Source organism: Anoplolepis gracilipes, chromosome 15 (assembly GCF_047496725.1).
Source record: "Anoplolepis gracilipes chromosome 15, ASM4749672v1, whole genome shotgun sequence".
In the NCBI taxonomy this organism is placed as follows: Eukaryota; Metazoa; Arthropoda; class Insecta; order Hymenoptera; family Formicidae; genus Anoplolepis; species Anoplolepis gracilipes.
The window spans coordinates 7742664-7797716 of NC_132984.1; the positions used below are offsets into that span (position 1 = coordinate 7742664).

General features: G+C 31.2%; 3 protein-coding genes, 1 long non-coding RNA gene and 3 pseudogenes across 4 annotated transcripts; 5 read left to right on the forward strand and 2 right to left on the reverse strand.

Moving 5' to 3' along the window:
• Positions 1-1350: 1350 nt before the first annotated feature.
• LOC140674229 (F-box only protein 21-like) lies at positions 1351-2711 on the reverse strand. Its single transcript, XM_072907617.1, has 4 exons — positions 2612-2711; positions 2282-2434; positions 1773-2061; positions 1351-1517 (listed from the first exon to the last, which is right to left on the reverse strand). Exons 2-4 carry the CDS (start codon positions 2432-2434, stop codon positions 1351-1353), a joined length of 609 nt encoding a protein of 202 aa, XP_072763718.1. The 5' UTR covers positions 2612-2711.
• Positions 2712-11213: 8502 nt separating this feature from the next.
• On the forward strand, positions 11214-51056 carry LOC140674230 (fatty acyl-CoA reductase 1-like; annotated as a pseudogene).
• Positions 14523-21132, forward strand: LOC140673727 (uncharacterized). The gene is made up of 2 exons (XR_012048089.1): positions 14523-17008; positions 18070-21132. It is a non-coding gene; the product is annotated as an uncharacterized lncRNA (long non-coding RNA).
• On the reverse strand, positions 27433-28477 carry LOC140673721 (uncharacterized; annotated as a pseudogene).
• On the forward strand, positions 39374-40480 carry LOC140674145 (uncharacterized). Its single transcript, XM_072907528.1, has one exon. It carries the CDS (start codon positions 39374-39376, stop codon positions 40202-40204), a length of 831 nt encoding a protein of 276 aa, XP_072763629.1. The 3' UTR covers positions 40205-40480.
• Positions 42256-44185, forward strand: LOC140673722 (fatty acid synthase-like). Its single transcript, XM_072906836.1, has 4 exons — positions 42256-42366; positions 43051-43243; positions 43622-43872; positions 44064-44185. The coding sequence occupies exons 2-4, from the start codon at positions 43072-43074 to the stop codon at positions 44148-44150; spliced, it is 510 nt and encodes a 169-aa protein (XP_072762937.1). The 5' UTR covers positions 42256-42366; positions 43051-43071; the 3' UTR covers positions 44151-44185.
• Positions 44180-44973, forward strand: LOC140673725 (fatty acid synthase-like; annotated as a pseudogene).
• Positions 51057-55053: the final 3997 nt, after the last annotated feature.

Here is a 55053-nt window from a genome sequence, read left to right on the forward strand (position 1 = left end):
TTCCCGTAGATAGAAAAACCTCTCGCAAGATATAAGAACCCCAACTCAAGAGAGCTCAGTATCGGGGCTCTTAGCTCTGAAGATGCAAACTGCAACTTTTGCGAAATATCATTGCGTGCATTACGCTGTTTAATCACGTGGCATCTATTCGGAAGTCCCCAGTTTAGACAATTCTAATGGTCACGAAAGCCTCAAGACTAGAAGTGTATATATTCTTACATATTAAGAATATCTAATACTTTTCTATTTTTTTAGAGGATTTCTGTCTTTAGTTAAGAAAATCCTCTTGGCGCTTATTTTATAGAAAGATATTCTAAAAATAAGTGGTATATTCTTAAAATGAGAATATTATTTTTTTGGTGTATAGTCAAGTTCGTACCATTTATATAGAAAAAATTTAAATGCAGGGATTTTAAACAATTCTAAAGGGGGTTTTAAATTATAATTCATAAACCTTTTTATGATACTAAACTTTTAATTCGCGCTCGAATGATTTGCAAAAATTTATGCAAATCAAACTTATGGAAAATATTCTCTTTGGCACATTGTACACGAGGCACTTGTTTTAATTTACATCGAGGAGTTCCACTAAAAAGCTGTTAAAACACATTTTCTATTTATTCTATATATTCTATATATCTATACATTTTAGTATAACTTGGTAAATACTATTAATTAGAAAGTGACTTTCAATTAGTATGGAAGGTAAATATGTAATATTATATAATATTACATTAGAATATAATATAAAAATAAATATTTTGTTTATGTGATTGAACATTTTTATATAAAATCTTAATTCTTTACAAATATAATGACGAGTAATAGAAAAATTTTATTTCCAAGGCAAAGAAATTTGTAGCAAACTGTCGCTTAAGCTTTGATTGTATTATTCCTTCAGAATAATAAGAATTGTTAATTTTATTATGAAAAAAAATCATAATTAGATTACAAATACCAATTCAATAAATAAAATTGTGGAACGTTTATTGATAAATCCATGATAAATTCAGAATACTATTATATAAATTAATATTATATCTTTTCCTTATTTTATTTTTTCTTGCTCGATATACATAATTACGCACTAAATATACAATATAATACGAGAGGCATATATGTACGATCAGATACAATGTATATATGTATATGGTAAACATGTTCTTTCATTTGTCCCACATTTCATTTTCTCTCTTTTTTAATTTTTCTTAATTTTTTTATTTTTAAGAACTACCCAATACATGAAAGTTTATAATATAATATTTACAAAGATTGTATAATATATTTATAATGATTTTAATCAAAGCATTGCATATTTTAATTATTATATCATATAATTTATATTTATATTTATGGTATAAAGTCAGTGGCAGTTTCAACGGCAGTTACAGCGGCATCATGCGGGTACTGTTTTTCTAGCAATTTGTTTGGTACGTAATGAGTGCCTCCGAATTTGTCAAAGTAACGACCTACCTCCCTATTTTCTATCCATTTCGGTGTTATTAAAGTTATAGCGTCTATAATAATAAATAAAAAGCAGAAATAAAAACTCAATTAATGATAAATAAAATTAAATAATAAAAAATGCGATTATAAATAATACTAAAAATAAATAACAATAATACTTCAAATAAATAAAATATCTAAATTAAAAAAGTAGAAAACAAGATGAATTAAAATAAAATATTATTTTGCAGCATATACAAAAAGATGAGATAAATGAAGAAAATGTAACTTAAAATAAAAACGCATCTTTATAATGATATCCATACCTTCTCCCACGTAACACATTTCATTATTTTCTGTTAGAATTAAGTAATGTGTTTGTTTGTTGTCCATTGTATTGCTGCAAATTTTTAATGGTAAAATATTAGAACGAAATCGTTTATCTTCTATGCGGAAGTTAACCGAATTTCTGTCTTCATATCGGTGCCAACCAATAATCACGCCTGCAGAACAGTCAGTGGATTCATCACCATGCGTTACAATCATTCCAACCACAAATTTTATATCTTTTGGCCTTGTATTTGGCATTTTAAATTCTCTTATCTTTACGGTGAACTAAAAAGTGTAAATTCAAGCTTTAATTGATATTTCATGTCAAGTGAATCTTATATAAATAAACGTTTGTAGAAAGTTAAATTGCAGCTACTTAAATTAAAGATAATTATAATTTTTATATAACGGTGTGTGGTATAAGAGAAAAATCTTATTATTGTGTTAGCAGAAAGATTGCTTATTATTATTATTAATATGTGGCATATGTGTAGTGTTTACGTACAGTACAGTGTGGTCCAACTTCTTTTAAGCTCGTACTCCAATCTTTTAAATTCAAATTCCAGTTGAAAAATTTTATGCGATCCTCTATCGCAAAAGATGAGTCCCATGAATATTTATTATTCAATTGGACCAATGGCTGGAGTATTATACTCATCTATATGTATATAATAAAAAAATAGTTTAAATGTAAATAAAGTTCCAATTATAAATGAGAAAATTATGCATTGTGCAGTCTTTCTACTGAATATTACAATTTATTAATTAATATTAAAGTTAATATGAAAAAAATATAATTATTTATATGAAAAATTATACATGAGTAATTGCCAACCTTCGTAACTGTTATTACATCAAATTCTACAAATTGTTGCTGCTTGATAAATCAATCTGTTTAAATTTGTTAGAATTTATTTTAAAACATCTTACATTTTCTAAACTATTCGTGAAACTGCAAACAATAAAAAATAATATATGTGTGCGTGTGTGTATATGATAAGAATAAAAATGTACAAAGATTCGAAAAATTTAATATTTAATATTATACTTACTATCTTGGTTTCCAAAGTAGACAGATACGTTCATCGGGATATCCGATTATTATATCGCAACGTAGACCAAGTCTTCTGGCAACGCTATGATATATTGTATATATTATTATTTCTTGACCATATTTATGTTCTAAGACCTAATGTGAAAAATTAATTAAAGGAAAAGTATTTTTAAGATTACAACGGACATGTTTACAGGATAATTTGAAATATTTTTATATGATACATCCTAATCAATATTACTTACATTATCAATGCATTTGTACTTTAATTGTGTGTTCCACTCTGTGTTTTCCGATTTGTTTAGACGAAAGTTTAATTTGCCAAATATACATTCCTCGAGTGTATCCATAATCTGTGTTCCTTCCGCTTCATTCCAATGATTATCGTCAATATTGTTGTTTTCCCAATAGGAAAACTTTTCTGTAGACGTCGAGAATATCAAATGGTCAGGATGTTTCTGTCTGAGACTTTTCAGTACCTCTAACGTTATACTATCTAGGGACGATGTTACGGTCGAATAAAATACATCCTTTTCAGGCTGGAAATTTTGCGCCATAATAGTAGCAATTCGTTCTAAAAGTTGCACTTTGAGAGGTTGCATTTCTAATTTTATCCTTTTTTTCATCAGCTTATATTGCCTCAGACGGTCAAAGAATTGCATATTGATATATCTTTCTGTTAGCTGTTTGCAAACAGGTTTTCTGAAAAATTTACATATTAACTATGCAATATGTACGTTAGTCCAATAAAGTTAATAGTATTTTATTTTTTATAATCCTACCGTGAAAATTGATTGAGTAAATTTTTAATCTCATCTATATAGAAAAAAAGTTCTATATTATCTTTCAATATCGAAACTTTTGACACTATATCGTTATCTAACTCATAAAATACACCGCAATATGTTGTATAATCGTTTGATATATCATTAGGATAATATCCTTTAATTTTTTTAGTCCTGAGACGTAACGTACAATTAATGCCTATTTCTATAAAGTTTAAGCTTTTTTTGTTTTTCCATTTATTTTCTTCAGACAAAGTGTCAGAACAGAAAGTCTGTTCATTTTCCTTAAGCTTCTTGTTATAGTATTTTCTCGCTGTCGGCCGTCTAAAATTGATATAAATAATATTATCGTATGTTTTAGAAAAACACTGAACTATTGTATTAGTAGTAAGTTTTCAAAAAATTATATTGTTCAAATTGTGTTATAAAATTAATCAGAAAAAAATTAATCAGAATATAGACTTTCTTGTTTTATTTTAATACAAAATAAGATGTGCGGTATATAATGTTCAATTTAAATTGTAATTAAAATTTACACAATAACAATATATAATTATAAACAATAGACAGCAATATAGCCGTATTTTATAAACATAACAAATTAACTTTTTTATTCTATGTATTACTAAAACATTAATTTATTGAATTATTTTACAACATAATAAATAAATTTAAATAATTTTATTATTAAATCTGGCTAATAAAAGTCAAGAAACAGAAAAGTGATTATGAGTTATCTCTAAAAATTTTTTGCTTGTTACACAGGAAATACAAATTTTAACTATTCTTTTAATTATTTGAAGACTAAAATTAATTGATAAAAAAATTATTTAAAATAATTGCTCGCGCTCGTTATGTGATTTAACTGTTATTGATCCATTTCTTAATGTTTTTATATTGTTTGTTTTGTTTTTACACTTTTCATATATTTCATTTTCATAAATTATATATTTTGCAGAGTTAATTGTATAATTAATATATTAGTAAAATCAAATTGCAAAAATTAACTAATTAACAAGTAATTACCTCTGAAGAAACTTTTTTTCCATAAACTTGTTGTATTTGGCTACGTGTCGAAATTTCTTGCACACACATCTGAAATTAATGATATCCTCAATGGTGATATCATTGTAGCCAAGTATAATATCTATCACTTCTTCAGGTAAGCACATTATTGTATCCATTATTAAAAAAAATTAGTTAAAAATTTAGTAACACAAAAAGTAATTTAATTTAAGAAGATGAGATCAAGCTATTCGCGTCGCACTAATTCTCTGTTTGTAGTCAGACGAAATCTACTGCAACTCTTATATTCTTATGTATTTTCCAATTACCAGGAGCACGTGTCATATACACTACAGTTTTCTACACTCTCTGCCCATTCTCATTCTGGAATTTTCTGTAAACCTAAAAGTTCTCCCACTATACAATTGCAACGTGATTATTTGCACAATAGGAGAACTTTTCCCGAGTCTCTCAGATAATACTTGTGAGGAATCCTTCCAGTTACGAATTTTAATGAAATTGCCTGCCTTTTGTTACACATGCCCCTGGCATGAAATACATATTTAAAAAAAAAAGTTATATTTAAAAGTATTCATAAAATTAGCTTTTAATTTTTGTTTAGCATAAATTTTTTATGTCATGAATATTCTATGAAAATGAAAAATTTTTTTCAAATTTGTTAGAAAATAACGAGATATAATGATGTCTGTGAACTAGGCGCGCACTCTCGTCACGTAGTTTTTCTCTTGTTAATATTTATATTCATTTTCTACCGTTAAGCTATGTTCTCTATTGCAAACATATTTAATTAATATTTTGCTTTATAGTAAATTTCTATAAAAAAATTCTTATTATCTTACAGTAAAATAAATCTGCTGTTATTTTTTCTGTTTTTATTTTTCTTTTATTATTATTTTTCTCTTTTATTTTATAGCGGTAACATAAACATTCTAATATAATATAATATAATAATTTAGAACTAATTTAATATAATGAATAGGTGGGACTTCGTAGGAGAAGAATGTCAGATATCTCGGCATGAGTTATAAGCAAAATGAACTAAAATCATGTGATTGCGGTTATTCAAATTTTGATCCTAAAACATTTTTCTAATAAACTTAGGCTATAGATTAGCATTACCGATTACATTCTCCACTGCAAGCCAAAGTTGATTTACATATTACTCGGTTGATTTATTCCACTATAGATCCTATTTTATATTAAATTGATAAGTACCAACATGTATTTAAAGTGACAAAGATAATTATTCAGGTTAGGATCAGAGATAGAAGGATGAAAAGGTAAACAGCACGCATAGTGAAGAAATGACGTACATAAGTACCACCGTGTACATGTATTGTACTAAATCGAATAAAGAGTTACTTACGGCTTAAACTTGTTAGATTTATGATATATTAAGTATTAAAATTCATTTAAATTAGTTTTTTAAATGCACCGGCGAAGCTGCTTCCTTATTCGTATTCTCTCAAATCGTTATAAAGTTGCACATGAGTTTACAATATATGTATATGATGTGAGAAAATCGCGTATAATAAATGAAACTTTTTTTTGTTTATAACTTTATAACAAAGAACAAGCTTAAAACTTTTTGGAGGATACTTAGGACAGTGATTTTGATAACATATGTCAAAGTCAACGTGATTGCAGCTAGTTCTGTTATTCTGAATTTTTATCAACTTTTCTTATAGAAATCATAAAATAAATAAAGAAATATTAGTAAACTTTCAATGAAGGCAAGAAATAGCGGAGTAACGAAATAAAATCGCATTAAACAATCTGGATTTCAAATCTGCAGCAAGAATATTATTATCATAAGAAACTATACCTAATTTTGCAGACAGATAAACAAAAAATGTGCAATACAAGTGCTCATTATATCAGCAAGATATCAAAATAATTATAATACATATTATTACGTAAAAAGTAATATAACTGTCCTAAGTATTCTTCAAAGAATTTTAAGCGTCGCTCGTTCTTTGTTAAAAAGTTATAAACAGAAAAAGTTTTATTTATTATACGTGATTTTCTCATAATATGTATCTTGAAAACTCATGTGCAACCAATTGATCGCTATTATTAATGCTATTCCAAAACTATGCAAAACAACTTAAGAGATTGCAAAAGGCCTAAACGTTGATCATTCAACGTTTGTTTGATATTTGCATTAAATTAAAAAATCAAAAACCAAAATTATTTTTGCACCTAATACAACGCAAAAAAAGATACGTTTGCTTTATGTTATTTTGAACTCATACAATAAAATCATTTGAATGTATTTTTTACATTTTTAATTTGACAATTTAAAATAAACAAGAATAAACAGAAGAGTTTTCTTCACCAACATAAATCAATGGAATGAATTTCGTGTTTTTAAGTGGTATATTACATGAACATAGTTAAATAAAAATATATTCCAAAAGAATCATCAAAGTTTAAAATAACAAATACCGCAATTATTTTACATCAACCTAATATTTTTACAATGTTTTCTTGAACTGTCAATTCGTCACGAGAAACTTGATGAGAGCTATTTTTTTCAGCATTTCCGTAATGTCAGGATGTTTCTAAATGTTATAAACATAAATAAAATACAGTAATGTGCTATTATTTCGATGGGTTATCTTAAAGTTTCTTAAAATTTACTGAGCCATCAAGCTTTTGCTGATATTTATATCATTAGGTTTTGGAAAGACCAACTTTGTCAGTAAAGGAATAAACATATGACTCACGCATGACTTGTAATTAATCAATTTTCTATAATTTCCTCTTTGCAATATTTCTTAAAATTTTTTTAGGTGAAATCCCTTAAATCAAATGATCCATCTTGCATTACAAAATATCATTGCTTGCTTCTACAGGTATTCTATACGTCAAAATTTCGATCGTATGCGTTAATTTCGTGGCACACAACTAAACAAACTTTGAAAATGCGTCTATTATTAAAAACATATGATAAAATTTAGCCATGGATAATAAAGATCCTATATAATTGACTTATAACATGTTTATCAATATGCATTCTTTTTTCGATAAGATTTAAAAGACATTTTTTTTGGTACTTCCTTTCAATTAGAATACAACTGAGGCAGTTTCGTGTATCACCATCTCAAACTTCAATCGTACATTAGGTAAGTCCAATAATTGATTTTGCACCTACATATGTATTTTTTTCTTTTTTCTATTAGTTGCAAACATACACAAACACGCAAACAGAACAAAAATGTAAATTTGACCGTGTAACCTCCACGTAATACATCTTGCTAACGAATAACGTTAATGCTGGCGATACTTGGAATTTGTCAATTGATAACTCAAAGAATAATAGGTTTGAGCTATATTGTACTATTTTGTAAACATCTTAGTGTTAGCTACAAAACTGTATGATAAAAAAAATAGAAGTTTCTATTTAAAAAAATAAAGTTGACCTTTACTTGAACTTGGCAACGTCATCTACGGTAAAACTCATGTCATCATTAAATGCATTCTTTTAAATTTTATATGAAATATTTTATTTCTAAAATCCATTGTTTAAATATTCGACTGTTTAAAAATTTTTGAAATACTCTGTATATATGTATATGTATATATAATATTTTATAATAAAACGTTAGGCACGTGTGCACGCACATTATATATAGGGTGTCCCATTTCAATCAATCCACTGAAATATCTCAAAATTCGTAAGTTTAAATAAAAAATTTTTTTAAATTAAAATTATATGGTTTTGAAGGGGTCATAAGATGGTACCATTTGTTTGGCCTTAAAGAGTTAGTTGGAGGTCACGTGAAGATCACCTTCAATTTTTTAATGGAACTCACTACATTTTATTACAGGTGACCTTCACGTGGCCTTCAAATAACTTTCCAAGATCAAACAAATGGTACCATCTTATGGCCCCCTCGAAACCATATAATTTTTATTCAAAAAATTTTTTATTTAAACTTACGGATTTTGAAATATTTCAGTGGATTGATTGAAATAGGACACCCTGTATATATCTGTGCGTGAGTGTATGCATGCGAACGCACGTGTGCGCAACGTTTTATTATAAAATATTATAATGCTAACTTATCATTTGTATTCCAGTTAAAAAATGTTTAAAAAGAGATAGTTGTTGATATATCGGACTATATGCGGAGATAAAATAATAAACACATACATGATTACGTGCACGGCACAATGAAGTAAGGAATTAAATGACACGATCTTAGTAAAAAAATATTTTTAAAAAAGCCTGAAAAATATATACATGATGGTTCACGTACAAATTGGAAACCTGATATTTTTAAGAAAAACAATCTGTTTTTTTAATATTTTCATGTAAAAATGCAGCGTAACAATTCAAATTTTCTATCATATTTTTCACGTTTTTTTTTGATTTTTGAATTGTTGTTTAAATGAAAGTGTATCATTAAGATTTTGCATGTGTCGTATAATACATATATTGATATTATAAAATATATCGATAAATTATACTAATAAATATATTGATAAAATATATGAATAAAATATATTAATAAATATTATAATATATATTGATAAATTTTTTATTAAATACTATAAATATAATATCAATTTAACTTTTACTTGGAAATTGTATAAAGCAATACAAACTTTTATTAATATACATAGAAATCATTTATTTATAAAAAATACTCATCATCCTTTTCCAGCATTATAAAGAACGGTTTTAATCTGATTATAAAAATAAAATTACATACTAAAGAGTTTTATAAATAAAAAATTATAAATTTCTTTCATAATAAAAAAAAGTATGTAGTATGCAAGATGTGCTTATTTAGCTATAAACGTCAAAGGTTTTTACAATTACTTCTATTTCTTATAAACACTAAATTGATTATATCGTTTTTATAATCATTTTGTTGATAAAATGGTTGCTACATTTTGTACTTTGCACTTGAATATTAATATTAGTGGCTATTAATATTAATGAATTGAGTACTTTGCACTTGAATATAATATTAATATTATTAACATTCCCAACAGTTTCCTGTTATATTAAATAATATTTTTTTCATTATTTCGTGATAAAACATATGTAAATTAAACTGTCTGTCATGCTAGTGATAAAGTTTTTACTTAATAATAATGCGCATCATATAGAATCGCGGCAACAAAGTATTGTCGATTCACAACATTTTAAATCAAGCAACAAATTTAATCTCTTATATCTTTCGATAGTATATTATCTACAGATTAGTTTAGTATTAAAAATATGCAAACGAGAAGTTCTTTTAATTACTTTTACTTTGCGCAAGTGAATAACGCGGCACTGGCGACACTTATAACTCACGCTAAAATCGATCAAATTCCTAATGAGTTTAATTAATAATTTGGATTTTTGTAAACCTTAAAAAAAAGGAACCAACTTCTTTGATCTTGATGTTATCATAGTCATGAGTAATGTTCCCTGAGTAACGTTCAAAAGATTGTAGCCATCGGTCGTTTATTAAATAGTTATAAACAAAATAATTTTTACAAATTATATTTCGGATGTAATTTTCAGACACAATGTGTATTCTATAAAATATATTAACAAATTTATATATATATATATATAATACGACTATATAATATTATATGTATATTGTTATATAATATTAACAATAATTAAAACATCAATATTTATTATTTGAGTATAAAATAAATATCAAATTATAACAGTAATTTCAAATAATAAATTATCGCTAATGATAAAAAAAAATAAATAATTCAATTTATATAATTTAAAAATATGGAGGAAGCAGTAACTATACTGCACATACACACGCACACGCATAAAATTAAACAAATATGCAGAACCTTACATACTTCAGAAATGTCAAAAATTGAAAAATAAATTTATAATTGATAAATATAATGAGAAAACTCGTTAATGTAAATTACAAAAATAAGAAAGTATTATATAGCCTAAAACGAGCCAAACTGTAAATGAACAGTCAGTATTTAATTTATGTATAGGTCACATTTATTAAATAAAGATAGATTACAGAAGTGGGACGTTTCGACGCTTACTTGCGTCTTTTCAGTCACGAATACATTAAAAAATGATTAATCATGATGTAGGTTAAAGTATAAATATGTAAATGGAAGAGAAGACTTCAACTAGATTTACTAAACAAAGTCTAGTCCATATCTGTAAAAAAAACTTAAGACGATCTGGTTTATTTCACATTGTCCCGTGCTTTCAGTATGAGAAACGAATTTCATAATTATATGGTTTTACATCGAATATTGTTATACTTTGTAACTTTTTGTACAAACTACGATTTTTAAAACATTGTCTAGTGCTTGAAAGATATTTTTTTACTATCTATTTTTGATAAGCAATACAGATTACTCCATTTTATGTGAGAGAAAATGTAAACTCATGTAGAATCGTACATTTATAAACTTTGTACATTTTTACTATTGATGAATACATATAACTTCATTACGCAAGTTCATTGTTTCAAATTTGACTTGTATTTCCGGTTTATTAATAATTCCACTCATATGCTTAGCTCTTTATATATAATCAAAATATGACTACTGTTTAGTAACAATCTTGATTTGAAGGAAACAATAACGTTTTTAAATACAAATGTATTTAAGAACGTTATTATAAACATATTTATTACTATTATTTTAATGCTAGTTCTGTTTTTTTTATTTTCATAACTATGGATAAAAATTTAATTGATCCAGCCATGTCGATTCCGGCGTTTTACGCTGGACAAAGTATATTTTTGACAGGCGGGACAGGATTTCTTGGCAAAGTATACATCGAGAAGATACTGAGATCTCTTGTCCGGATGTTCGAGAAATATTTATATTAATGCGTCCGAAAAAAGGAGTACCTAACCTTAATGAAAGACTCGAAAAAATGTTAAACTTACCGGTAAGTTAGATATAAATATATACACAATATTTCTTCAAAAATTGTTATAACGTATTAATAAAAAAAGTTTCTGAATAATTTTTATTATACTGTTATTTTAATAAAAAATTGACATTAATAACTTTAAAATTAGAAAGGGAAAAGTAGAAGTATAAAATCTCGAAAAAAAATTTTTTTTAAATAATAAATTGTAAGAAAAGTCATTAAAGGTTTTAAACTTCTTGCGTAATAATATTTTAACAATTATTTAACAATTATGGCAAATTTTCTTACAAATAATTTTTATATATAATATTCTTTTATTTTAATTATACGATAAATTACGAGAGGAACAACCTTCAAATTTCAAGAAATTAATTTTGATTTCTGGCGATACCAGTCAGGAAAATTTAGGTTTGTCGACTATCGATAGACAAATGCTGATTGAGAGAGTGACAATAATATTTCATAACGCGGCAAGCGTGAAATTTAACGACAGCTTAAAGTACGCTATCCTTACCAATACCAGATCAACGAGGGATGTATGTATCTTAGCCGAAAGTATAAAGAATCTAATAGTAAGTAAACACAGATTGAGAGAGATTCTGCATTCGCATATTTGTATAAAAAACTTTTTCTTTGTATTTTATTAAGTAAATTATCTTACATAGGATTTTATGCGATATATTAACATTATATTTATTTCTAAAATAATTTTCTATAAAAAATATAATTTTCAAACTTATATATATTCAAAGAATCTTAAAGAGACGTCTTTTTACATGAGAGCCATATTCATTTCTTAAATTGTGAACATTCTTCAATCTTTTACTATAAACTTCTTAATTATAGCATTTTGAGCAAGGTATAATTTTAATATTAATTGTTTTTATCTGTTAAAGGCTTTAATATGTTAGTACTGCATATACACATTTGGATAATCCGTTTATAGAGGAAAAGACGTATCCACCTATAGCCGATTGGCGAAAAATGATCAAAATGGCCGAGTCATTGGATGAGCATATCTTGAGTATTTTTACAGCTAAGTGAGTGTGACAAATATAAATTCAATATACATATGTAAATACGTATGTAAATTTTAAATAGTGTTAATTAGAAAGAGAAATGTTTCCATTTATAATATAATATTACAATTACTTTTTCAAGTTTTTATTTGCTATTTTTATTTGAAATTATGTACAGATGTTTGAATAATATTCCCAACACATACTTATTCTCGAAAAACTTAGCGGAGGGTTTAATACAGGAATATTCTTCATTTTTGCCTTGTGCGATTGTAAGACCATCTGTGGGTATGTAGGTTTTTTCGTGAATATTAAAAAGAAGTGAAGAAACAAAATTTGTGTCCCTAGAATACGGAGTCTGGACTCATAGATATCTTTTCATTTCACGTTCTTAATCCTGTTCAAAATGTCGAATCCAAGTGTAGCGGGAACATACTAAAGCATTCACGTATACATTCATGCATACATATATTGCATTTTGCGGACTTTGAGTCGAACTTTCAGACTCTGTATTCTGGGGACATTATAAAACATAAGTTTTCCTTTCTCTTTCTCTATCTTTTTTTCTCTTTGAATTTTATACAGAAAATCTTAAAATATGATATATTTGTATTGATATATTATAATAAAATACAGCATGTGTGTGTATGGATGTAATATATACATATAAATATAAATAGCGCGAAAAAAAATATTCCAAAATTCTAAAAATTTATCTAAATTTTAAATCTTACAAATGGTGATTTATCTTAACTCTTTTACTCTGCCTTTGCGCGCACGCGTATAATAGTTATATAAATATTATTTAAAAGTATTGTTATTGTTATTGTTGTTGAAACAATTTATTTAATTATTTTATACAACAATATATTTACTAAATTAAGCAAAAATTGAAAGTAAGTTTTCGGGTTTGCACTTTTACTATTTTTTTCCATTTTTGGTTTATAAGAAAAGAGAAGATATGTCGTTCTATGTACATATATCATAGTAGTCATGTCAAAATTTAATAATAATACGATAAAAACATATATTTTGTTTAATAGTGGTAAATTCGCTGAAGGATCCAATGCCGGGATGGATAGATAATTTTAATGGTCCTATGGGGGGGGGGGGGACTGACAGCTGCTGGAGGAAAAGGATTATTACCAGTTTTGTATGCTAGTAACAATATTTCACAAGATGACATACCAGTAGACATTGTTATCAACACTATAATTCTCGTAACTTGGAAACTTGGATTGACAACGTATGATCAATTTATGTATTAATGCACATCTCTATCTGCGTTAAGTTACTAACGGAAATTAAATTTACGTTATACGTATTAATTTTTGTTATACATATATAAGTACTATTCAATTTGCTTCATTTTTTGCATTAGAGTTTAAAAAATTAAAAAGTCACATTTTTTTCGATTAAATTTATATATGATTTTCTCTCGGATAAAATTAGATAAAGATGTTTAAAATAATTAAATAATTTTTTTTTATCTATATTCTTAAAACTTAATTTATGATATGTTAAAATAAACTTTTTTATATTTTGTAATAATATCTTGTAATATTCTCACTATCTCGTATTTGTCTAATTGTAAGATATTTTTTAAACTTAATGCAGTTTCTATAAAATTTTATATTTAATGCATTTATTTATAATATTATTTATTACTATTAGTTTCACACCACAGTCCACGTGTTTTGTCGTAAACTGTACTTTTCCAAATGAAAAAAGTATATTATTTCGAGAAGTTTGCAACATAGGATCCAAAGTTATCAAAGAGATACCTTTTGAAGGAGTTCTCTGGACCCCTAGTACATTATTTGTTGAGAATTTAATTATATATTATACATTGACAATATTGTGGCATATCTTATCAGCTGTGATAATAGATTCAGTTTTAAAACTTTCGGGACATAAACCTATGTAAGTACTGAACAAATTAATTGCTTTTTAAATAATAGGTTATTTATGAGAGAGAGAGAGAGAGAGAGAGAGAGAGAGAGAGAGAGAGAGAGAGAGAGAGAGAGAGAGAGAGAGAGAGAGAGAAAGAGAGAGAGAGTGAGAGGGGGGTGGAGGAAGGGAGAAAGTAAGTGAGGGAGAGGAAAAAAGAGAGAAGGAAAAGAGGAGAAGGGGAAAAATTGATTGATTGATTGAGCTTTATTAGCTTTCTCAGCTATTTGTAAAACTTGTTTTTTTCATATTTTTTTTAACATATAATCACAATGATGATTTTTCTATTATTATAAATGCCATATCCATTTTATTCTCTAATTCCGCACTGCTTACTCCATTTACATATATTAATGTATCATCTGCAAACATTTTTATACTACATTCTTCCAGGCAGATTTTAATTATATCGTTTATATATAAAATAAATAATAAAAGCCCTAAAACTGACCCTTGTGGCACTTCATATTCTGTGGCAATTAGTTCTGACTATTTATTATTGAAACGAACCTGTTGTGTTCTATTATTTAAATATGATTTTAACTATTTTAATACCATTCCTCTAATTCCGTATTGATATATATATATATTAGTTATGAGACACACTGTATATATATATATATATACAGAGTGTCTCATAACTAACGAGCCAACGCTCGTGAGCGGATAGAGCGGGTTAAATGGAATAGAAAAGTCCTGTACCATTTTGCGATTTTCAGAATAATTATTGAGAAATTAATTTACAAAGATCGGCAAATCCAACACGAGTATCAGCCTGCCGCAAAAAAAGATGGCGAGAAGGACGGCCCTAAGGACGGTCGCTAAGTGCGCGCGGGATAAATAGGCGCCATTGCCTCGCGGTTACCAGGGGCATAGACGAAAAGCGTTGATAAGAACAATAGATTAGCGATTATTATTTAGCGACCGGCCTAGCGGTGGGTCGTCCTTCTCGCCATCTTTTTTGCGGCGGGCTGATACTCGCGTGTGAGTGTGTGTGGAATATGTGTGTAGGGTGCGTGCAAGTGTATGTAAAGTATGTGTACGTACGCGTGTGTGTGTAGGGTATGGAGTATGTTCGAATTTTACCTTTACTGGTTGCATCATGCTCAGATCTTGCCTTCACTGGCTGGATCATGTTCCGATCTTGCCTTGACCGGTTAGATCATGTCCAGATCTTGCCTTGACTAGTTGAATCATGTAAGATAAGACTATCGGAAAGTGAATATTTTACGAGATATTTTGAATTTCTTCAAACTGCAACTTTGGAGCTTTATAACTCGAAAAGTACTCAATGAAGAAACATTTGATTATAATGTTTTGGAAAGCTTGAGGTCAGCTACAAGAATATGTAATAAAAAATAGGGGATGCCATTTAAAAAAATTGAGGTGACCTTCATGTGACCTTCAAATAATTCTTCAAGGTCAAACCAATGATACCATCTTATGGCCCCCTCGAAACCAAACAACTTTTGTCTGAAACATTTTTCTCTCCCGGGCTTGGTTTTCAAGATATTCGACTGGATGAATTAAAATGGTCCACCCTGTATATATGTATGTGTATATATATATATATATATATACACAGGGTGGATCATTTTAATTCATCCAGTCGAATCGTATATATGTATATATATATATATATATTGTAGAAGGCGTATTTACGTTTTGTCAGGCTATATTTGGTACGGGTGTATAGATTTATTCGTTCTCAATGTTTTTTAAATGATATATATATTTGCGAAACGAGTGTGATAATTTAATAATGATGTCTGAGGCCCATTGATTCGTGATGTTCTTCTCAATATTCTTCTTTTCTTAAAAGTATTGCGAGAGAGCTTCGAACTCTCCTTATATATGATACAATCCCTAGTCTTTTTCCTCCCTTCAAAAATCGGGCCAATTACCTATCTAATTTCGATGTCAGTGCGTTAGTGGGGGTTGACACCTCCGCATTTCGATTTGCACACTTGAGACGATCGATTCGAACGAGAGCTTGATAAACATGCGACCGTTAGGATCGAGATGTAAACACGTTAAACAACAGTCGCACGACTACAATATATATATATTTATATACATACAATTCAGATAAACACATAACTACAAGATATTTTACTTACAGGTAGATTTTTTAATGTATAAAAGTAATCAAGGATAAGCAAAACATTTAATGTAACACGAAACATATATCTAATTATTTATTTTTTTATCAACTCAGAATATTAATTTTCATGTATTTTTTTTACGCAAAGTGTTTTAAAAATATTAGTTTGTAACGCCATTTTAAAATTGCACATTTTTTCAAATATTTTTTTTATTGTGGTGGTTTTGTGGATTCAACTTTCCCAGGACTCATAATAACTAAAGTTATGCCATTGAATATGTAAATTGTCTCATATAAACCTGTTATATGTACTAGGCTCTTGGGATTGCAGAAGAAGATATATGTGGCTAATCGTGCTCTGGAACATTTTTTGTTTAACGAATAGAAATTTGATAATACAAATAATCGGTAAGGTTTAATGTCATTAATCCCATTTGATGACCGAGAAACGTTTTCAATCGATCTTTCTGATGCCGACATAGAAAAGTGTATTAAGTATTCCATTCTCTCTTAACTTTAAATAAAATAAAAAAGTATTAAATTTTAAAATCGATTCAGCTCATTATTTAGAACATATTTTTTTAGGCTTTCATTTTTAATTAAAAACTCATTTCCATAAATATTTACTGTATTTTGCAGTTTATTAAATTATGTATCATAATTTTAAAAATATTGTCCTAAATTTTTAAACGAATTGCTTTTTCGTAAAACGCACAAAAATTGAAATTTGCGAAAATAATTATTAAAATAATATTTACTGATAACAATATAAAAATATGATAATAAATAAATAATAAAGTACTGTCACGTATTGAATGATATAACTTATACACTTCAGTTTTAATATAAAATTACATATTTTTCTTTTTATTTAACGTACTTAAAAATATAACATTTCTGATAATTAACACACATTCTTTCTTTTTCTTTTCTTATCTTGAAAATTTGAAATTTTTAATAAAAAAACTTTTTATATATCTATAAAATAAAAATTTGAATAAATCGGTAGGATAAATTTATTTACATGTTTTAATTGGTACTGTATTAAAATAAAATTTTAATGTATGAATTACAAGTTATGTTAGTTTTTAATTGCTGTACGATAGTAGTAGTATATTGATTTATAATATTGTTTAATTTTAACACCTTTCCTCTAATGTTTACATTATATATGAGAAAAAGAGATATCTTTTTTTACTAATATCTCTATTGATCTTGCTTTTGAAAGTGTTTCTAATAGATGGCATTTAATCGAGGATAATTGCCAATTACCAAAATTAGAATTCATGACCGGAGTTGCAATGATTCTGAACTCAACATTTTTTAAATTTAACAATATCATATATCGTCAAACGTTCGGTACCTCTATGGGTTTCCCTCTATCCCCCATAATAGCTGATAATAGTCATACAAGATTTGGAATCTAGAGCCATACAATCTTTGAGTTTTTCTCCTCCATTCTATTTCAGATACGTGGATGACATCTTATTAGCAACTCCTCCGGAATTAGTGAACCACACACTTATAACATTTAATTCATTGCACCTGAGATTACAGTTCACATTGGAATTAGAGAGAAGGACAACAAATTGAACTTTTTAGATATCACCCTTATGAATAATAAAAAAGAAGGGATTATTACAGATTGGTATCATAAGAGTTCATTTTCAGGCAGATAACTTAACTTCTTTTCTCAACACCCGTTTTGCCAAAAAAAGGGAACAATTATTGGATTGGTGGATCGGGCATTTCTACTATCTCATCCAAAATTTCTCCAAAAAAATTTACACAACACCATCAACACACTACTTGAGAATGGTTACCCAAAAAAATTAATATTCGATACTATTAATCAACGATTAAAATTTCTGCACAAAAAAAAAAACATTATTAAAAATAAATCCAAATAAAAAAGAAAAATTAAACACTTCATACTTTCCCGTCCCCTATCTACCTGGTTTAACTGATAACTTCAATAATTATATTAGAGGATATAATACTGTTGCCTTATTCTACAGCATTAATAAACTCAACAGATTCATTAAAGTTCATAAAGACACCATTCCCAAGTCTAGCAATAACAATGTAGTCTACAAAATTGAGTGTAAAGATTGCAATGCATCTTACGTAGGGCAAACGAAAGGAAAATTAAAAACTAGAATTACTGAACACCGTAAACATATTAATAAAAATACGTCCATAAAATCGGTCATCACTGATCATAAACTTAATTACAACCACGATTTTAAATGGGATGACGCCATTATTCTAGATAAAGAATCGTACTATAACAAACGCTTGATTTCAGAGATGATATACATTAAAAAACAAGAAAATAGTTTGAATTTACAAACCGACACAGATAACCTGCCTGACATTTACAATAATATTATTAAGAAAATACCAAACTAACAATCTAGTTATATATAAGAAGGTTGAAGCAGAGGAATCGGAGGAACATTATTGTTTTTGTTTGTGACACGACACTATGTTATAAAAATTATTTTGTAAAAATGTCAAGGAGTTCGTTTTACATACGTTTAAAAAACGTTGTCTCCTCAACTGCAGCGTTTTGTAAGATTTAAAGGACTTTTTTAGCGTCGAATGTTTATACACTAACAGATTGACGTAATTAATTATTGGAACGTCAAAAATTCTCTAACAATATCTCATTTCATTTTAACGATTGATTCTCAAAAAATCTTTATTTCCAGAATTTTGACAATTCCTTTTGAATAATTGATCCCTCTAATTATCGAACTAGAGAAGACCAATTACATTATCAAAGAGTAAATATGTTATCCACGGTTACATTCTCGCTAACATATGTTCGTTGCGTCTCTAACTTGACATATTATGAGCTGTCACCAATCATCTACATTATACGTCCGTCGCGTTTTTTTGCGGAAATTGTATTTAACTTTCGATCTTTTTATAATATCCGTTTTTTTATATAACCTTGTAATATCTTTGTTAATTCTTGCGCTGAAGATAACCTGAATTATTGGGTCGAAACGTCCCCCACTATTATTATTTCTATTTATATTTTTATATTTCTGTTTATTCATTTATATAAACGTGACATTGTTACTTATTTTGACTATATTATTGCGACAATGTTACTCATTTAATTTCGTTCAGATTTAATTATATTTATATTTTTAACAAAAACTTGTCTTTAACTGAGATTATTTTGCTCCTATTATGCCTATTTTATAATGTTTTTTTAAAAATTGTATAGAGCTATTACTTTGGTTTTGTCATTTAAATAATATTTGAATGTTAGAATTTTGGAAAACATAGATTTTTATTATCTATTTAATTAAATTTAAACTTTTTGTTCTTTTATTTGTTAATTATTAATTATGTGTTGTTAAATAATTAATTATTTAATATGAGTGTACTACACACACACGCACGCATATATAATTATTAATAATTAATTAGTGTGGTATGAGCATACTACACACATACACATACAATTAAATAAATATCTTTATTAAATAAATCTTTATATAAGTGTTCAAAAATGGCAAAAATTGAGAAATGAATATATGAGCGACAAAGAGGTTGCAAAGTGCAAAAGATGCTTATAATTATATAGTTCATTTCACAATGTGGTTTACTTCATATTATCTAGTGCTTTCATTAATGCAAGCATACATAATTATATTCATATGGAATTTTTATATTTTGTGTGATATAAGGTTTTTCAACATTGTTTGCTTAAAAAATATTTCTTCTTTTACTGTCTATTTTTAACCTAAAAAAAGGCGTACTAGAAGATGTGGGGTGTGGATCTAGCTTCTAGCAAAATATTAAACATTTATGTAAAATCTTTTTCTGAAAAAATTATATTTTTGAACACTCTATATATGTGTATAAAGATTTTTAAAGGTATTTTTTTAAGTCTGTATAATATAAGTATTATATAAGAGTTACACACATGTTAAAAATTGCATTTTTTATCAGTCTGCGGTTGAATTTTGATTTACATAAGCATTAATTTTTGTTAATAGTTCTTTTTTTTTAATAAACCACAAGTAACGGTTATATTATTTTGAAAATTTTCAAGATCATGAGTTTGACTACATATATCAAGATCTAGTCATCTCTAAATGTGCAATAAACATTTATTGTGTTGCATCATCCTGTATTAATATTGCATAATATACAATAAATTGTAATATAAACAATACAAAAAGATAATCTTATGTGAGAAAGAAAAAAATGGGACAAGAAATATGCATTTCTTATCTAAATATTATAAATTTATTTGCAACTTGCTACACAATAAAAATTTTTTTACTATTTAGCTTTAATCTAAAAGCATAAGGCAATATATAGATTACTTTATTTACTTTACATGAAAGAAATTGTAAATCCATATATTGTAGAATATCATACAATTATAAACCTCGTTGAATTTTGTGTATGTGTATGGATGGATTGTGGCTCTAACTTCCAATAGAAAATTAAAAACTCATGTAGAATCTTTCACAGAGAAACTCTCTCTTAACTATTATATAACATATTTTTAATTACTCTATACCATATATAAAGATTTAGAAAGATATTTGTCTAAGTATCAGCATAATATAAATCTATATAAACTGTGTTAAAAATTGTACATATTTTTTATTAATCTACGTTTGAATTGGATTTGGACGCATGAATATCGATTTTTCTTAATAATCTTATAATAAATAACAAGTAACGATTAAAATCTTTTGGAAATTTTCGGGATCATAACCTTGATCATAAATCATGATCTTGTCGTTTCTAAATGCGTAGTAAAATAAATATTTATCGAATTGTGTTGCAACACCCTATATTAATATTGTAAAATATACAATAAATTGCAATATATAAATAATGCAAAAAGAAATTTTTATGTAAAAAGGCAAAAACGATAGAACTGGAAATAATATGCATTTGTCATCTGAATATATTTAATTGCAAATTTTAATACAATAGAAGTATATCACATAATAGAATAATCGCATTAGTATATTTTGATCGATTTCAAAATTCAAAAATTGTGTTATATTCAATAAACAAAAATTTTATACTACATACAACTGTTTGGATGTAATTCAATATCTACATTGATTGTAGAGTTTAAAAGATTAAAAAGTGAATCTTTTAAACTTAAAGCAATAGCATAATATATAACATATACTTTGTGTACACAGAATAATTCATAAACGTACAAACAAGTAATGTACACAAAAAAAAAATTAAAACAAAAATAAATAAAAAATATTAAATAGCTAATTAGTATACATATAGTTTTTATGTAATGAAAGATTTTAGAAAATGCTAATTTTACTTCCTCATTGTAAGTATAAATCCGTTGCCTTACGAAAAAATTACAGTTATGCAACATGATGCAAACAACTGATGTGAACTTTATGGATAAATTAAAGCAATGTAGGATAAATGAACAAAACATTTAACAAATGTAAAAAATTTTATTTAGTTTCAAAAATTTTAATTTTAAAAATTAAATAAAAAATAAAATAAAATGAAGTAATGTACTACTCAAGTGGAATACAATATCCTATTATCTGATAAAAAATAAATATTTCAATTATATTTTATTTATTTAATTTTAATTTTGAAAACTGTCAGATTTCCGTGACTTACTCTAAATAAAGAGATATTATTTGTATATAACTTTTTATGCTTTACTATTTACAATAGTTTTACATATTATAGTTTAATCAAGAAAAACGATTTAAATATATGTTCTTCAAAAACAATATAAGTGCATTGTAGCTGTGCGTCGTATTTTCATCGTATTTTCATACAATTTAAATATTCAAAGTTTCTATTAAGTTTATATATCCGATAAATAATAATTTTATTTCACGTGTGGACATGTTAATTTGAATTGAATAAATAATTTATTTTTTATTGAATATTTTATTTTGAAAATAAAAGAGTTAAGCTTTGAATATCAGTTCTTATACACTATGTATATGTATTCTATTTTTAAAATAAAAACCAGTTCAGATTTTATACATATATTTTAGAAAGATTTTATTAGTAACCGTTCAGTTGTCATTATACAACCAGTAATGTAGTGATTGTGTATCTATTTGATCTATTTTGATCTATATTATATCTATTTGATTTGGTATTGAAATGGAAAGAAAACATATAGAACACTTGTAAATCGAAGTAAAGATTTGGGAAGATTAACCTTTCTTTTCAATGCGTAGAAACTAATGAGTCAGGCATGATAATAATATACAAAATTTTTATATATATATATATATATCTTTCTATAGCGGCCTCGAGAACTTTAAAACTTTTACGACCACGGAAAACATTAAATACAATATTTTAATTTAAAGCAAAATTGAGAAAGTTATTTTTATATAAAAATAAGTAGTAATGGGGCAGGTATGGCCTGTCAAAACAAATCCCCACCATCGCGCTCTCGGGCACCGCGGGGGGTGTCTGGTGTTTTCCCCCACCACCACCGGGACTGACAGAAAAAAAAGTGGTAGTTGGAGGGGGAAGGGTTCGCGCTCAGGTAAGAAAAATTTATTTGGAAAAATTTTCTGGTTTTCTCGGGACTTGAACCGGGTCCTTCGTATTGCTGATCCTGGTCCTGGTGTGCTGAGCTAAATAAGAACTTACTAGAGTAAAGGTTAGATAAGGCATTTATGTTACGTAGTGAGGCAGGTATGGCTCTTGGGCCGATATCGGTTACGGTGCTGGTGAAGGGAGTAAAAAGCGTTTTGACGTTCTGCAAGCGGGGCAGGTATGGCTCTTGGGGTGATATCGGTTACGGAGACGGTGGTGGGACGGAAAAACGCGTTCTGCACGTGGGGCAGGTATGGCCCGTCAAAACAAATGACGTCACATGGTAGTTGACCATGTATAACGTCATGCCTGTGAAAATGAAAAAAAAGATAATAACACAGGAACGTGCAGGTTCTGTCAAACGCGATGGTATGACGCAACGAAAGAAATAGTATTATCGGTGTCTTATATTACGATGAGCGCCTATTGTTGAAAGAGGTTGCGGAACATCCTCTTTCAACAATAAAAGTAATGGTACTACTTATATGTAAAATGAGAAAGAGGAGTGGGTGAAAAAAATAGATGATTAAAAATAAAATTGCTCACATTTATTGATGCAGATTTTTACTACAAAAACCAATATTCTTATTACATATAATTAAGGTAATAATTAATTTTAATTAAGTAATAGTACAATATATTTTTTTATATTTTATTACACAAAGGTTTACATGTTTAAACAATACATGTCGGTATGTTTAATACGCTTTTCGTGAAAGAAAATTTTATTAAATAATCGTACAATGAAGCGATCGTTTACGTTCGCAATCTTCGGTAAAAAGAGTAAGAAACTGATTAAGATCGTAACCACTACACATATAATATAAAAATACGCAGCAGTATTGCCCGCAAGTTTGAGAAAAAATTCCTTGTAATGGCTGGGTATTCCAATGGTGGATGGTGGAATTTCGCCGCAGTCGGAGTAAAAATCCGGAATACAAAGGGGGCAATCCGTAGCTATCGAAGTAAGTGCCTGTACCGTATTTATCGAAGAAGAAAGCGACCCAATGTTCTCCAGGTCGAGTATGGTTGTCGGTGTTAGCAACGATGGCCATCGACCTCGTCCACACCCTCGGAATTCTGTCGGCAGAATACACTCCCACATGTCTGGCATCAAGATGATGGAGTGCTTGCAAAATTTCGCGAGAGTTCATTTTTTTCCAACAAAGGCGAACGAACGTACGGTATTATTTGAATAACGTCGGTTTTTACCTCTTTTGATAATGCGATTTTATCAATATCGGCTTTCGGATTTTCAATGTCGGTTTGCGAAGAAATGTTAGTAATTTTGAACTTGTTTTCATCCAGCAACGTCTTTGATTTCGTCAATTTCACGAATCCCTTTTCTTCTTCTTTTTCAATTAGATGTTCGATTTTTTGCAGGTTTTGTTTCTCTATTTCATTACTCGATTTAATATTTTCATTCATGTCACAAAAAACATAATCTTTTCTTTCGATTTCCTCGGCGATTTCGTCGTCCGTGTTCTCGGAGTATATTTCACTATCTTTCTCAGTACTACAACTAATTTGAGTACTAAACGTAACGTCGATATCACGATTATTTTGTGTGACTATCCAGTATTTTAGTTTATAAGCATTGTGTAATGCGCAACGGAAGATTCCAAAATTCCAAAATCCGTGGTGAGAGCAATATCGTCCGTCTTCTTCTTTTGACGATAGGTTTTTAAATGGCGGAGAGATATCTTCCAAATTATTTATATCTCTGGAAAGTATATTCCGCAAGTAGCTTGCCTTTTCGTTGCCTCTAACGTAAATGTAACGCACACGTCTTGTAATTTCGCGCAAATGTGAAATAAAATATTTCAGATTAGTTTCACCGTCCAACCACTCGATACCGTGATAATTTTGCGAGAGCCAATTGTTTTCTCGTCTTGCTTTTGCGGATAATTCTCCAAATGGATGTGGAGGCATCATAATCCAATGACCGACGATTGGGGCGTCAATCGAGACAATAACGACTTCCTTTGGGATAAATTTATCGTTGACATCACGGAAGCCTTGTATGTCGATGACTATGTCCATATTGTGAAAATTTATGTGCTTGCAATGACAAAGTATAACCTCTTCATGAAACGTTCGCGTTCACGTCTCGAATGAAACTAAATCTTCTTTTGTTACAATACACGTTTTTGGAAAACACGACGATATCGATATTTTATTTGAAATTGGAGGGGGAATTTTTAACCGAGTATTACACTATGAGGCATAAATCGTGCATAGATAAACTAGCCGGAAAAATCGACGATGACTTGACGCGACGCGTCGATTTCTATCACATTATCGAACTCTGCGTAAACAATACAGTTAATAGTCTCGGCGAAAGCTCTCTCGAATCGCACTTCTAATCGCAAACTTCCATGTTTCACAAGAATCCAATGGTCGGCACAATTAGCGGACAAATCGGGTGTAAGGTCAAAAGCAAATAACGTATATCCCTTGAAATAATCCTCTCTGCTTATAGAATTTCCTTCATTCAAAAAATGGATAGCTGTCCCCGAAAAAAGCGTTTGATAAGCTTCAACATAAAGCCATTCTTCAACCGAGAAAACCGGCTGTAACGGCCTACTGGGAATTTGCATATCATCGACATACATCGAGAAGAAATTTATACCCCAATTTTTAAAATTAAACGGATTTAATTTTCTATCACCATTGAATGGTTTATTATTGACGAAACCGACTATTATTCGTTTCGGTAGTTGACCTAATATTGCATTATCTATTGATTCCGCCATTACCCCGCTATGAATCGTAAAAGTTTTAACCTCGACTCTCGTAAGTGGATACTTGGCAGTAACTTTACTCAACATTCTAGCGTGTGCGAGTAACACCCCGGCGCTTATTTTCGCTCTTCTCACAAGTAAGCTGGCATCCAATATATGAATTTTCGATAAACTGTTACTTTCCATGAGACAAAATGAATCTTTCGAGCGTACGAGTCGTAAGCGTACTTCTACGCCGTTAATTAAAAATTTGTTTTGATTGAAAACGTCGCAATGAAGATGTCCTATAAGATCTAGCGCTCGTTCTCCGTGAATGTATCGAGTTCGTCTTACGAGCGCGGCGTTGCCTTTTGATTCCAATAGATCGTCTATGTATCCGGGTGTATCCGTGTCCCACAGACTCGAGGTTAGATGGGTAGTTTTTGCGGGTGAAGAGTAATTTAACAACGCCTCGATGTACGCGCGGTACGCGTAAGCGTTGTTCGGAGGCGACACGAGCTTTTGATTGAAATACACGTCGATCTGATTGAAGATAGAGTGGAGTAAATGATTTACGGGCTCTACTTTGACCTCTGTGGCGGCGGCGGTACCTTCCGTTCGCGGCGCGAGGTCGTCGTTGGTTTCCACGCGCACTCGAAGACTCAGCATGGTATGTGTGAGATCTAAATATTCTTCTCCATGGCCTGGGATGACGAATTCTATCGGTGAGTCGTTCGAGAGCGAGCTGACGGGTTTGTAATAGATCCATTGTGAACTTTCGATGCTAGTCTGCGTGGGTGGTAAAGAAAAAAGGTCGAGTTCACTTTTTAAACACTCGCTCGAATGCGTATGAAGAAAAGACATGATTATTTACCGTAAATTTTTATCAATATCTTTTACCGATATTTTCGTTGTCTACTGTGTTTAGCGTAGTATCGTTTAAGAAAATATGTCGGATACGGTGCGCTTTCTAGAAGTTTTACGACGTTTCGTGGAGGAGTTATGTCTTTTCTTTGACTTGCGATTTTTCTTTCTCCCCTTGCTTTTTAATGTTTTATTCCGCGCTTTGATTTTTTTCGGTAATCTTTTCTTATTTGACGTTTACGTGACGACGTTACCGTGGATTTAACGATACGCGCGTTAAGCCCGGCGAAAGGAAACTGAGCTGCGTGCATTTTCGCATCTGTCTTATATCCCGAGCCTTTCATCAGACTACTTATTTTTTCTTTAGCTTTTCTCTTGAGATTTTCGCGCGATTCTTTAAAACGGTTTTCGGCCGACACCTTTAGCGGTATATTATTTTCAATATTACCGATTATATTAACACCTGCTTGTAAAGCTTCTTTCCCTACTGCACGCGCTCCTCTACTTAGATAAGGTAGTATACGTCTAAATAATCCTCCTAGAAAACTTCCGATTCCATGACCGCGTTGATAAGGTGCGCCGACGAAAACTCTCGGAATTCCACCAACTCTGCCGCTTTGTAAATTGTAATACTCGTAGTAGTCTGTCATGTTGCATTTGAGAACTTAATTTTTATCTTTTTCCCTATGACACCGACGTTCGCAATACTAACGGGTTCGCCTATAGTGTAACGTCACAGTCGATGTTCCGGATTCGAATGCTATTTTTTTTCCGAACTGATCTCTTATATCGATTTCAATCCTACTGAAATTTGTTCGTTGTAACGGGATATAATGCAGAGAAGAGAAATGTTTCACTTGATTCGTTCCGTACTCGTAATCGCGACCATGCCCCTCGACCGACACTATTCGGAGAAGAGGAGACTGCACATCGCCTGTTATGTAAGGTTCGCAAATATCACAATAAATGAATAGTTATCGGGAATACCGCGAGCCAAACTACAGGGTTCGTAACTAAAGAATCCAAAGTGTCCCTTTTCAAAACCGAGTTTAACAAAAATTGATGTAGATTTTGTTTTTGAATCAGGATTATACGTCGTAAGCATAGTATAGTATCGTCCTTCCCGCTTAGGAGCATTATAAAGTGCATCCCCTAAACCGAGTATTCGTAGAAGTTTATCGGAAAAGTTTACATAATGATTTAGTTTACATTTATTTTCATCACACTCAAGGTAAAACTCTATACTACCGGCGGATAACCCCTGTCGATCCAGATGAAAATGCGAACCGACTCCTTTACACGTCGTATTAATCGCGTCGAGAAGTTCGTCCATATTTTTATAAATGCCAGCCCGTATTTCGTCTTCCCTCGAAATTATCACAGAATCTTTTTTCTCGTTACCTTGAATGTCAACATCGGCGAATGTGAGTATATTCTCACCGCGTTGTATATGAAAAAAAGTATTGGGAAATTGAATTTCGCTGAGCGCGACTTCCCATTCGCCGTGTAACTGTATCGATTGAGGCAATTCCGTAATAAATGACGAGGTAGTATTGTCCGGAAAATAACGCATACTGCTATTGCTCGGAAGAACCAGTAGAAATTGGTCCTCCTTCATCTCAAAGATTCGTTAAACTTGAAGCGGGAATCCAACTATCGAACTTGCTAGGATAACCACGCCAGCTAACTAACAGCTGTTTATTATCACCACGTCCTCTGCTCTTTATCACGCGATCGACGATAAATTCTTCCTCCTGTAAATTTTTCTCAACTAGGGCTAATTCTTGCTCGTAAAAAATACCGTCTATGACCTCGCCGGCTAAGTCACTTAGTTCGTACACTCGCGGTTTTCGCCAATCAAGAACCCGATGAATTCGAAATATCTCCTCGCTCCACTTTGCCTCGTATCCTTTCTCGAAGATGACTTTTGCTCTACTGATTCGCACGAGTTCGCCAACGCGATATTTAGCCTTTTGTTTTTCGCATTTCTCGTTTTTCCAACGAAGAGTTATATTTTCGCGCGCAATGCGGGCATTTTTCCGCGTAACGACCGCAGGTTGCATTTTGATACTGGAATGACGCGTGTGATTATAAGCGTGAACGATATCCTGCAAAACATTTATGTAACGTCGTGTATTTTTATGCGTAAAATAATGCCACATACGTTCCTTGAGTGTTCTATTAAAACGCTCCACTATAGCTGCTTTAATATCAGGATTGCGAGTTACGCGAAAGCGAATGTCTTTTTCTTTTAAGAATTTTTGTACAGGACGCGCTATAAATTCTTTACCTTTGTCGGTCTGTAGGCAAACCGGTAGACGACCATTGCTTCTCGAGAATATACGCTCAAAAGCTCGTATTACACAGATACCTGTTTTGTCACGTAAAGGTTCAACCCATACAAATTTACTAAGCACATCGATTACTACGAGTAAATAGGAATAACCGTCATTATAGCTCTTGAGATTACGGAGATCAATCAAATCAGCTTCCCACAAATCGTCGATATTTGTCACGTTATAATGTAAACGCGGAAATTTTCGTCGTACCGGTCGATGCAGCGTGTACGCGTCTTGCGATTTAAGCCAGTCGAGAACATTGTTGTAAACTAAAATTCGGTTTAACGGCTCGCGTTAAATTGTCCACCGCGGAATACCCTGCGTAGTGTGAGGGGTCGTAATACAGTTTTTCGAATTCCGACATTAGAGTCTCATCCAATCGAGTAAACGTTTTTTCCCTTTTGACGGAGAATCTTCGTTATCGTGTGTTAATGTTTCATCGGCGCTGTCTTCGCCGGCGGATACAAATATCGTGTCTGCGTCAGACTCGTTTAATTTACGAGTGTATGATTTTGAGCGCAGAGTTTTCTTCGGAGTGGAGCTCCCGCGAGGTAACGGATTTTTAATACGATGAACTCGTAACAAATCGCGATTACCTATGAGATTGGAAGGCGTGTTTATATCATGCAGTAATCGAGCAAACTGAATTCTTCCGGTTGCTTTTACGGTTATTCTTTCCCGTATCGCATCGTTTATGAGATCCGAGATATTCGATCCCGTTACGACTATACTGTCTATAGTCACAACTCCGCGTCTATCCCAGCTAATCTTAGACTCCGGGATGTCTACCAAATATTTCAATAGAGCGCGTGCTTTGTCGCGATAAGATTTCGGCACGGAGACGACTATTTGTTTTATCATTTCCACCGATTGAGCGCGTTTTTTTCCGAAACTGCTACTAGCATTACTACCGCTAATGTTACCGTCACTGCTAATTAAAGTTTGCGTTTCCAAAAGTTCATCGTTATCGTCATCATACAAATCTTTCATGTCTTCGTTCTGCTCTTCATCTACCTCGCCATTATCGTTACGTAAACGTTTTCTCGCAGCTCAAACAAAGTGAAGATAACGTTGAAGTACTTCCTTATACATTTTCCATCTTTCCCCCTCGTCGCGGGGAGTCGCGAGATTAAGAATACGGCACATCTCAGTATCGAGTCGCGATAAAGTAGTTCCAGGCGTCTGCACCGTATTATTATTTTCGTTAACATTTCCCAGATTTTTTTTTATCGAATTATCCGACGATGATGCGCTGGGTGCTATTTCCGGATGATGTTGATGTTGCATGCGCTGCATTCTCTCGAGATTATCCGTAGAAATTAAAACCATTTTTTTAGCTCTTTTCATTATTCAAATATCGTAATCGTTAATGCTTTACTTTTTATTCTGAAAAAAAGCTGATATAAAAAATTGTATAATTTTTCATTTCCCGATAATCCGTGATAATATAACCTCGAGTAAAGGAGCAATAAGATAGGGTAAGAATCCTCCCCGTTGTACCAGTAGCTTTCTTCTGCCTCTCCAATTACCTCGTTTTGTCGCGACGCGTCGTAGGATGGTTTTATGCTTGGCTAATTGTCTTTTTTTCGTTACTTCCAAGCGGTACGTTTCCTTTGAGCGTATTATAAGCGCACTCTTGTATGCACTTTATTAGTTTATTATCTGCAGTGCGTAAGAAAGACACTCTTTGATTTTTTTTCAGATAGCATAAAGTTTTCAAAAGACATGCGTTTCGCTCGCCGATTGATCGTCTAGCAGTTTTTATTGCTCCGTCCGACGAATTCCGTGACGCCGATGACGAAGGATATTTATTCTCTTTTACCATTACGATGTAATAACGCGACTGGCAAGATGCGTATGTAATCACCTTCCTTTTATATACCCTCTCCTCTATTGCTCGATCTACGAGGTACGTAGACGTAATGCAGCGAATCATCGGAAAAGATACACGCCCGAAATCGATATTCGTCTGGAGTGGATTGTTTCAAATCAAGCAATAAATACCCATGCGGTCTCGAGGTTGCGTCGTAGTATGCTTCTTCCATAAACTTTGGGTCTTCGGGATATACTTGACGTGCTAAATGACGAATTTGGGCACGATCACGCGGATTTTTGAAAACAACTATATAATTCGCGTTGAGAGATATGTCACGCCCCTGATGGAACAGATTTTGCGAGATAAGAATAACATTGAGATTCTTATGATGGCTTCCTTTCGTAAACAGATCCACGATAGCGTCGCACGATGATGATTCTCTCATAAGATCGTCGATTATTACCAATTTCGGAGAAAGCGGATCGTTGGAATATTCTTCCGGGCACGGCAATCCCTCTCGAAATTCAATTATATTTTTTTTCGCGTTTCTCAAAGTATTATTACCGCTAAAGTATCCGCTTCTTCGCGCGCTTTTCTCTTCTACTTCTCTTTCACTCACAGCGTGTTGTAAGCGCTGATACGCATCTTGCCACTCGGCGTAATAAAATAAAATTCTCTCGAATCGTACATCGGACATAATTGATAAACTTCGAAGGAAAGTTTCCACGAAAATCGTTTTTCCGCATCCCGTAAGTCCGCAGACGATTGACGTCCAAGGATGTTTCCAGCGTACATCCATTTTGCAAAATGAGCGATTGCGCATTTATACACAAATTTATAAATGAAATAAGTTCATCGTCACCCTTACAAATAATAATAATAAGCTTGTTAAAAATGCGCATGCGCGATAAATTTTTAATGTTAAACGTTGGAATGCAGAGGAATAAGCTTATCCGCGCTTCGGGGCCCTCCACCCGCGGCGGTGGCGTGCTCGTGCTAGCGAATATCTCGTTGAGCGTAATGGCGCGGTGATAAGCTGTAACTTTAGTAAAAATGCTCTCACCAGCATATATATGCTCGCGATAACAAGGGATTGAGCGTACGCGCTATTTTTAAAAAAATTGTTTTACTAAATAAAAAATATACCACTTAAAAACTAAATTAATAAAACTAAAAAATATAAAAAGTGGGAGGAAATAGGAGCAATATTTTTATTAAAAATAAATTTTTTATTTTTATATATGCATTTACATAGCATTTTTCTTATTAGCTATATTTACATTTTCCAACTAAACTAAGATTTACATTTTATTATAAAAAAAATTACAGCTATATTTAAAACTAAAATTTTATTTTACAAAACTTTACATTTTGACAATATTTATATTTTACGCAGGGTGGGCGGAAAACGTGCGCAATTCTATATTTTTACACGCAAAGTTAGAGGAGTGAACAGGAAAGTATGCTAATATCTATCAAGTTTCTGATAAATACCCGTACGGTAGAGAATATCGTTTTGTTTTTATAAATCTTCGTTTTAATAGCACAGGCGCACATCTTTTTGTTTCATCACGCGTAATTATATCATGAAACACTGTGCGCCGAATGGCTTTAAACCGAAGATTTATCCTTGATTCACCCTTGATTGACAGGGGTTGTTTCTTCTACTTGTTCCTCTGCCTGTTCCTCTCTTTCTCTTTGTAATAATAATTCTCTAATGCTAATAAAATTAACTAAGCGCGAGTTTTCAAAATTCAGAGTTATACCCTTTACTTTACAAACTTCGCGAGTGAGTCCATCGGGTGTACGAACCACACGCGTAAAATTTCGGTCCACCGGATACGAACGACTCTATGTAGCTACCCTCGCCGTAGTTTGCGAGTTCATCCGTCATATCGCCTAAAAAATTACCCGTACGCGGTTCGTATTCCTGAGGATCGCCGGTACTCACGTATATACATGAATCGGTATCATAATATAAAACGCGGTTTTCTAATTTTTCTAAATATCCGTATAATTTTAATCTTGCTTGTGCCGTCGTGTAAGCTGCTATTACTACATTAGTAAGGGGCGAAGGTACGATTGCTTCTTGTCGCATTTGTGACGAAACATATATTACCTCGTCGTTTACGGGCAATATATCGGTTATTTCGTGTTGCGGGCTAGTGAGTAGGCTCATTAATTTCTGCTGCGTTTTAACGATGTCAGTATGTGGCAAGTTTTCGCGTTGACCAAATTTTCCCCAAAAAGAATTTAACACTAGTTTCGCGACCAAACGTAAACCGGGGTTGTGTACGATGTTATTTTTCTCAAGAGCAATACCTTCTGTTTCCTCGTACTCACGAAGATATCGCTCTTTAGCATCGTCATCTGTACATTCGCTCGGCCAACCATTAGTCTCCTGCTTTAATTGTAAAAATGTGTTTATATATCCGGCGAATAGACCTCCCTGGCGCGTGGTGTGATTATAACGAGTGACATTATACTGCCAAATCTCACTAACCTCTAAAAAATCACAAAATAACCTTTCTCAATAGCTTTCTTTAATTCGCACGATATCCATGTACCTTCGAATTCGCGTTCGGAAGGTTCATGAGCGCACACGGATTGAGAAAATGTTTCGCAACAAGCACGACACAATGCGAATAATAATTTACCCTGCACGCGATAGGGTAATACAGGGTGAAAGAGATTGCGGGGAGGGAGTACTCTGCAACGTACGATTCCTTCGACCGAGTCGAAATTATATCCCGGCGATATTCCGATTAATTCCGCGCATTCCTCGCCTACGTATATCGTTGGATGCCCGATCGGAAAAGCACCGGTTTTCAACACATACGGGTACAGTGAACATACATCAACGTATCTTCTCCGTTCCCGTAATCTCGTAGCGCGTCACAATATTTTCCGTGCGCCCTCCGTAGAAGGAGTGTCGAGGATCGAGCGGTTCGTTGTCTAACATTTGATGATGTTGCAAATATTCACGCATCTCAACATTTTCATTTATATCGTGATCAAAGTCGCACTCCCATTTCTCTATGACCCTGTATCCCCGTGTTCGAAGACGCAATGTCGTTGCGACGGTATGCTCATAACATAAATCGTTTGTATCTGTATGATCTGACGAAAGCGGTTTATCGCGATTGACTCGAAAACATCTCGGACAACCATGCCAGAAACATCCGTGAAATTGTAACACGTAATATTGCGTTACCCCGTTTTCCACAGACTCGTAGTACCCATCGACAAGCGTGCCATCGGGTAAACGATATTCCCTGCTTCGCCCTGCGTAGATAATACGATGACCGAGCTCACGCTCCTTCCACACTAACCACTGTAGAGCTTTGCGCGACTGAATATTTACACGTCTGTAACCACCCGCAGGAATAACACCTATCTCTCTTTCGCGCAAAAAGTTTTTTCTGAATACTCTCATATAGATATCATATCGTAGAAGCAATAGTTGTATATTCCTCGAATGGACACACATCCCCGCGCTGTAAAAAGATCTTTCTAAAAGCCATGCACGCTTGTCTAAGAATATCTACGTCATTACGGCAGTAATCCAATATTTCGCGTTGAAAATCAAACACGTAGTTCGCGCGCGTCATCTCCGAGTGCCATGCCAAAAATTTTTCGCGTTCTTTCACCTGCATAGAATCAGGTGAATAATATTGTACATCAGGCAGTGGACCGACATAAGATTGATTATCGATAGTATTAAATAAGTGAGGAAAAATACCTTTATTCGAAATATCCGTCAGACCAAAAGCCTTGGGTAATTTGGATAAACGCATCGGCATATAATTAACACTATCGATAAATTTTGTACGTCCCACCGTTAATACAACTATTTTCGTTCCATTTAAAATTACTTGCGGCTCTAACGAGATACGGTTTTCCACGATATGATGTAAAATAAATTGAGCATCAAACGACTTAGCGTTATGTGCGATACAAATTATTTGTTTAAAATATTTTGTCGGACGCGTTACAAAATCTACAAATTCCTGTACGGGATTACGATGAAATATATATTCCCGAATCCCGCACCAACGACATCGCACCGAGATTTCATTTATTTCCGCGTATGACTCACAAATTTGATGAGCGACGCAGAGCGTAGGCACGTAAACTTTTACATTCGTGGTACCTTGAAGCGTTTCGTCTTGTCTCGTCTCAAAGTCGTAAAACACGAATGTTACGCGGCTTTTTTTACGTGCGGGTATACAATTATTTTCGCCGCCGTTCCTCCGTTGTTGTTGCTCCCCATTCTCTTCGATAAATTCCTCACAATAAGAATTGGAATTATCGCTGCGCCGAATAGGTAACATATAACAAAGGTGGTTCAGTGATTGTAAAGAATGACACACGGTACAATAAGCCATGTCGCATTCGTGTTGTTTATTTCTTTGAATTAACCGGCCGCAATCGTTACAAAATCGTACAATTTCGCAAACGCTTTTTTGCGATTTTTCATCGTATGATTTCCGCGCGCGGTGACGCTCCAAGCACTCACGATTAAAAAATCCCCGTCCACAATTATCGCACCTAATATGTGGCGTATCTGTTTGCTCGCACGGCGGCATCGCGTTACATCGCGGACATTTGTTAGAGCATCGATGCTTCCCCTTATCGGAGCGATAACTTAAATTACACGGAACGCAGTATCCTCGCCCACCCGCGGCGGCCCTTAAATTTAAAATTATGTCGAAATGCTTTATGTCCGGATGAAATAATATATTTAAGCACGTTCTTGTCTCTCGCTGTAGAGAGAGGCTAAGAATTCAACCCCGTTGTACAACGGTTTACCGCTCCGATCAAAAGTAACGATATTATATATCACTACAGCAATATTATCCCCGGCGAGATATTGTTGAAAGCGTTCGATTTCGGGAATTCCGCTTCCTTCCTCAGGAATCGTGACACCTGCATTCCTCGTAAGTTGCAACGCTAAGTCGTGTTGTAACACAGAGTTTTGTCGTCTCACTGCGTTCCATTTTTCATGTAACTCTCCCGTGCGCAAATTTCCACGCTCGTTAAAAATTTGAGCGGATACAAGCGCACGAGGGAAACATAAATTGTCCGAATTGGAATCGTTAAAATCGAACGCTTAACAATAATATCCCGTGTAAGTGTGTGACGTCGTGACCCTGAGGAGGAGTAACTTTAGAAACGCGGATATTAAACGCTAGAGCTATATCATGACCGTCGCAACTTTGCGCTAACGAACTTACAAGATTCCAAATATTCTCGTAAGTCAAGTCGCGAAATGGTCGGAACGATATACCTGTGGGTCCACGCGTAAAATTTCTGGTATCAAAAGTCATCCCGACGTAATCACCTGGTACGCACGAACGCGTTACGTACGTGTGAAGTTCCCGAAACGCGTTCTCTAGCCAGTTATATTCATTAGCCTCCTCGGGTACAGGTCGGATACGAAAACTAATTTCGCGTCCCTCTATACCGAAATTTCTAAATTGGCGCACGTTTTCCGATAATAATACAATATTTCTAAAATTATTTTCTACCTGATCGCCAGTATATACACCCTCCTCTTCTCTTCTATCGAGCTCGTTTTCCACAGCGTCAAGTGTTTCCTCATCTGCATGCGACTGATTTTCTTCTTCTCCTGCGCGTACTTGTTGATGTTGATGTTGTTGACGTTGTATTCCGCCGCTTCTTCCACCCTCGATCTGTACTGTGAAAAATAAGAATAATTAAATTATTTTGATGAAATATTTCGTAAAATATTTCTCTCTTACGTTTAAATTTTGTTAATAATGTAAAATTGTTATGTTATTATTTATGTTAAACTAACTTACTCGTTTTAATATTCTCCTTTCAACCTTCTGTTACGTCGGTATATCTTTAGGGATCGTACACCGGCGTGTATGAAATGTCGGAGACGATAGTTGTTGAGTAAAAGTATCCTAGTAAAATTTTTTCAATTAAAATAAAATTTAAACGTAAGAGAAGAACTAAAGAATGTGTTAAGTTATTACCTTCTTCTATCATCGACACGTCATTTATATCATTTTCTTCTTCTTTCTCCTCCTCGTATTTTGCTTCTTCTTCCTCTTCTCTCATTTCTTCTTCCTCTTCTTTCATTTCTTCTTCTTCTTCTTCCTCAGTCATTTCGCCCGATTCTATTTCTGACTCTTCATTTCCTTCCCTCAGGTCTTCATTCCGTACTTCTTCGTTTGCTGCGATGTAATCTAAAAAATATTGTATTATTTCTCTTGTTTAAAAAAATCTTTCGCGCTATTTTTTTTTATTCGATGTAATATTTTTTACTTACTTGCAAACTGGGAGAATATGACCACTTTGTCAATCGAGCTAACTTCTCCAGAAAGCGGTTTCTCTGTGTCATTCTCTTCCCCCTCCGTTAAATCGATAACAGGAGGTTCTGGAGTTAACACTATGCGAGCCCGTCCTGAAATGTACGGTATTTTAAAATTTGAAAAATAATATTTTGTTTTTTATCATCGCTATAAAATATGTGTTAAAACTTACGTGAAGGTCCCGCCTCTGGCGACGTGTCTGCTTGTCGTCTTCTGCGTAAACTTAATCTTCCGGTTCGATCTTCGTTTATTCAAGGGAGACGATTTCCTTCGACTGTCGCGATCACGATCGGGCGCGTTGAGTCTAAAAATTGTTTGATTTAAATAACATATTTTATAATTTTAAACCCGATAAAAATAAAAATAAAAACTTACCATTCGAATTCTGGAGAAATCGATGAAAATGCAGCCGAAGAAATTCTATGTGCCCACCAGCATCGCTCTCTTCCTCACCAAAACAGATCTGCGATTCGATAACTTCTCCGGCGATATTTAAAAGTTCGCGAAAATTGCAAAAATGCCCTAGGCGGAATAATACCGCAAACACCACGCTAGGACACTCGCCAGCGAACTTTCCGAAGACGCTATAATTTTTTTCGTAGTCGCTTGTTAATCCCGATAACAGTTTGTCAAATTTCTAGCCGCATAAACTCTGTGTCAGTGAAAGGCAAATTTCTACAACGTTTTTAAGATTCGACATGATAATTAATTATTTGCACTGTAACTCGCGTGATGGATAAAATTCAAATTCGGAACTTAAAATGTACTTTTTCCAATACGGAGAACCATATTTATACATTTTAAAGAAAACGCCTCTTTAGGAAGAGGGGAAAATTCTTTGATTTTGCATTGGTCGGATTGTTAAACAAAATGCGATAGGACAATACAATGCAAAACTTTCGAAAGAATGTTTTATTATTATATTTTCTTCTTTTATGATGGATTAACGGTAAGTTCAAAGAAAGTTTTGAAAATAATCTATTTCTCACGTTTACATTTCTATTTTTGTTACGTACGATAATAAACGAATATTCCTTTTTTGTTACGTGAAGTAATCTTTATTATTTTTTTTATTTCCGTGGCGGCTCGTTATAAGAAATATGTCGTGAAAAAATTTTGGTAATCTTTATTATTTTCTTTATTTTCTCGCCGACTATTTATAAGAAATATATCGTGAAAAAAATTTCAGAAAAACCAACAAGCAATAAACGCTTATTCCTTTTTTTTTTTTTTTTTTTTTTGTTACGCAAAGTAATCTTTATTATTTTCTTTATTTTCTCGGCGGCATGTTATAAGAAATATGTCGTGAAAAAAATTTCGGAAAAACCAACAGCAATAAACACTTATTCCTTTTTTTTTGTTACGCGAAGTAATCTTTATTATTTTCTTTATTTTCTCGGCGGCACGTTATAAGAAATATGTCGTGAAAAAAATTTCGGAAAAAACCAACAAGCAATAAACACTTATTCCTTTTATTTTGTTACGCTAAGTAATCTTTATTATTTTCTTTATTTTCCCGGCGGCTAGCTATAAGAAATATGTCGTGAAAAATTTTTGGAAAAACCAACAAGCAATAAATAAATATCTTTTTTTTTTTTTTTATAACTTTTTATATGTGACGCAAGGTTTTGTTTTTTTTTCTTGGCACTCTTTAAAAATTCTTTTTCTAAATTTATATTGAATACAATTTTATATATATATATATATATATATATATATATATATATATATATATGAACAATTTTCTTTTATTATATTTTTTACAATTTTTGTAAAACTACGTTATAAAAATATTATTCTCTAAACTTTAGACGCGACACAGGCAAGCTATGGAGAGTAACGTACATTTTTATAATCTATTTTTTAAATTGATTTAAAATTCCATACACATATAATTTTTTATTATTCTGAGCGCGCATTTTCCCCATCACATTTCTATTTCATCTTTCTAATTTAAGTATTTGGGAAAATTAAGTTCAGTCGTTTCCTACCATCCGAACTAGCAAGTTCAACTGTAAAAGTTTGTTGTTTTCGTTTGTATTCTGTGCGTGATTATTCGAACTTCGATTTTCTACGTAGAAGCAGCTATCATGGACAATCGTAAGGAAATTTCAAATTTCAAGAAATCCTTGTATTCAGTCAGCGCTTCTAAGTCAGAATGCAATTTCGTGGGAAAAATCGAACTGCAACGTATGTTGTTATCTACAACATATGGCCTGAATTCATCCTATACGAAGAAAATTCATGTGGGCCTTATGGCATCGGATGGAGAGGAACTGGATTTTCTACCGATTGTTAAATTATCATCTCATAGCGCTGAAGGAATTTGCTCCGATATGGAATCGTGGCAGAAATTTCAAGAAAACATGGAACAAATGTCTTTGTACTTAAACGGTGATAAAATTAAACAGAGTATGATTATCATCAACAAAATAATTATAAATTTTACTACCGCATATAGTGCTAGAGCTGTGCTAGTAGCGTATCGCGAAAACGTGCAAGAAGATCTTCCTTCCGAAAACATCGAGGATACGAACGCAAACGGACCTACACCGAAGAAACGGAAAACTTACAGCGTTGCGATAGTAATGCAGAGAGCAACCTTTCTGGGACTGGAAAATATAGTTGGATGTGTAAACGCTCGTTTGAATCAACTAAATTTAATTTCCAACAGTGTCAACGAATGTGCGCGATATCTAATGAACGAAATAGAGATAAATCTTCCTATCAATAGTAACATTAATAGCAGTATTATAAAACTTCTGATCAATAGTAATAGCAAGGAAATAGAACGTAACGTTCGCATTCAGCTAAAAGATTTATCATTTCTCGATATATACTTTGAAATAACATTTTTAGAAATAATCTCACTTTACCTCAATCAAATTGTACATATGATAGTAACAAAACGAAAATTATAATCATTATCCCAGGAATATTTTCTTCAATTATTCATTTTGTAAAAACTTCTTGAATAATTTTGATTTTGTAAAAAATTTTAAATATAAACGTTACATATTTGTACATTTAAATCTATTGTCGATTTCTTTCACCCACTCCTCTTTCCCATTTTACATATAAGTAGTTCCGTTACTTTTATTGTTGAAAGAGGATGTTCCGCAACCTCTTTCAACAATAGGCGCTCATCGTAATATAAGACACCGATAATACTATTTCTTTCGTTGCGTCATACCATCGCGTTTGACAGAACCTGCACGTTCCTGTGTTATTATCTTTTTTTTCATTTTCACAGGCATGACGTTATACATGATCAACTACCCATGTGACGTCATTTGTTTTGACGGGCCATACCTACCCCACGTGCAGAACGCGCTTTTCCGTCTCACAACCGTCTCCGTAACCGATATCGCCCCAAGAGCCATACCTGCCCCGCTTGCAGAACGTCAAAGCGCTTTTTCCTCCCTTCACCAGCACCGTAACCGATATCGGCCCAAGAGCCATACCTGCCCCACTACGTAACATAAATGCCTTATCTAACCTTTACTCTAGTAAGTTTTTATTTAGCTCAGCACACCAGGACCAGGATCAGCAATACGAAGGACCCAGGTTCAAGCCCCGAGAAAACCAGAAAATTTTTCCAAAAATAAATTTTTCTTACCTGAGCGCGAACCCTTCCCCCTCTAACCACCACTTTTTTTCTGTCAGTTCCGGTGGTGGTGGGGGAAAACATCAGACACCCCCCGCGGTGCCCGAGGGCGCGGTGGTGGGGATTTGTTTTGACGGGCCATACCTGCCCCATTACTACTAAAGTAATTCATTACCCCGTTATTGTTTCTGAAAAGTAATTCATAACTCAATTTTTAGAAGTAACTCGTTATCATTATCGTTACTGAAAGTCATTATAATTTCTTTTTTAATCCAAGATTAAGTTAAATGATGAAACATTATATTTTAGACATTATTTTATACTAAAATGTAACATAAGCGATATAATATTGATAGTTGTTATATAGCTATTAATGAAATGTATAATATTGATTGTGATATAATATTGATAACTAAAATTAATAAAATGTGTAATAATTTTGATAATAATAATTAATTTTTAATTAGAAAAAAACTTAAAAAAATAAAAAAACCTCTTTTAAATACTGTGAATGTAAATAAAAATGAGAAAGTTTTCTTATTGTAAATTTTTTTATACTAGATTTATAAATATGATCAAATTTGCCTTTTTTACATCTTTGGCTGTATATAATTTTAAAATTCTGACATGATACATTAATTTTTATAACGTCAAATTTTTGACTAATCATCGAATTGTCTGTATAATTAACCTTTCTTACAAGTAGAAAGAAACAAGATTCTAAAAAGTGCTTTTAGCAGTTTTTATGTAATACCACATTTTAACCTTTGATCAATATGTTTCTTTGCATAACAACTAAATCAAGTATGTTGAAAAAAGTAAAGATAAAAATATTTAATCGTTAAATTCGTTATTTGAAAAATGTAACAAAGTTATTTTTTCTATTACAAGTAACCCGTGTAATTTTTGAACCCTGGTTTAATTAATCGATACGATAAGTAGTTTAACATTTGCCTTAAGAAAAACCGCTGATCTTGAGAAAAAATATTTTACTCTTATAAATTTTGTTATTACTTAATAAAGGAAATGTATCTCATATCTACTGATATTCTTTTACTGCATAAATAATTTAGTCATAGTCTAAATAAGAAATTTATTTTGCTCCTTAAAATATTTTCTCGAAATATAATAGCACGAAAAAGCATCATAATCCCGTTATAATGTCTACTTTTATCTATATGTATATTCTTAGTTTGTAGCTGAGTATGTACTAAACTTTGACCATGCTGATGCGTATATCATGCTGATTATAATTAAACATATAATTATATAAGTAATTATACATTCTACTTTTCTGCGTAGTCGGTGGGGTTATTATGATATATATTGATTAGTTGCACAATTCATATACCTAACAGACAGTAGGATAGCATAGTCTTCTCTCTAATATCAGTTGTAGTCATCGTTAAGTTTTTATAGAATTTTATTTTTGCTAGAATTATCTGCTTTTATTTTCAAGCACTTGTAAAACTGGTGGTGAGTATAAATTTTTATTGCTTTTCTTCTAGATTTTTCTTCTTTTTTATAGTTTTTCAATTAAAGATTATTTTAAAATTCATTGTTGTGTAATTGAATTATATGCGCAATATTAATAGTTGGTACATAATTTAATAGTATATAATTGGATCATTCAAAAAAAGAGATTCAATTTTATACTAAATTATCGTGAAAAATTCTATTTATTTTTTCATTTTTCTCATTATATGTACATACCTATATATGTATATCTGTATACATATATAAATATATAGTATTTTTTTTGTTTTGGTAATAAATTACATTTTTCTTATTAGTTTTGATTATTATTGTAATCTTACACAATTATGTTCTTTAATTACTAAAACATTTTAATTCAACCTGATTGAATTTGTCAACACATTCTATAAGAAAATTATTTATTAATAATGATGATATTTTGTACAAATAAATCAATTTTGTCCTACTATTATTGAAATTTTATATTAATACTAATTAATATTTGTTTAGTACTTACTTAAAATTATATGATTACTTTCACTTTTCTGCGCATTATAAATTTTCAGCTATTTTAAAAATAACTTTTCTAGTTTTAATATTGTCATATTTATAATACTAATTACGTTATTTATTATTCTAAATACATAGAATTTTAAAATCTAGAATTGTGATATATCCCTCTAGAATTATTAAAATTTAAAGAAGATGGATAGTAACAAGCGATTCAACTCATATATCAGTGTTGATGCTGAAGAAGAAATCGTTATCTCTGGTATTGCCGGGCGATTTCCTAATTCTGACAATATAAAAGAATTTCAGGACAATCTTTTTAATAAAATGAATCTTGGTACAAGCGATCATCAACGCTGGACTAATTGTAATAATATCTTTCTCTCAAAATTAAAAATATCTTTATTTTCAGTAGAAAAATATTTATATGTGTTAAAATATACATCAATCGTAGTTTAGAATTTATATTATTAATACCGATACATCTATAAATATAATATTAAATTGGAAAAAAATTACAGTTAAAATCATTAAAACAACTAATACTTTAAAGCACTTATTACTTTGTGCAATTTATTTTTACATAAATCACTTTTTGTTAATATTTTTATCACTGTTTCTTCTGTTTAATTTCAAAGTAATTGAGATGTCATATATCTTTTTAAGAATATTTTAATACAATTATTATCAATAACTTAACAATATGATAATATTATTTTTATTCAATTATTTTAAATCCTGACAGATATTTATGAAATGCCTGCTCGAATAGGAAAAGTTAACAATCTACAAAAATTTGATGTAGAATTTTTTAACATATCGGCCGAAGAAGCTCATGTACTTGATCCTGGAAGCAGAATGTTACTTGAGCATACTTATGAAGCAATTATTGATGCGGGTGTAAATCCTGCAGAATTACAAGGAACAAACACAAATCTTGTCACAGCAATAGGTGTTTGTGAAGGATATTTAGATTTATTATATGATAAACCTCATGTACGTAATTCACATTAGTTATTTTAATTTAAAAAAAAAATCGATAAAAGAAGCACGCGATCTTAAAATAGTGTATAAATACATATAATTATTATATATAGTATAAATACATATTGTACATATAGAAAGATTGCGATTAATATAAGGAAAATATTTTTGTTAAATGAAATAAAAACTGTAATGGGTAACAGATTGCTGGATTACCCATTCTTGGGTGCAATAAAGATGATAGCAAATCGAATTTCTTATTGGCTCGGCATTACTGGACCATCCTATAACATCGATACTGCATGCAGCTCAAGTCATTTCGCTATGGTGGAAGCTTACAGAATAATTCGATCTGGCATTTGCGAAGCGGCTATTGTTGCTAGTGTCAATTTATGCATTCATCCTTTATTTACTCATCAGTTTTTTCGTCTAGATATGTGAAAAATAATATTATCGTGTTCAAAGTTGTTGCATTGTCAAATGGTATATACATATTTATTGATATATCTATGAAATAATAATATTTAATTAATTATATTATTGTAACTAATAATATTTTTTAAATCATTTTGTTAAATTCAGTTGTTTTGTTTTTAAATAATATGTAGTTAATTCTTTTACATGTATTTATTAAAGTTTCTTATAATAATACTTAGTAAATTAATAAAAAAATCGGTAACAAAATTATATTGATTGAAACAAATAAACTACTAATAATGTTTTAGGAGTTCTATCTGCTGATGGATACTGTAAACCTTACGATCAAGAAGGTTCTGGTTACATGCGTAGTGAATCAGCTGTAGTAGTATACCTACAAAAAGCAAAAGATGCAAGAAGAATCTATGCGACTTTTGTCTATGGTAAAACCAACTGTGATGGCTATAAAGAAGAAGGAATTACCTTTCCATCATTTGACAAGCAAAAAATGTTACTGGAAGAATTTTACGAAGAATGTGATATTTCGCCTCTTGAGCTATCTTACATGGAGGCTCATGCAACTGGTACTGTAGCTGGAGATCCTGTGGAACTTCAAGCCATCGATGAAGTTTTGTGCGCTAAAAGAGATTCTCCTCTGTTATTGGGTTCAGTGAAGTCGAATATTGGACATTCTGAAACCGTTAGCGGTCATTGTCAAATTGCAAAAGTAAGTTTACCACAGGATACGATAAAATTAAAATAATTATATGATCTAATGCTACATGTAAGCTTATGAAAGCATTTTTTTATTATTTATTATAATTATAGAACTTGCAAGATATTATTATCACTATACAAAACTGTATTTATTTCATAAAGGTTATAATAGCGATGGAAACTGGTATAATTGCGCCTACTATACATTTTAAACGTCCACGAAAAAATATGACTGCTATTATTGAAGGAAGAGTAAAAATAGTCACTGAGAAGACAGAATTGAAAGGTGATTATATCGGTGTTAATTCCTTTGGATTTGGCGGCGCTAATTGTCACGTATTACTGAAATCAAATACGAAAATTAAAGTCAATAACGAAGTAGACGGTAATTTATCTAGGCTTGTAGTTATATCTGGACGTACAGAGGAAGCAGTTAAAATTATATTAAATGACGTAAGTACACATTACAATTTCAATAATAATAATTTATAAGGTTCTAGTTTTAAGTATTTGCTCATCTATTAGAGAGACATCATCCTGTAGTGTTTTGTGACATACTACACGCTAGCTGTATCACAGACTAACGAACATCTAGAAAGTACATACATATAAACAGAGACAAATAAGATATATATATCTCAACACTAATAACATCAGAAGAAAGGCAATGTAATTAAATAAAGCTCTCAAGTACCCAGTGTTAGTTATGCAAATTGTATAAGTATCTCAGTATTGTTAAAAACTTTGTTTAATTATATTGCTTGCATTAAAATTATATTGAAGATGGCCCAAAAATAGACCGAAATCTGTTTCAGGATTTTTTGAAAAATCTTGAGTTTTATTTGCATTCTGCGCCTTGCTCATTTTGTTTTTTTCTGATGTTATTAACATTATTTTATTAATAATCTAATCTTTCTTATACTTATCTCATATGGTTAATACAATATAGTTAATACTACTACAGTAATCTGTAATTTAGTTTATTTACGAATTAAGCTTTTGTTAAGAAAAAAAGACAATACAAAAATAATTACAAGTATATTGTACATATATACTTAAACACAAACATATACATAAAATACATAATTATAATATATTATAATAAAAAGAAAAATAAGCAAAAGCTACACAATACAACATTTATATATTACATTATAAAATAGTAATAATATAGTAGTACAAATAATAAAATATGTTAATAATAAGTAATGCAAAGAATAAAAAATAAATTCTTACTAGAAGAAATTAAAACTAGAAAAGATTTAAGAAAGTGTTTCACGTGATATATAATATTTAAAAAAATAATTTAAAATATATTTGTAATTCAAAATATATTTAATTAAAATATATTAAGTATGCTTCATTATTAATTTTAATAATGAAATTTATGTAAAAATTATATAAATACTTAAAAGTCTAATTATAACACGTATATAGTTGCGATCACGTGCAAATACATACACACGCACACACATAGACATATACATATACATATGAGTTACTCAGATATATCAAGTGGTATGTACAAATCCATTAACAGAAGTTAGAAAAATAAAGGCCCAGTAAACGCTACATATTCTTGAAATATTTATAAAATGTTCCCAAAATTTAAAATAAACATTCCAAGAATATTCTAAAACATTCCGGAATATTTAAAGAATGTACAGAAAATATTCAAATAAGAACAAAATGTTTTGATTTTTTATTATTTTGTATACTGTTTTATTCAATTTTTTATTTCATTTTTTGTTTCATATATGTGGGATATGGGGGACAGAAAGATGTTATAAAATAAGAAAAGGATTTATTGAGGATATAGAATATAATATAATGGTGTACGCACAGAATGACGATTGAATACAAACTGCCCTGAGAGACTGCACTGATTTATCGTGCTCTCCCAATATCTTAATCTGTTATAAACAATGCTAGATACTCGCACCGTATGATTTAGCCGCTAATGACGCAACGGTGAACCGATACTTTTCTGTTATAAATAATGCTAGATACTTGTGTCGTATGATCTAGCCGCTATCGCCTGCAACGTCGCACACGCGCACATAAAACTTATCTTCTAATAACAGTGCTCTGAGGAATGCAGTATATTAAATAATGCGTTTTTAATCCTACATTTCGGCCATCCTGCAAGACATTCGCCCCCGAATGTTTGCGTCATTAATCATGATTTTTATCGATTTCCTCTTCATCTTCGCTTTCCATTTCTTCTGTATCATCGAACTGCAACCAAGGCTTCATATAATCGGCTGATGTAGATGTTTCTTATGGACCTTCATGTTCGCCTATTTTTACAACAGCATAACAATTATTACGCTTTATTTTACTTACACGATACGGACCTAAATATTTACTACGAAATTTAAGCCCTGGTCCAAATTGAGTTCGTTTAATCGCAACGAGATCTCCATCCGTGTATTTTGACACGGTTTTCCGCTTTTTGTTAAAATCTCTTAAATTTTCTTTTTGAATCGCAGCAATTTTTTCTTTAGTTTCTTGTCTGATATCATCGCGTTCTTCTTCAAACATTTGCGTCCATTCTTTTTCAATCATTTCGCGAATTTGTGAATCTTCTTTTAAACGCATGTGAGTACCGAACATTAATTGAAACGGTGTCCTACCTGTGAGAACAATAAAAGAAGTGTACTTCCTACTTTCTTCAGCTACTTCAACGTGAAAGAATTCGTTTTTTAGATCGAGTGTACTGAAAATTTTCGCGCCTTGTAAACGATCTAATTAATCCTCAATCAATGGTAAAGGGTAATGGTCTTTTATAATTTTCTTATTCAATTTTTGGAAGTCAACACAAATTCTTGTATCACCATTTCTCTTTTTGACTAACACGACAGGACTTGCGTACTCAGAATTAGAAGGTCTTATGATACCATCATCTATCCATGTTTTTAATTGGTTATCAACTTCTTGCTTTTCCGACTGAGATAATCTACGTGATCTTTGATAAACTGGAATATCATCTTTCAAAATTAATGTCATTTTAACATTGACTTCACGCGTTTTCTTGGACTCATAATTTTTTGTAATGACTTCTAGTTCTTGTCGTGTGCTTTTATCGGAAACATATGAAAAATAAAATGGATTCGCGTCTTCTATTATATCAACTTTTAACACCTCAGGTAATTCTGAATTATTCGCATAAATTGATTTTTCAGGAATTTTTCGGATAGTTACCTGACCTCCTACTGCATGTAATTCTACCTGATTCAAAAAGTCAGCACCAATCAAAATTGCATGCTTCATTATTTTATCGTCAACAACATGAAATATGATCTTATATGTTTCGCCGTCAATAATAACATTTATTTCAAATGAACCGTACGTGCTATTGTTTAACGAGCCTAAACCGTCAAAGTTTATCTTATTATTTAAATTCGGACGACCTATTTTTTCATAACATTCTCGATTCATCAAGCTCAGATCACTACCCGTATCTTACTAATATTATACTAATAAAGCATTGATTCGCAACTTTTACCTGCTTTATCTGCTTCTGTTGCGGATTTTTAGCATTTGCACATGCGGCTTCTTTCTGCGCACTTACTGTCTCTCTACATGATTTCGCGATATGTCCATATTGATTGCATTTAAAGCACTTGGTACCTTTGTCTTTCGTCGGACACACTTTACTCAAATGATCTCTGCTACCGCAGTTGAAACATCTTCTTGTCTCTGTCGAACTTGTGTCTTCTTGTGTCATTTTTTTCTTTTCCTCCCACTTCGACTGCTTCGTCTTTGATTTGCCTTCCCCTTTTATCGCTTCGTATTGCACGAACTTTTCTTTTAATTCACGTATTGTTTTTGCTCCATATAATATTGTTTTATTAACTGCGTCGTGATTAACTCGTCTTGAATACCTTCAATAATATATCGAATTACCGATGGCGTATTAATATTAGCTTGTGCAGCGATTTCGAGCATTTTATACATGTATGCTTGATATGATTCGTCAATTGTTTTCTTTCGCCGCAATAACTCTCGATGCACTGCATGACTGTCCACAACATTGGCAAATTCTTCTTTTAATGCTCACCGTAATTTCTTCCACGTCTTTGTGCATTTTTCATAATTTACGAACAGCTTCGCTGATCCACGAAGAAAGCGTTTCGCATATGCTACCTTCTGGGCGTCGGACCATTCGCACAATTCAGCCATTTCCTCGAAGTCTTTAATCCATATTTTCACGTCGACCTTGTCATCTCCGTTGAACGTCTCTAAGGATTCTTCAACATCTCTGAATGTCAGTAACTGATTTACTCGAGCTTTTCTTGTTTTATTTTGTCTTCTTTCGGCAAGTGGTGCTTCATCTTCGTCACTCGAATGTGTATCACTTTCACCATCATCTTCTTGCTCATTCGTGTGTCTTCCTTGTGCGTTTTCGTTGTCACTTTCATCCTCATCGTCGTGATATTCCATTTCACCATGCTGAAGTTCGAGTTGCATAAATGGTAACAGTCTTAGGATGAGTTCATTTTTTCGGTCCCGTTGTTTTCAACTTTCGTCTTTTTAATTCTTGTTTCAACTTAACCATCGTCATATTCGTGAGTTTCGTATGCAGGTCGTCATTTTCTGTGCTAGCGCCTGGTTCCGACAGCATCTCAGATACCTTTTGTTCTAAATTGTTTAATTGATTTGGTAAAGTTTTTAAAGAAAAAACTTCTTGTCGTAATGAGCTTAATATTGAACTGAGACTATTTATATCAACAGCAGCATTTTTTTCTGCTTCAAATCTTTCTTTCAAGGATTCAAATTCTTTTTGTTGTATGCTTAAGGCAGTTTATTGTTCCCGTACAAGTCTTTTCTTATTTTGTAATTGTTGCATCACGACCTCAATTTCGGCTTGTTTTTTCTGTAAAGGAGTAACTACAGTAGTGTCACCATTACCATGCTCAAAGGTAGTTTTGGAAGATTGAGATCGAGTATTTAACTCATTGTTAAAAACTATTATTATTACGTTTTAACTTCTTGACTTTACGCCTCAACGTCTTAACGTCTTAACGTCTTGAACTTTTCACGAACTTCTTTAAATTACGTCTTGAGATTCGTGAACGTCTTGAACTTCTTCAACTTCTTTTGGCACTGCACTCTAAAGCCTCGATCCTGATCTCTGTCCCTATCCCGGACGAGAGCCCCCAAAAATATGTGGGATATGGAGGACAGAAAGATGTTATTAACTAAGAAAATGATTTATTGAAGATATAGAGTATAATATAATGGTGTACGCACAGAAAGACGGCTGGATACAGACTGCCTTGAGAGACTGCACTGATTCATCGTGCTCTCTCAATATTTTAATCTGTTATAAACAATGCTAGATATTCGCACCGTATGATCTAGCCGCTAATGACGCAACGGTGAACCGATACTTTTCTGTTATAAACAATGCTAGATACTTGTGTCGTATGATCTAGCCGCTATCGCCTGCAACGTCGCACGCGCGCACATAAAACTTATCTTCTAATAACAGTACTCTGAGAAATGCAGTATGTTAAATAAAGCGTTTTTAATCCTACATATATATATTGTATATATATACAATTCACATAAACACATAAGTACAAGATATTATACTTACAGGTAGATTTCTTGAAGTATAAAGGTAATCAAGGATAAGCAAAACATTTAATGTAATACAAAACATATATCTAATTATTTATTTTTTTATCAACTCAGAATATTAATTTTCATATATTTTTTTTACGTCAGTATTTTAAAATATTAGTTTGTAACGCAATTTTAAAATTGCACATTTTTTCAAATACTTTTTTTATTGTGGTGGTTTTGGATTCAATTTTCTCTGGACTTATAATAACTAAAGTTATGCCATTGAATATGCATATTATCTTATATAAACATGTTATATGTAATAGGCTCTTGGGATTGCAGAAGAAGATATATGTGGCTAATCGTGCTCTGGAATATTTTACGTTTAACGAATGGAAATTTGATAATACAAATAGTCGAGCTTTAATGTCATCAATCCCATTTGATGACTGAGAAGCGTTTTCAATTGTCCTTTCTGATGTCGGCATAAAAAAGTGTATTAGGTAAGTATTCAATTCTCTCTTAACTTTAAATAAAAGAAGACAGTATTAAATTTTAAAATCGATTCAGCACATTATTTAGAGCATATTTTTTTAGGCTTTTATTTTTAATTAAAAACTCATTTCCATAAATATTTACTGTATTTTGCTGTTTATTAAATTATGTATCATAATTTTAAAAATATTGTCCTAAATTTTTAAACAAATTTCTTTTTTGTAAAACGCACAAAAATTGAAATTTACGAAAATAATTATTAAAATAATATTTACTCATAACAATATAAAAATATGATAATAAATAAATAATAAAATACTGTCACGTATTGAATGATATATGTATAATTTATATACATCAGTTTAATATAAAATTACATTTTTTTCTTTTATTTAACGTACTTAAAAATATAACATTTCTGATAATTAACACACATTTTTTCTTTTTCTTTTCTTATCTTAGAAATTTGAAATTTTTAATTAATAGACTTTTATACATCTATAAAATGAAAACTTGGATCAATCGGTCAATTTATTTATATTTTTTAATCGATACTGCATTAAAATAAAATTTTGATATATGAATTACAAACCATGTTAGTTTATAAAACATTTTAATCTCTAATTCTATTAATCGCACTGCAAGAGAACAAAGAAAAATAATACCAAGAATAAATTAAATTTTGTAACTTTGTTATAGCCCCAGAAAAGGCTACAGATTTAATAAATATATATATATATATATATATATATATATATATATATATATATATAATCATATAGATGCAGGAATGCATCGCGAGCGAAGCGATAATCGCGCGAGCCGCTGACGCAGCGAGCCACGCGCGCCCGAGACCGAGCGCGAACGCGAAACCGGAAAGCGCTCTCAGAAACGCACCGGAAAGGTGTCGCCGAATTGCTAAAAGTACAAGCGAGGAAATTCGACTCTGAACTTCCTCGCCTGCACTAAAACGCGAATTCAGCAACATAACCATATTTGGTCATGTTGCTAAGGGACCCCCTCCGAAAAACCATGCAGTTCGGAGGGAAGCTCAGCACCCGCCGCGATGAAGCGACGGGCAGTCGCTAATTAGAACCGAACGAGTAATAATCACCACGAGCAGCTACTGACCAGATTCAACAAGGTCATACTCGCATGACTGAGAGATATACGCGCACCTGAGATAAGCCGACGCGTATCAGACTACCGGTACGACGGTGTATACGAGAGATACCGCTCTCTCACTCTAACCGATAGCAAACGCGAGTAGTATAACGTTCGCTGGGAGCAGTGACAAAATATCACACCATTGACTTCAATTAAACTATCTTATATTTTTGCGAGATATCAAAGAACTATACATGTTGTGAAAGTAGAAGAATAAAAGGAATTACAATTAAAAGAAAAGCAGAATACAATAAAAAAAAGAGAGAAAAGGGGGAAAACGCCCGACGCATCCCCGACATTCCCAAAACGATCCCGACACATCCCGTGCCCCTTCGTGGAGGCACAACAACTTACACAAGTAGATAGCATATTATTTTATAAAATGTACTTATTGCTAATTAAAATATATAATAAAAATATAATAAATTTTAACTAATCTCTGTATAAGTCAATTTAACATATTGTGTAAGTAAGTAACAAATGCTTAATTAATAAATTAATTAATTAAGCATATCAGATTTATTTCAACTAAACAATAATAACAGTTTTTAATTACTGTAAGATATTAGTATATTAATTTATAATATTAGTTAATTTTGACATCTTTCTTCTAATTTTTACATTATGTGTACAGAAAAATTTGAGGTATTAAATATTTATTTTATTGTTTAAAGACATGGATTAATAGGTGTAAAAAAATATTTTCTACACGAAGACATGAATCGATTAGATGCAGCCAAAACGCATTGCAAAAGGTAAGTGTTAAATACAAACAAAATGTTGTTGTTGTTTATATGTTAGATGTTAGATGTTAAGTATTTATTTGTAAGATTAATTTATTAAATGCAATAAATATTTCTATTTCAGAGTGAATCGATTTGTCGCAACTTTTAAAACTATTATTGCAATTGGTATGCTATGGATGATATATAAGTGGATATGTTTTTAAAGGTAGTATTTTTTAAAAAGAAAAGGCCACTAACTTATAAATATTGTGCGATTGTTATAAATCAATAATTATCTCTCTAAAACGTTTAATAAATTTTATAATTAATTATACAATTGTTGTATAGTTGTTTAATTATAATTATAATTTATAACAATTAAAACAAAAATTAAAGCTATAAAGACATAAACAAATGGCATACGTATTGTATTTTGTTCTCTTTCTCTTTTTCGCTCTTTCTTTTTTATTTTGCGTCAGAAAGATATGTGTATGTATATAATTTTATTTTCTACAAACTTTCTTTTACTTCATACTCTTTCTATCTCTATATTGTATTTGTTTTACTAAACTGCATGTACATATATGTATGTACATAGAGCAGACATCTAATTTTTACAGTTTAACAATTAAAACAAAAATTATAAATAAGGCAACTTATAAAAGAAAAGAAAATGATTAAGAAAGTATGTCTAAAAGTTTCTTATTATTAAATCTCATATTAACACCTTTCATCTTTCATTGAAGACAATTATGACCTATATAAGATTTGATTAGAGCGTAACATTTTTTATATATCATTTTAATATAATTTTTATAGGAGAAAATAATTTTAAAAGATGAATAAGTGCAGAACAAAAATTCACGTGGAAGGTAATTACACACAATAGCTGTGTTCCCTTTAGATGCACACACTGAAAGCATCAGTCTACCTTTGTTACTTATTACATCTCGTAGAAAAGTAAAATAATGTTTTCAGTGCGTGAGCATCCAAAAAAAACAGCCATAGATAAAACATGACAAAATAATATTATTTATTAACAAAGTATTGTAAATTTAGAAATATAATGATTAATTACTAAATAAGCTAAATAGTATTGAAAAAGGGTCTGTGAAGTTGGCACGTCATTCTATTAATTTTTAAAAAATAATGGGAGTTCTAATTAGAACTATCGGGAACTCTTGTAAAAAATAAGAATTTTTAATTCGCTTTAATACTTTAGAGGAGAGAGTGTCGTGCTAAATTCGCGAAGTTAGCGCGTCATTCTTTATTTTTGATTTTTTTGGTAATTTGTTGGAATTTTGCCTTGAAATGATATATAATTATAGAATTGGTACAGAACTAACGACAACTCTTAATAAACATCTTGATTTTCGATGTTTGTACTTTAGAGGAGAATGTGCCGTGCTGGAACGTGAAGTTAGCACATCATTTTTTATTTTCGATATTAAAAATGCGGAACTTTTTTTAATTTTTATCAGGAACTACAGAACTATGAAAAGTGCTACTAGAACTCCCATTATTTTTTAAAAATTAATAGAATGACGTGCCAACTTCACAGACACATTGAAAAACATAAATATTATTAAAACGTAAAAATTTAAATATTTTAATTTTAATTAATTTTTTATAATTAATTCTTTTACATAATGACGATTTTTTTATAGTAATGAACATATACATAAATAAGTTCTTAATCCGAATAAAGTTCTGATAAAATTACACAAACTATTGATAAAGAATTAACCAGTGAATAATATTCTTAATTCTTTTGTTAGTGTATGTTTTTAAAATGTTTTTAATATATATATATATATATATATATATTAAAAAATTTTAAAAACGTACACTATATATATATATATATATTGTAGGAAAATGCAGAATACGGATAAAAATTTAATATATATATATATATATATATATATATATATATATATAGGGTGGACCATTTTAATCCATCCAATCGAATATCTCGAAAACCAAACCCGGGAGAGAAAAATGTTTCAGATAAAAGTTGTATGGTTTCGAGAGGGCCATAAGATGGTACCATTGGTTTGACCTTGAAAAGTCATTTGAAGGTCACGTAAAGGTCACG

What these genes read in the sequence shown, in the direction of transcription:
- LOC140674229 (XM_072907617.1), bottom strand. Translation starts at nt 2,434, where the DNA reads ATGAGTATAATACTCCAGCCATTGGTCCAATTGAATAATAAATATTCA. An exon ending in AAGTTGGACCACACTGTACT is followed by an intron (nt 2,062 to 2,281) that starts GTACGTAAACAC and finishes TACACTTTTTAG; the next exon opens with TTCACCGTAAAGATAAGAGA. An exon ending in AATGTGTTACGTGGGAGAAG is followed by an intron (nt 1,518 to 1,772) that starts GTATGGATATCA and finishes TTATTATTATAG; the next exon opens with ACGCTATAACTTTAATAACA.
- LOC140674145 (XM_072907528.1), top strand. Translation starts at nt 39,374, where the DNA reads ATGGACAATCGTAAGGAAATTTCAAATTTCAAGAAATCCTTGTATTCA.
- LOC140673722 (XM_072906836.1), top strand. Translation starts at nt 43,072, where the DNA reads ATGGATAGTAACAAGCGATTCAACTCATATATCAGTGTTGATGCTGAA. An exon ending in TCATCAACGCTGGACTAATT is followed by an intron (nt 43,244 to 43,621) that starts GTAATAATATCT and finishes AAATCCTGACAG; the next exon opens with ATATTTATGAAATGCCTGCT. An exon ending in TATTATATGATAAACCTCAT is followed by an intron (nt 43,873 to 44,063) that starts GTACGTAATTCA and finishes AATGGGTAACAG; the next exon opens with ATTGCTGGATTACCCATTCT.